At 41.4% G+C, this 72,089-nt stretch overlaps 1 protein-coding gene across 1 annotated transcript; it reads right to left on the bottom strand.

Annotated features, from left to right (window-relative positions):
* Positions 1-25,327: 25,327 nt before the first annotated feature.
* LOC146853898 (olfactory receptor 5G9-like) lies at positions 25,328-48,112 on the bottom strand. Its single transcript, XM_085650962.1, has 2 exons — positions 48,081-48,112; positions 25,328-26,287 (listed from the first exon to the last, which is right to left on the bottom strand). Exon 2 carries the CDS (start codon positions 26,264-26,266, stop codon positions 25,328-25,330), a length of 939 nt encoding a protein of 312 aa, XP_085507088.1. The 5' UTR covers positions 26,267-26,287; positions 48,081-48,112.
* Positions 48,113-72,089: the final 23,977 nt, after the last annotated feature.

Genomic DNA, 72,089 nt, shown 5'->3' on the forward strand with positions numbered 1-72,089 from the left:
ACTAACTCTTAAGTGCACTCTAAATAAAGCTATGGCTCTCATTCTACGCTTAACTAATTATATTAACATTAAGCATGACAAATTAGATTAACCGCATCCTTGGCATTTAATGACAACATGCCTGTTCATAACGCTCGTGTCAATATCTGGATTAAGACTTTCTCTCTTTCTACTAGCATCTTAACTAAATTGCTCACTTTCTCTCTCGTGCACCACGGTGAACACCCTAAATATAAATTCAGAAATATCGACTGCCCAGAATATCGAATTCAAAATATAGAGTGAACAGAATATCGAATTATCAAAATATAGATAGGTCAGAATATCGAAATTGGGATCCGAAATATCGATTTCCATAATATAGAATTTAAAAATATAGAATTTCATAATATAGAATTTTAATATATAGATTACCATAATATCGAATTTAAAAATATAAATATCTATAATTTCGAATGTTTGTTTAGTGTTATGTATGGTAGTATATGTGTTAAAATTATTTATTATTTTTGTAATGTATGTTTAATTTATTTAAACTAATGAATGTTATGTAATTTAATTTTTGCGTAATTCAATTCCGTAGCGGGTTGTGGGTTTATAGGGGAATAGGGTGGGAAGTAATTTAATTATGGTTAATTAAGTATTAATTATATTTATATGTTTTGATAATTAATTGATTGATAATTAATTATTAATTGGTAATTCATTTTTATTAATTGGTAATTAATTTATATTAATTGATTAATTGATAATTATGTTAATTGTATTTTTTATTATTAGGAGCGGGTTGTGGGTTTGTAGGGGAATTGGGTGGGAAGTAATTTAATTGTAATAAAGTAAATAATTCGTTTTTGTATTTGTGTGTATTGATAATTAATTGATAATTAATTATTAATTGGTAATTAATTTGCATTAATGGATAAATAATTTGTATGAATTGCTCATTAATTTCATTAATTGCAAAATTATTGTTATTAATTGATTAATTGATAATAATGTTAATTGTATTTTTTATTATTGGGAGTGGGTTGTGGGTTTATAGGGGAATCGGGTGGGAAGTAAATGAATTGTAATAATGTAAATGTTAATTTTTTTATTTATGTGTATTGATAATTGATAATTAAATATTAATTGGTAATTAATTGTATTAATTGATAATTAATTTGTATTAATTGGTAATTATTTTTTTCAATGGTAATTCATTGTTAATAATTGGTAATTATTTGTAATTAACTTTTTATTGGTATTGATAATTAATGTAATCTTATTTTAAAATTAAATCATTACTTTCCCTACTTTTGCACTCTCAGGAGTGGGAATAGTATATTTTACCCTCCCGCTATTCAACTTTTTCCCTACTGTTGCACTCACTGGAGTGGGAATAGTCATTTTTACCCTCCTGCTATCCAACGCTTTCCCTACTATTACACTCTTAGGAGTGGAAATAGTAATTTTTACCCCTACTCTATCCAGCTTTTTCCCTACTCACTGGAGTGGGAATAGGAATTTGTACCCCTACGCTATCCAACACTTTCCCTATTGTTGCACTCATTGGAGTGGGAATAGTAATTTTTCCCTTCCCGCTATCCAACGCTTTCCCTACTGTTGCACTCTCTGGAGTGGGAATAGTAAATTTTATCCTGCCGCTATCCAACGCTTTCCCTGCTGTTGCACTCTTTGGAGTGGGAATAATAATTTTTACCCCTACGCTATCCATTGTTTTCCCTACTGTTGCACTCACTGGAGTGGGAATAGTAATTTTTACCCCTACTCTATCCAACGCTTTCCCTACTGTTCCACTCATTGGAGTGGGAATAGTAATTTTTCTCTTCCTGCTATCCAATGCTTTCTGTACTGTTGCACTCTCTGGAGTGGGAATAGTAATTTTTACCCCTACGCTATCCAATGCTTTCCCTACTGTTGGAGTCACTGGAGTGGGAATAGTAAATTTTGCCTTCCTGCTATCCAACGATTTCCCTACTGTTGCACTCCCTGGAGTCGGAATAGTAATTTTAACTCTCCCGCTCTCCAATGCTTTCCCTACTGTTGCACTCTTTGGAGTGGGAATAGCAATTTTTACCCCTACGCTATCCAACGTTTTCCCTACTGTTGCACTCACTGGAGTGGGAATAGTAATTTTTACCCCTACGCTATCCAACGCTTTCCCTACTGTTGCACTCACTGGAGTGGGAATAGTAATTTTTCCATTCCCGCTATCCAACGCTTTCCCTACTGCTGCACTCTCTGGAGTGGGAATAGTAATTTTTACCCTCCCGCTATCCAACGCTTTCCCTACTGTTGCACTCTCTGGAGTGGGAATAGTAATTTTTACCCCTACGCTGTCCAACGCTTTCCCTACTGTTGCACTCAATGGAGTGGGAATAGTAATTTTCACCCCTACGCTATCCAACGTTTTCCCTACTGTTGCACTCACTGGAGTGGGAATAGTAATTTTTACGCTCTCACTATCCAACAAAAGCTCTACTTTTTTTACATTACTTTTATTTTGTTTACATTTTAAGCTTTTTTATATTATATTACGTTTGTTTTAGTTAATTGTTTTTAATATTTAATTATTTTTAATACATTTTGTTACAATTTGAAATTTTATCTAACTATATTTTAACATTCTATATTTTGGAATCGGTATTTTAGTACTTACCTGTTTGTAGATAGGGAGTCGATATTCTGTCCTTCGATATTTTGGCGACGATATTTTGGGCATTCTATATTATGTCCCTCGATATTTAGTCACTGAACCGTGCACCACACCTTCACTCACATTGGTTTTGTGCTTTCTTTCATCACAACAACCCTTTTGCTAGACTTAGAAGACTGTGCACTCTTACACATCCCTAATTATAAAACGAGTCACTATCACTCCTCCGACGTCTCACATCGTGCACTCAGTGGTGTTTTATGCTTGGGTTCATCAAATTCTGATTGACATAAACTATTATATTTCATCTCTCTACAGCCTTGAGAAAGCCCAGGTCTGATTGACTGCATAGGGTGAAACATGTGTTGGCTGTTGTGCCAACTATAGTATAACAATACTTTGTAACAACTAGGACGGAATCAATAAAAACCTTTCTCAAGACAACCCAAGCCGTTTGTCTTTCTTCAACAGCAAAACTCTGCAGAACCACAAAGGGAGTCCTCTTAATACAACTTAAATAAACGCATTACTTAAGGAGGAGCACATGCTCAATCCCCTGCCATTCTCTTACAAAACGAGGCTAGAAAGGTCCAGTGCCTTGAGCTATTCTCCTCCGCCAATTAACAGCAAATTCAGGCAAAACAATTCAGGAACAGGAACCCTGTACCTTTAGTGTGATAAGGGATACTGTCCCAACTATCTAACCACTGGCAAGAATGATATAGAGGTGGAACCTTTGAGAATGGAAGCCGGAATGATCTTGCAGCTACGTACTGCTGAAACCGGTCTTAATGACAAATTCTGGGATCAACAACATCTAGACTAAGAGGAAACAACCCTGAATCTGCAATTGAAATTGTTCCTCTTCTTCAAGGGAAATACTTGTATGAGATTAAACCGCTGGAACAATCTATCCCAAATATTCCTTGGAACACTGAACACTGAAACCAAATGTATTCATACACATCTGTTCACACATGAGGATTTTGACTTTTCTGTATGAGATGATATATCATGTTTGAACTACACTATCCCTCAATTTATAATATCTCTGTGTTCACTTTATCCTTGATAGGTAGGCGGGGATTATAACACTGATGACTAAAGGACTTGATAAGGGCTGGGAATGGTCAAAACTCCTGAAAGAGATAGGAATACATGCTGCAATTACACCTTTATCATCTTAAAAGATGTACCAACATTCACTTGATCTGTTTGAATACAGCTACGCTGGATGTCAGGTGGGGATAATTTGTTTACGGCAGAGTGACTAAGGTATGTAAAGCACAATAGACATAAGACAGTTCAGAGGAAAGTGGAGTCCCTTGGGACACTTCACGATATACACATCAAAATCAAGAAGCTATGCGAAGAAGGTACAGACATTGGTGAATGCAACAATAAGCACCCTACTGCACTAAAAAGTGGCCAATCAAGTTGCAAGTCTAAAAAATCTCTTGGTCATTTCTCTGCATCGTCTTTCCCAGTGACAACTGGCTCATAGACTCAGTGAGAGCCGCATTAAGTTATCACCATTGGGTGTTTGGTGAAGGAACCAAGCAGTTTTTCTCAATGATTATTAGGTAACTCAGGCCCCGTTGTGTATGTTCTTTCATTGTTCACAGTGTACCAAGACCTACACTAAGGGGAACTAGGAGGTGCAAGTCATTGCAAAAGAAACATCTAAGAGAGGTTGTTTTTAAAAAAACACCCTCATCAATGTCTGTACATTGCTCTAGTTTAGGCACATCCAAAGTACTTTAAATTAAAAAATGTACCAGACCCGTAGATTAATTGTCACCCCTGAGATCGAAAAGCATTGGCTTCGCTCAAGGAGCGCTCAGGGGTTATATCACTAAGAGATTAAAACACATCATATATGCTGGGGAACAACCTTTACAACGCAACTTTTACAACGCACTACCTTTACAACGCATTTTTTACAACGCATAATCCATTACAACGCATGACATTACAACGCATGACACTACAACGCATTTTTAAAAACTACCTTTACAACGCATTCCATTACAACGCATACTACCATTACAACGCATACCATTACAACGCATAATATTACACTACACTATCCAACACTTACCCTACTGTTGCACCCCCTGGAGTTAGAATAGTAATTTTTACCCCTCTACTATCCAACACTTACCCTACTGTTGCACCCCCTGGAGTTAGAATAGTAATTTTTACCCCTATACTATCCAACACTTACCCTACTGTTGCACCCCCTGGAGTTAGAATAGTAATTTTTACCCCTATACTATCCAACACTTACCCCACTGTTGCACCCCCTGGAGTTAGAATAGTAATTTTTACCCCTATACTATCCAACACTTACCCTACTGTTGCACCCCCTGGAGTTAGAATAGTAATTTTTACCCCTTTACTATCCAACACTTACCCTACTGTTGCACCCCCTGGAGTTAGAAAAGTAACTTTTACCCCTATACTATCTAATACTTACCTTAAATGCAATTTAATATTATGCGTTGTAATGGTATGCGTTGTAAAGGTAGTATGCGTTGTAATGGAAATGCGTTGTAAAGGTAGTTTTTAAAAATGCGTTGTAGTGTCATGCGTTGTAATGTCATGCGTTGTAATGGATTATGCGTTGTAAAAAATGCGTTGTAAGTGCATGCGTTGTAAAAGTATGCGTTGTAACGTCATACATCCTATATGCTTGAGGACACCATGCGGCACCGGAGAAGGGAACCCGCTCCATTAACTGCCTTACAATAATCAAGGACGATGTTTAAATTCCGTTGGGAATTGGTTGTGGAATGTCCACAAATGAAATGGGTTATATATTTTGAAAAAGGCTATCAATATGTCATAAGATTAGTTGCTTCGCATGCACATAACATTCTTAGTGTTGTTTTGTGATCGTCTTGAATGCTACATTTATTAAAAGCATAAACATGCTTTAAAACAATTTGGTATTTGTTGAATAATATTTCACTGTGGAAAGTTGATGTGTTCCCTTGAAATTCTCAAATGATTGTCTAATTAATATAAATATTGATATGGTAAAAAAGATTCACCTTTCATATCTATTCAAGAATGTATATTAATCTATGGTGAAGGAGAAATACACTTTCTTTTCTTTTGCCATTGGGCTGTATGTGTTCTCTCTGTTGTCCATTCCTTCTTGCCTGTTGTTTGAACCAGTGGCCGGTGGATATTTTTGTAGTCAGTGTGCTTTTGCCTTAGGCCTGCATGTGGGCTTTGTTGTCCATGCCATTGCCCTTGAGGGCCACTGGTCAATTGGCAGGGTGTCCAATCTGTGAAGCCAGCGTGCTTTGCTTTTGCATTGGCCTGCATGTCTTCTTTCTTCTCAATGCCTTCACCCTTGGTGGAGATGTGGCAGGGTGGCCTTTTTGTGTAGCCACTGTGATTTGCTTTTGACATAGGCCTGCATGTGTTCTTTGTTGTCCATGTCTTTGCCCTTGGTGACCAGCAGCCAGGATGGCCATTTTGTGTGGCCAGTGTGTTCCTTTTCTTTCACTGTTTAAAGCCATTTTCTATGGACATTGATCGAAGAGGCCTATGCCATTCTGTTTTCTGGTAAGTTTTTCTTCTTTTCCTTATATAAGTTTATTGTGCTAGAGGGTAATTGTTGTATGTATGTACAGTGTTTTGTATGCATTTTTTCCATTTTCCCCTGACCTCCTTGCCTCCCACATGGTTTCCCATAGTCCCTAGGGAGACATTAGCAATATATTTTTTCAGTTATTTGATTTTTCCCTGCACCACCTGCCTGCCATAGACCAGAGGAGCACACCGGCAGCATTTTGTTTTAAGAATATTTCAATTTTTCACCTTGATTATTTAATTTTCCCCCGCACTACCTGCCTGCCATAGGCGCACACCATCAATATTATATTATTCCATTTCCCCCTGTATCCCCTGCTTGTCATAGGCCAAAGGAGCAAACCAGAAATGTATTTTAAGTATTATTCATTCCATTTTCCCATGCACCCCAGTCTGCCATAAGTGTTTTTTAATAGGCGCACAACAGCAATAATTTATTTTAAGCATTTTTCCATTTCCCCCTGCATCTCCTGCCTGCCCTCACTGTAGGCACACACCGGCAATATTTTTCTAAAGACTATTCCTTTTCTACTGCACCCCTTGCCTGCCATAAGTGCCCCATAGGTTCCCCTGCACCCCCTGCTGCCATAGATGCACACCAGCAATATTTTTTCCAAGGATTATTTAATTTTCGCCGGCACCTCGTGCCGGCCACTGATGTGCCATAGGCCTTAGAGGCACATAGCTTAAACTTTGCAATCTGTATGTTATTGCAGTATGTTAAGATTTGGAATGTATACACTACTGTTAATTGTTTGTGATGTGACCTCGCTAAATTATATTGTCTGTAAAGTCAAACTGCAAATGACAAATTTCACTTATTGTATCTTCTTGTTTGTTTGCAATAGGTGCACAGGAGACATCACACAAAATATTACCAGACAGACACACCAGCATTTACATCACCTGAGTCCTCCTCTGCTTCTGTTTGTGCAAGTAACTGACAGCTGCTAGAGCTTAGAAAGAACTAGAAGATGATCCCAAAGGAGAGTGTTCATGGCAAAAATGTGGCCAGTGATGAGGAGAAGGATATTGCCACCATTGGAGTGTCACCCACCACCTTTTCCAGTAAACATTGTTTACCCGCTACACCCTCCTCTGGGCAAGCAAAAGGCTGAGAACAACAATCTTGCATCATCAACAGCACCACCCCAACCTAAGGCTAAGCTGAAGCCCATATCTCTCGGTGATGTAGTCACTGCAGTCATGAAGAAGAGAAGTGAGACTGAACTGGATTTGTCTGATCCGCAAAGTACCTAATCATCACAGGAAAGTAGACAACAGGAGTCACAGCCAGCAACAGCTCTTACTCAAGTAGGAGCAGAACAGGATGTTGAGCTTCGTGCTGCACAAGATGTTGCTCTTCAACCATTGGCGTCATGATCTCCAGCAAGAAAAATAAAGGGTGCTCCTCCATCTTCCCAAGCCCCCCCTTCTAATGACCTGGACATGGATTGGACCCCAGCCGAGTTCGAGACCCACCCCAAGAGACAAGGGAATAGGAAAGGTCCTGAAAAACTTGGAATTATGGAATGTGACAGTGATGATCATGAGCCAGTGATTGTCAGTATGAAGGGCGGCTCAGGGGACAACAAGATGACACCTTATATTCAATCTGCTCAGAGGGATGTGGCTCCATCACTCCCACTTCCCGCTTTCATATTTGAAAGACCCCTGTTGAGACCTGTGTCCACCACTACCAGAATCGAAATACATCTTACAGAATGTCAAATGATACAGCCACCTTTATCTAGTTCTTCAGGCCTTGGCAGTGGCATACTAAAAAAGTTACCCCCCCCCCCCAATTTGGGACTTTATACGATTAGCAAGCAGGAGTATAACATTGCAACATGCCCCATTTGTCATGCAAGAAGTCGTCAAAGTAAGCCAGAGCTCTCTCACGTATGATGGAAGTTAGAGGGTTTTGAAAACCGCCTCCGCAGAAATAACCTCTGTGTTCTAGGAGTCCCTGAAACTTTAGAAGGGGAGGATGCTCGAGCCTTTATCATTAGAATATTTCGTGACTCTTTACCTGAATTGTCGAATTGGAATTGGTATTTGGAAATACAACGTGCTCATCGCGTGCCTCTAAATCTAAAACACCCTGCACGTCCGGGAGCGTATCCCCGTGCAATCTTAGTTTACTTTGGTAACTTCCTCCTCAGACAAGCAATATCTGAGAAAGCTAGACCTGAGTCAAAGCGAGTGAGCGGCACTATTTCTTACTTTGTCCGCCCCGATTTTTGTCACGCCACAGTGGAAAGGAGATGGCGTCTTCGCCAGTTTATTAGACCATTTCAAGAGAAGAAAATATTGGCTTATTTGAACAATCCAGCCCGTCTCAAAATAATTAATGGGGGTATCATAAAATGTTTTACATCCGAGATTAAGGCCAAGGAATACTTAGATACCTTATGAAGCAACTCCTAATGTAGCGCTATTTAATTAGATTTCCTTGATATTAGGGTGGTACTATGGTGTTATCTGGTTGCGCTTATTGAAGCATTCCAAGGTTATTATGGTCTTAAATAATCCTTGTGGTTTTATCATGCTCTTTCGCTCAAAATGTTTTTCTGAGCTACCAATTTATTCAGAGGATATTATGTTACTTCAAACATTTAAATACTAGCTCCAGTGCTGGGTCTCACTATGCACACTCATCAAATAGACTCTTATGGAGTCTAAAAGCCTCACTGAGGGTGTGGGAGGTGTGGGGGGTGTGGTTTGGGGGGTGGCAAGTCAGGGGGGGTGGGAGGGTCGGCGGAAGCCAGAATGGGGGGTAAAAACAAGGGGAAAAAAGGCAACCTCTTACGTTTACTGAATCTTAAAGTAATAAAGAAAATGTTTTTTTAGATTTGTGGTGAGAAAAACATGGAAACTTACTGGACACAGTTATGGGGAAGTTAAAAATATGTTCCTGGAATGTGGCAGGGCTTAATGATAGGGCCAAGAGAGCATCTATCCATGAATTAATTAGGCAAGGGGCCTATGATATTCTTTGCTTTCAGGAGACCCATATTGCTTGGGCAGATAGGGACTTATTAAAAATGCCCGGATTTAAATTACTAGCAAATACGTCACAAACTTTCAAAACTTGTGGCGTAGCTATCTTTGCCAGAAGCTTTTTGGGGCAAGCGAAGCGTAAGCTAGTGGATGCCTCTGGTAGATGGGTTATCATTGAGCTAGGGCCTGGAATAACACTCTGCTCAGTCTATGCTACGAATCACGACGATCCACATATATTCGAAGAGTTAGAGCTTGAGTTGGCTTCTTGGCCCAAGACATTGATATTGTGTGGCGACTTAAATATCTCTTTTAAACACTTAGGAATGCCCTATCATCAGTATGTGTCTACTTATATAGGAAGGAAACCCAAAGTTTATAGAGCATTTCCCCAACTTAGAGAAAGTTTTGACTTAATTGATGTTTGGGCCTTTAAACGATATTCTGATCCTGGCAATACTTATTTTTCATTTCCACACAATAAATATGTTCGAATCGATTATATGTGGCTGGTCAGTGAACAGATCTTGGGTGCAGAAATTGAAAAAAGTCCCAAGACACTTTCTGACCATAACATGCCTATTCTTTCTATTAATTTGTCCAATTTGTATAAGCCCCGCTATAGTTGGACTTTTGACAGAAAACTTCTTGTTAATAAAGAATACATTGACTACATCAAGATGTGGACACAAGGGTATTTCGATTGCAATTGTTATAGTACATCAAGGGTCATAGTGTGGGACTGCTTCAAGGCTGCTCTTAGGGGTGAAACTATCCGTTTCATAGCTAAAAAAAGGAAAGAGGTATTCCTGGCTAATCAGCGGCAGCTGTTAGATCTTGCCGAAATTGAGCATGAACACATGTCTGATATAACTAAAGGGGGGGATGGTAAAGCCACATTAAATAAACTGCTAATTTTGAAAACTATGATTAATAGTGAGCTTAATCAGAAGGCAGCAGAGACTTACCAAGCCAGTCGTAATAAATTATATGAAGATGGAGAAAGGGTCGGAAAGCAACTAGCCCTCCGTACCCGACAGAAACAATCATCTAATAAAATTAGCCATATATATGCAAATGGTAAGACTCATACTCAACCAGATAAGATATTGGAGGTCTTTCGGGGATACTATGAGAATCTCTATACTAACAAAGAGACTTTTGAGTTGGACGAAATTAAAGAACTACTACGGCTTTGGCTAACGGATTGTGGATTGAGGAATACTGTTGACGCAGCCACAAAGGACGATTTAGATAAAGATATTACGTTAGCCGAAGTACAAGCTGCCATATCTGGTCTCGCTTCCGGCAAGGCAGCTGGTCCTGATAAGATCCCCCTAGATCTTTATAAAGTTCTTGGTTCGGTCATTACACCATATATATTAGATCTCTGTATAGGAATATAGGTGAATGGCAATACACCTCCATCTTGGAAAGAGACTAATATAGTAATATTCCTCAAGAAGGGTAAACCCCCAGAGCTCCCCACTTCGTATCGCCCAATTTCACTAATAAATTCAGACTCCAAAACAAAATGTAATATTCCTATCTCTGATCGTTTTAAATATATTCAAATGAATGCCATATTGTCTGCGAAACTCTCAAATATTTCAATGAGGAATATTTCTATTTTTGAGTACATAGGGGAGATGAAAAATTCTAGTATAAGCATACTCTATGAATTGCTATTGGCACAACAATGTGATGATTTGGAGAGAACAGAGTCACTTTGGGCATCTAAATTGACTAATCCAAATTTTGATATTGATAAGGTTCTTTCTCTTGCCGGTAAAGTTTTCTGAACATCAACTCTTAAAACCCAACTATATAAGACTGTATACAATCTATACTTTACACCGGCAAAACTATACGCATGGGGGAAACGAATAGATGATAAATGCCCCAGGTGTGGTATAGGTTCGGCCCACTTAATACACATGTTTGTCGAATGTAATAAATTGTATTCCCTCAAATTAAAAATGCTAGATTTCTGGGAAGAGGTATTCGATCATAAAGTTCATATGTCCCCGACTTTTTTCCTCTTAGGTTATGATAATATTCTTGGGCATAGTAAGGAAGAAGAAATATACTTGTTTTTAGGTATGGCTGTATATAGATTAATATTGGCTACTAGATGGAAAGATATTGATCCCCCTAACTTTCAAGTTTGGGTAACGCGGTTTCTGTCGATTTCTAATCAAGAAATGGCAATCTATTCAGCTAAGGGTTTGAAAGCTACGAGGTACTCAAATTTGGCTACCTATTATTTCCTGGAAAGAAAGGTTTTAGTTCAGTCTGTATTTTCTAAAATCAAAATTAACGTAATTCAAGGTATGTGTTTGATTTACTTTTATTTAAAAATATCTAAAAAATGTACAAATCTATATGTTTTAATATGTTACTGACTTATTATTCTTTTCTCTATGAATTATATAGAACTGAAGTATTGCTTTAATTTTTGTATTATATAGTATTGATCGTATTGATGTTGCCTAATTAAAAAAAAAAAAAAGGTAAGCCAGGTTTGCACTACGGTATTGGAGGTCAAACGTCCCATCTGAAAAAACATCACACAATCATGTGACAAAAGCACCTTAAAAAGGTAGGTGCTGGTAGTGGTTGTGATGAGATAGGGGAAGCAGTGGTTGAAGAAGAAGGTGGCCATAAGGAAGAAAAGAATGATGGCATTGCAGAAAGTAGCCCTGTAATTTGCCAACATCAACAGCACAAACAACGTCCAAATGGCACAAAACTCAGATACAGACATCTCTGCCACTGACAATGGTTCCCTCCAAGATACACAATGAGTCTACTACCCACTGGTTCTCTCTGGAAATTGCCTGTATCAGTGGCACCACAAAATTAAAATAGGAGGGGTCCTATGAAAGCAAACCACCCGACAGCATGTTTATACAATGGAAAGCTGGCTAAAATATTAGTGTTGGACCTCCTCCCTTTTGCTTGTGTGCAAGGAGTGAGATTTTTAGATGGACCTATTTTGCCAGAGTTGCTGTTCCAGTACTCCATCATGATGTGCTGCACTAAGTTGGCCAAGCAGTGTGCAGTTCACACTATGCACCTGACAACAGACATACATCTTAGGGTCCTGTGCATGAAGCACTGCATCAACCAAATTGTGCAGGACTTTCTCAAAAAAGAAGACATAATCAGCAACATACTGGCCACCTGCTAAAGAATCTGCATTCATTTCAGTCATTTATTTAAAACCCGGAAGCAGTTGAGGGTCATTCCGCGTGCTAAAAGAGTACTGGTTAAAGCCCTCCTACAGGAGGTGCCAACTCACTCGAAATCGATCAACTACACATTGCATCATCAGACCAATCTCCTACTATGTCCTTCTAACAGGAGGGTACTCAACTAGGAAAAGCATGGCAGTGGAGATGGACAAATGGGGGCTAGTCAAATGCCTGACAGAAATGCTACTTCCTTTTGAGGGTTTCACACAGGAATTCAGCAAGGAGGACAGTACGATCAGCCACGCAACACCGTTGTTGAATCTGCTCCAGAACCTGTTGAAAAAAGGTGTCACACAGGTTAGCCAGTGTGAGCACAGAAGCATTTGAGTTGGTTCATTCTTTGATCGAGGAAGTTACACAGAAGGGGCTGGAGTTTGGCTTCTTATCTAAATCAAAGTACACTTTTTTGAACATCACTCATCCCAGAATGCCCTGCTGTACTCGGTACCTAAAATACACAATAATTTGTCTATACCTCCACGATGCTCCATTGTTTCTGGAGGTGGTTTGTTACTGGAATAAATATGTTGATACTTTTCTAAAACTATTTGTACTCCAGATGAGATTGTATGTCAGAAACAGTATGGATTTTATCCATCAAATAGAGGATATGACCTTCGACAGTTCCAATCAACGATTAGTCACTATGGACATTCAATCAGTGTACACAAATATACCACAGAATGGGGCACTCTTGGTGTTCATGGGCGACCTTATAATCTAGCAAGACTCTTAATTGGGGCCCTACCTCATTCATAATACAACTCACTGAAATCACACTAAATAAGAGCTTTTTCAGATTTATGGATGCCCAATAGTTCCAAAAGAAGAGAGTAGCAAAGGGTGCCATATTTGCTCCAGATGACAAACCTTTACATGGGCGATTATGAAAGGAAATATCTGTTTAGAGAACACAATCCCTACATTGATACCATTTGCTTTTGGTGCCAATATATAGATGGTGTCTTTTTGCTGTGGGATGGGAAAGAGACCAGGATTCAATCATTTGTGAATTGGATTATCTCTTGATCTTTTGATATTCAATTCACCATGGACTACATTAGGATAACATTTCTTGACCTGACCATCAAGTGGAAAGGGGGTCACTATATACCTCTCTGTTGAAGAAACCTACAGAGAGAAATTCCTTGCTTATGTATTCAAGCCATTACCGAGGGGTCTACGTGATGATCTTCCCTATGGCCAATTTCTGAGAATAGATACATTTCAAAGAATCTGACTTACTGATCAGTGTTTGGCAGATAATGACTAACCTATTAGACTTCTTTAAAGAGCAAGGAAGAGGGCCTGGCATACATAAAGGGAACATTTACGAATACCTAGGACATACACCAGCACAGAGAACCACAATATATTTGTGAGTACCTTTCACACTGAGAGTAATGCCATTAGAACTATTATTTACAAACACTACCATTTGGTCAGGAACACTGTTCAACATGAGAACTTACCACTATGTTCTTTTAAAAAGGACCAAACATAAGGAACAAACTAGTGATGGTTGCATGACCGTCCCTCATTGCCCCACACTATATTCTCAGTGGGGGGTTCCTCCAATCAAGAGATATTACCAATGTTAAATGGCTTAGCTTTCCAATATTGTGTTGATACTAAGGGCCTGATTTAGATCTCGGGAGAGGGGCTACTCCGTCACAATGTGATGGACATCCTGTTTGCCAAAATATAAATCCCATTATATCCTATGTGATTTATATTTCAGAGGACAAGATATCCGTCACCAATGCGACAGAGTAACCTGTCCGCTGAGATCTAAATAAAGCCCTAAGTTATTTGTACATGGAAACACGATGTATGAACTACAGTCTTTTTCCAATTGTAACTCTAACAATGTGAATTATGTAGTGTGGTGTCCTTGTTCAAATATCTACATTGGCCAAACAACGCAGAAAGTTGACACTTAAATCCTCCATCATACCTGATTCAACTGCAAAACACCAGGAGCACCTCCAGTAGAGCATTTCGAACAACATGGCCCCACAGTGGCGGACATCAGATAGCAGGTGGTTGAGTTGCTGAGCCCTGGCCTTTGAGTGGGCAATTCCATCAGACTTTTGCAACTGGAATGCACATGGATACAGCATGTGCAATTTATACGTCAAGGACTGAACACATGGGATACATTTGGACAATTCATCACACATATCATGGACTGAGGGCCCGGGTCATGATATGACGCATTCTGAGATTTGCAAGATTAACGTGTTTCCAGGCATTAGGTTGTGGCCATTCCAAACGTATGTTCTTTGTACTTTTCAGCTAGGTGTGAAGTTGACTCGTATCCCAACAACACGCCACATCTATGCTTTTGTTATTTGTTCCATTGTTGTTCTAGTTTTTTGCCTCATTTGATTATTTGACTATTTTGTGGAGATGGGTTGTACTGGGTACATACATGCACTATATTAGTTTTTGGATCTTTTCATACATTTTTTTCATAAGGCACGCTTAGTATGTATTTTGTTTCCTTCTTATACACATTCATCTTTAATTGTATGCCACGCCTACGTTCTGGCTGCATGGTGTATGGTTACTCAGGAGTGCTCTTGGGCAGAGGTCTTCAAACTGTGGGGCGTGCCCCCCTGAGGGGTCGTAGAGGGATTACCAGAGGGACCACATGCCTCACTAAGTACTTATAAATAATGATGGCCTGAAAGCGCAACGTTCTTTGTTTCCGGGCCGTCTTCGTTTACATGAAGCGGTTGAGGTTAGGAGTGCCACCATTCACAGTGAATAATTCCCGCCAACTGTTTACTTGTTAAGACTCAACAAAGGACCAGACTTCTTTCTTCATTCTTAACATGACTTTTCTGTCTTTGTGTACTTGATTTGTCATTCAGAGGTCATTAGGGAAGAAAATGCCAGCTTTATGTGACTTTTTAAATATTTGTATCAACATTAACAGACTGGTCATGCCAGAGACCGTGTTCACGAGTCCTGTGGTTGTGATGTAAAAAACATAGGAAAACCCCCAAAAATATTCTATAAGTACTTTGTACCTTTTTCACAAACACTGCAACTGTATGAAAAATACTGCACACGCCTTAAATGACACCTTCAATAAAAATAAATGCAATTTATTCTTTCAGTATTGAAACTTTAATTGGTTAATGTAGTCACTGCAGATGTATTTTTGTGAAACAAGATTCACAGAACTGAATTCAACTTGGTTCAGTGCAGAATACTGACATGTATTTACAGCAGTCTAAGGTCCCAACAAGTAACAGAAAGCACTGAAATTATTTAAGACATTATTTCAAAATTTTAACAGTATAAGATGTGTTCCCATTAGGGGTGGGCGGAATTTGCGAAAGTGACTTTCGCAAATTATCGCGAAAATGTCAAAAATCTCCGCAAACACGCGGAAATATCGCGAAGATGCGGAAGTTTTTTTCCCGCCCGTTCGCGGTATTTTCTGCGTGGTCACGGCTCACCAACTTACCCATGCGGTTGCTCGCGGGCGCGGCCGTCTTGTTTTCACTCTTCTCGCGGTGCATGATCGCGAGAAGAAAGACGTGATCGCGTGACCAATGACATTACTGTGGGCGCGAACTGTCGCGAGACAGCGCAAATGGCTACCAACAATGCAACATCTCGTGGAGAACGCGACCGGATCGGGAAAACTTGTCGGCGAACGCGGGGATTCAGGTAAGCCGATCGCGCGCGTGCGAGAATGTATTATTTTACAGCGCGAGCAAGAAACAAATTATCGCTAAACTGCAGAATGCGGAAATTTTTACATTTTCGCGCTCTCCGCGGAACGTGAAAATGGCAAATATTCGCAATTTCCGCGAGCGGAATGGAAATTTAGCCCAGGCCTAGTTCCCATGCAATAATTTCGTATATTTGATGAAAACAAGTGCTTTCCAAGAACACATATTCACTATAGCTAACCTAGTGTAGACTTTTTTATAAGTCCATTAAATGATGCTTTGCAAAACTCAGCATCCTTACATTATCTTTAAAAAAAAAAAGTTATAAATGTTTGTCATCATGAAACTTCGAGTGACTCCTTAAAATAAAGCACTTTAGAGCCCTAGCCCCTGACCTCCCACCTTCGGCATGCTTCAAGAACTCCAGGTCCCCATTAACAATTCAGGGATTGCTGTTTTTAACACAATATATGGTAATTGTTTTGTAAAATTAAGAACACCTTGTCTCCAATACACCTAGCCAGTGCCAACCTCTGTTTCCATGCAGACGTCCTCTCAGTAGAGGGTTTGGGAGGAAGGAGGCCTACAGGGTCATATCCGGAACAGAGCAAACTCCATGGATAGCATCTAAGTGATGACCCTCAAAAGAGGGCTCTATGTGGGGTCTAATTTTTTCATTCACAAATGGACACAAACAGCTGCTCCACTTCCAGAATGAAATGCTCCAAACGTTTTGAGAAATGCGGATTAATGTATTATTTATATTTATAACATCGCTACCCTTAGTGCAGCAAGTGCATTGGAACTGGGGCAATGGTGTGAGGAATCACCACACACCCATTAAGGATTTGCCACTAGCGAAAAAGGGGAGAAAGGGGACCCATTTTCCTGGTTAGTATTGGAACCCAAGTCCCTCTTGTTGTACAGGATTCAGGTCCCAAACAAGAGAGGTGCAAAATGTGGGACTTTTCCTGTTTTTTTTCTTATCACAGAAAGGAGCAGACATCCTGCTTTTGGCATCGGGTCCCAGGAGTGAGGTACCAAGTAAACCCCTATTATGGATGTTTTGCCATCATTTCTTTCTTATATTGGGGCTCAATGCTCCCTTGTTGTGCCAGTGTTGTTTGAGCATTGAACCAATGTCGCCAGAGAGGAGAACACTGAAGCAGATATACACCTTATCTAAGGCCTCAGAGAGATAGCAGAAACGATGATGGGGGGCTAACAAGGGGTAGAGGAAACGTCCCACAACACAATGCATTAGTTCTGATTAGTGAGGCAGGTGCAGTGGTGCCCTGCACAGGAATATGGCAGTCTTACTTTAGAATTAAGTCATGCTGGGTAATATTAGGGCTGGTGGCACTCTTGCTGCAAAGAGGCGGGAAAACATATAGGAGCTAAGTTTTTTCTGAAAGGGACAGAGTCTGTTACAAAACTGGGGTGATGGCGTGGCTTGGTGGGGAGAGGAGTGACAACGGCTGAGGGGATATCCTGCTACTCAGGGCTGCAGCTATCATTAGTGCAGAAGGTGCATTTGCATTGGAGTCCAGGAATGGGAGGAGTTCACAAAACCCAATTAATGTGAGTAATGTTTTTGTCTATTCCAGATTTATTAATGTATTTTCTCATTTTTAAGTCTCACATTTATTGTGGCTTACGAGATACTGGAAAACTGCCCATTATATGATCTCATACACCCCACCCCCTGTGCTCAGCCCATCACTTCTCGCTTTCTTCAGTCCCTCTAAAAGGTTTTGAAGAGGTGGCCAACTTGTAAACATTTGGGGGGGGGAGTTCAGAGTAAAAGGTTTTAAGACCTCTGATATACAGGATCACATATTTTCACCTTCTATCAAAACGAACATGTGACCTAGTTGTATGCCTCCTCTGGGTAATGACGCACTTCATGTTTTGTTCGGTTATCTTACACTGGACATGCAAAGTCTGATACCGGCACGCCTTCAGATAGTTACCAATTCTTTAGGGAGGGTGGGTACACATTATGAAATAACACGGTCCCCCGTTCCTTTTTGGTATGTAGCTCAAAGAAGTTGAGCTGACTGTACTGAACCTTTGTTGTCTGTTGGGAAGGTGGTCATATGGGATCTTAGGCCAGCCTTCTCTAGGATGAGCTTGAAGCATGCAGTGTTTAATGGACAGATTTTTGGATTTGCTTCTGGAGGGTTCAGTAAATATTGAGACAAACTGCTACATGGTGTGAAAGGGAGCGTGGAAAGAAAGTACAGTCCAGAACTATATGGCTTACTGGATGAGAGGTGAGGAAAAAAGGTGGGTGGCATGGGCTGGAGAGAAGAACGGCGTCCAGAAGTAGGTTCTAATCCCCTCCCAGTATGATGTGGGAAGCGCATAGTTCCGTGATGGGGCAAGTGAGGTGGGAAAAGAAAATAGGCTTGCAACCATTGAGGGCATAGGCAGAGCCCACACTAAATACCAACCCTTTTCATCTAACCAAGTTTGAAGGAATGTACAGGTGAGAGATTTTTGAATAAATATTGTCACTCTTTTCTTGGAGCTGGATGTGGCGCCACTGGTCCCTGCAGGTGTGGGGGAAGCTGAAGTCTGGCAGCTATAGATGTCTCTCACCACACAATCTCTCTTGAGTTCTCTCACTCCTTTACTGAGAGGTGCAGCTCCAGGACAAGTGTTATGTCAACATAAATGGTCAGCCTATTAACATTAAGTGAAACAAGAGTGAGGGCGTCGGAAGCCATGGCGGCGAACATTGAAGAGCTGCGCTGACAAAGGCCACATTAGGAAGAGTAGAGGAAGAGGTGGGGTAAGGCAGAAAGCAGACCCAATGTGTGGATGCTACTGTAGGGGATTACAGTGTGGGACCGAGGACATGGGATAGAAATTGGGAAGAGGAGGCAGGAAGGTGGGAGGAGGTTAGACAGTGGGAAGAGTATGGGGATAGAGGCCAGGCATGCAAAGGCCTGTGCAATGACTGTCTCCTAGAAGTATGGACAGTGGTGGGTTGTGGGGTACTGTGAGACCTGGTGGAGGTTGTGGCAGTTGGTGGGGATAGCCATGAGGGCAGGTAGGGAAACAAGGTTTATCACCTGTGAGTCAATGCTGCATGGAAAAAAAGGTACTCGGGGTGGCTTCTGGTGGAAAGAGTGGATGAGTCCCTGTGAAGCTGTGGGGAGGTGGGAGACCCATCGGGGTCCCTGGGTGCAGAGGTACAAAGTTCAGTAACCCAATCAGGCCTTTGATGCACCATTATAGGGGCAGGTGAGTGAAGTTCCACCTGAGAGTGCCTTCATACCAGTGAAGCCAAATTGGTGGAAATGAAAGGTCTGTGCACCTGAGGAAAGCAAGGGTGGAAAATAAATATCAACAGTACAGTCCCTCTAGGGCTCATTAGCCAACAAGGTAGCAGCGTGGGCAGTTTATATGGACAGGGGTAGTCTTAGTAAAGGTTACCCTTTCAGAAGAGACATGCTATATCAAGAAGTCAGGTTGAGGTGAGAAGAGAGCTTCAGGGAGAACACCACCATTAATTGTGATGCTCATCCATCCAGGTAGTCCAAAGGCTACCGGCCATACGCAGACTACAGCAGGCAAGTGTTCAGATGAGGAACAAAGTCAGCGGCCATGTCTGCAGAGGGCGTAGGCTTTCGTAGAGAGTGTAACTTATTCCTCAAGTCAACCTCAGTAATTTCTTCTACAGAGTGACGCACCATATCCCTCTCAGATTGATTCTACTGTGATATTTCTGGTGGGTGGCCCAGTGGAGGCTGCCTCTCACCTCCAAATGTGACTCTGACATCCTGCTGAGAAACAGTGGGTGTTGTGGCCCTGTCTGAGGTGTCCAATGAGTCCAGGAAGAGAGCCAGGACTACGGGCTTGATAAATTCTCTGGCCGGCCGGCCGGCCATCCACAGGGATCCACATAATGACCTGCTAAAGGAGCCCATGATTAATGTCCCATTTTATCAACTGTGGATGTAGCATCAGAACTATCTTCCTCCTGGTGTTGGTCTCTCATTAGAACTTTACATTGATTTAAATCCTGTATCTGTCTACTTCATGAGGGTCATGCTAGCGCACCTCAGTTAGGATTAGCATAGAGTGCACATGGCATAAAAAGCAGGCAATTATGGGACAGATTCTTTTGATGTCTGAGGAGGAATTGAGAAAGGTGTGAGTTTGTATTCTATGTGGTCTCCAGATTTCCAGCTAAGGTGATGGAGAGACCAGTTTTACAGAGATGAGATACAGGACAAAACTCTTTCTGTGAGGCTTTCCATGTCCTCCGGTACACCACAAAAATGAATGTGGTTGTGGTACAACCAGTCTTACAGGTCTATCTGGTTTCATTTGTGGGATTGTATGTCATTCAGAGTCTCTAGGTGGCACAACCGACCATTTAAAGGTCAGTTACTAGTCCATAGCATGCATATGAGCCTGAAAGGAGTCTTTGTTGGATTGGATGAATTTGGCATCCTGCAAAAGGTCCAAAATCCTTAAGTTATTTCGTGGCGAGGTAGGCTCCTACAGAAGCATGTTCCTTAAGGATGGCATCCAAAGGGGCATCTGGTCGTGGTGTCACAGAGGTAGTCTTGTTCCACCTACAACCTCCATGAAGAGCAGTTAGCAGGAGGATTTGCCCAATGCCATCACACCGATGGTCAGGCACAGCAAACGAGGCAAGGGAGGAAGGAACGATTGCCAATCCACACAGATCCTTCAGTCAGGTGGTGGGGGGCAGTGGATGTTGTGTGATGTGAACAGTGGCTATCGGCAGAGTACTTCATGGCCAGGCTACCAGAATGGGCCTGTATATGAGCAAAGCAAACCAGAGGGTAAAGGTTAGAGATATAAAAAGGCATAAAGGGTGTGAGTAAAGTAGTTATAGCAGTTATAGTGCTCTGGTATTGAGGCTTGAAATAGGTAGGTCTGCTATACAAAGTGTGCCAGGGTTGTGGAAGTGGGTTCATTGCAGCAGGTGAAGTGTCCAAAGTCTCAGTGTCCCCTGAAAACCCCTACTGCTGCAGGAGAAGATCCAGGTAGCAGGTGTTCTTCACAGTAGTGCACATGCCACAGACCCCTGGCAGCATTTGGTAGCCCTGGAGTGTGACGCACTCCACTGCAAAGGATTGTGTTCCAAGAGTAACCCCTACTACAACCTGTAGGAGCTATTCTCCGCTCTTTATTGCTCATGATCACTGTTCCACCATGCATATTTTGCCCCGCATGGTGGCACCAGGCATCGGAGGTGGGCCACAGAAGTGTCCGCCAGGACTGGTGTAGTTCCTGACAGACAGAGCCAAGCAGGAGGAGCAGTAAATGGTTCAGGGTCCCCATCGAGCAGCCCCTCCAGGCCTGTCTCTGTGACACTGGGCTGCAGTGCACTCTAATGCCTTAAGGCCTCATTAAAGAGCTCTGGCTGAAGGGGACGTGGGAGCCCAAAAAGCTGCTTAATGTGTTCACTAAAGGTCACAGATCAGGACCTCACCATTGGTTTCTAGCAGGGATGGTGAAGTGAGGAATAAAGGGCCATTCCTTTTCCCAGGATGTCCAGAGTCTCGAAGGGTAATAACCATCTTGGACTGTGGCACAAATCCGCCTCCCTATTCTCTTTGTTAGAGCTTAGCTTACTTTTTTCTCTCAACATCAACAAGTAAGCCTCATTTTAAGACCTCTATGATCATTTCTGTATAGATGTCCTATGTTTCTAAACTCTGGCTGTTGAAAATGACCATATTTTGCTTGGTCATCCCCCACATGTTTGCCTTCACTCCCCTATATTTTTCTCAACCATTTTTGTGACTTTAGGACTGTGTAACTTCACTCCGGTGCACCAGTGGTAAAGTGCTTTTGCTCTCTCTTCCAAACACGGCAAAGTTGGTATACACCAGACTGGAGCATTACATTTACTTATAAGTTCCTAGTATATGGTACTACCAGTGCCCAGTGCATCTATATGAAATGCTGATAGTAGGCTTAGCACTCATTGAGCCACCTACTATTGTAGCACTGTAAAACATGGTACAGGTCTGTTATGGCAGCATGTGTGTGCAGCTTTAACCTCTTCAGTGCCCCGCCCTTTCCACGCCCTGTGCCGGGCGTTTCATTAGCGGGCGGGGTTCATGACGAGATAGTCTCGTCATGGGCACAGCGCAATCGCGCTCCATGACGAGACTATCTCGTCATGGGCACTGAAGGGGTTAATACTGCCATTTCAACATGGCAAACTAAACCATTTGTCATTCCTGAATCAGTCATTCTAATGCTTATAATCACTTACCCCTAAGGTAGACCCTAAATGCTCACAGGGCAAAAACTGCTGCAAAGCTGACTCTCCCAGGATTACATTAGGTTAAATTGTCACTGCTTAAATTGCATCAGTTTGCGACTAGCTAGAAAAATGATTCAAAGACGTATTGTAAACAGAATTTTAAATCCATCCAGTAAAGTTGGATTTTAAATTACTATTTTGAAAATACCAATTTTAGATAGTTGACCTTTTCTCGCCTTAACCAAATGTGCCTTTCTGGCAGTGTCTAGGTTCATCTGACTGTAAATGGCTCTTCTGTGGTGACATTTGTATTCCCCCACACAGTGAATAAAGGGCCTTGGCGCAGAGGGTCGTTAGTCTTCCTGACAAGAAGACTGGGTATGAGCTGTTCCCTGCCCTTTTTGTACTTCAAGGGGTAGCCTGAGTGCAGGGTGGGGGTACACACAGCCCCTTCCTGACTTAAGAAGAAGCAGACACAATCATTGGTAGATGCAGGTCATACCTGCTTGCCTTTTGATTCTCTAGACAGACTGTAGCCAAACCCAGGTGAAAGGGAAGAACTAACCAGAACCAGTTTTAGGGGGGACAATTGAGTGTTCCCCACCCACAGGCTTCGACTGGGCATACAAGTAACATCCCCGCTGTCTTAAGCCTGAAGAAAGACTGGGCCTTCTTGTTGTGATCCCAGGACCCTAGAAGTGACTCCAATGGTCAGTTGGTTGACCTCCTGTTTGGTCTATAGGGACACAACAAACTTCCAGAGGCCATTCTAACTTTCCAGATGGGCAGAGCCAACTGGACCTGACCTGATATCCTCTACTGGCCTCTGTGAGATTGCGAGCTGACCCACAAGTGCTGCCCCCAAACTACTGGTCACTTGCCTGAACTTCTCCCTGCCTAACTTAAGGGTTAATTTATTCAGCACAGCTGTGATGCAGAGCCCCACAGAGGTGTGCCATGCAGCTCTTCACTGAAGACTTCACTGGTACTCGGCACAAAGTAACTGAAAGACTCATCAGATCCAATGAAGAGCAATGCAGAGCCCCAGAGCTGCACCACGCAGCTCCTCACCGAAGGTTTCCCAAGAGCTGAGCGATGCAGAGCCAGTCAGAGATGGGCAGCTCCCAACTATAAAAACCTACTGCATGCAACGTGTCACAAAGCAGAGTGAGGCAAAGCCTGCAGAGCCTTATAGTCCTTCTCTATATGTCACCAAAGGCTTCACAAGAGCTAAGGGATGCAAAGCTCATCAGAGGTGTGCAGCTCCCAGCTATAAGCCTCTCTGGGTGCAAAGTGGGACAATACAGAGTGACGCAAAGTCCTGCAGAGCCACACAGTCCTCAAATCAAAGTCAGAAGGTTAAACTTTCAGTGGGATGATCCTGGTCCTGTAACTAGCCTGGGCTCCATTGCAATTGGCATTATCTTGTGACTTTATCCATGTCAAGCCCAACCAGATACACTCAGAAGGAGCATCTCACCTCTTGTGCTATTTTTACCTAAAACTTTAAAAACTCAGAGATCTTGTCCTACTGATAGGTGTTTTGTCATTTTAATGTCATTTTATTTATAAAAATATTCTCTATTTTTTAGGATTCTTCCTGTGTTATGTTTTTACTTTTTTTTGCAGTTTGTGTACTGCATAAATACGGTACACATTGGGCCCCATTCACAAAAGTCAAACTGTACTACTGTTCGGTATTCACAAAGTAAAAGCCTCTAAGTTAAACCTGACTGAGTTTGTGCCAGGCTACAAGAGGGTTAAGCACAGGTTTTGTTTAGTGACTTTGTAGTTCACAACAAACAAAAAAGAAGAGCAAAGGTCCAGTTTTCCATGATGTCACTTAGAACCCCCAAGTGGAAACCTCACAATCATTGACAGCTACTCGTCTACAGTTTTATGTTATGCTTGTCTCCCAATCAGCCTTTCCTCTGTAGTCGGTACTATGGATCCACTGCACAAATGATGAGCATTGAAGAAGAGGTCATGCACAACATTGCTCCGCCTCCTTAATCCCCTTCCACTAAATATATATATTTTTAATTAATTAACTTGATTTGCTGCTTATCCTCCTGCAGCATCTTTGTTAATCCCTTTACTTTCCCCATTACTCAGTATAAACTGTAAATCACCCTACCCCAGCCCATCTAAAAAAGTAAGTAAACTCAAATACAACTCACCCTGTCATTACAATCTCGCATCTTCTGTAGGTTGCCTTCCATCATTGTTTACCATTGTAAAATAAATAAACCTATGGCCTCCTGAAACTTTAGCCCACCACCATCACTTCATCTTCTCTCTCCGGCCTTCCCCACCACACTTCCTTACAAATGGCACTTTTAGAGTTGCTTGACTGCAGCTTTGAATTTTCAATCACTGTGGGTTGGCAGATGTCCATGACTGACATGAGAGATAGTGGATGGTAATAGCAGATGACCTACTCAATGTTTACTGCCTGTTTCTGGTCTTTGGAGACCCAAGAGAAGCAGGTAACACAGAAAACCTTTTTCCCCCAATGTCCCACTCTGCTCACTTTTCTGAATAGCTACGTGAGTTGGAGGACATACAAGGAAAGCAAAGGGTTCCCTTAATGACATCAAAGAAATGGAAAACAATTTGCATTTCTTTCTACTGTGACTTAGAGCCTGTGAATAACTAGAATTCAACTCTGGATTTTCTCCTAATAATAAGCTATACACAACAATTTAATACTTTTTAGTTGTTAAACTGAAAGTGCTTTCACAATGTATTCTAAATTGTTTCATTTGACAAAACATGATGCAAGTGGAAACCCCTGGCATCATGTAACCAGCAGTTCTTCAAAGAAAGGAATGTATGCAGTGCCAGGTTAACTTGAGAAGCAGGCTCTCCTTACACCTGTTATGAGGGCTTCTTTTATCTCATGGTTGCGTAGACTATAAATAAGTGGGTTCAACATCGGAATGATCACCATATAGAACACTGAGACCACTCTGTCCTTGGCCATCGATTGCTTCGTGTTGGGCATCCCATACATGAAGACTAGCGTTCCGAAGAATACAATGACACAGACACAGTGGGAGGAGCATGTGCTAAAGGCCTTCCATCTCCCCTCCGAGGATTTTATCTTTAAAATTGCTGAAATAATACAAGCATATGAGATAAAGATGAAAATGACAGAGGCCAATATGAGGCCACCTGCCACCAAAATTAACAAAACCTCATTCAAGGTGGTATCAGCACATGCAAGCTGCAAAATTGGATGGATTTCACAGCAGAAATGAGTAATCATATTGGAATTGCAAAAGGGCAGAGTAAATGTACATATTGTTTGTGTCCCTGAATTGAGCACGGCAATTACAAATATTGTAATAAGAAGATAAATGCAGGTTTGGTTGCTCATGATGACAGGATACAACAATGGATTACAAATAGCTGTATAGCGATCATATGCCATGACTGCCAGGAGGAACACCTCTGTACTTCCAATGACAAATAACAAAAACATCTGTGCTACACATCCTGGAAATGAAATTATCTTCCTTGTCGATAAGAAATTGGTCAGCATAATTGGAACAGTGATTGATGGTAAAAATATGTCTACAAAGGACAAACTACAGAGTAAGAAGTACATAGGGATGTGGAGGCAATGGTTTAGCAAGACCAGTATTAGGATCCCTGTATTGCATACAAGGGTCACAATATAGACCAGGAGAAAGAATAGGAAGAGTGGAAGCTGCAATTTTGGGTCCTCTGAAATTCCCAAGATAACAAACTCTGTCACTTGGGTCCAGTTGCTTGCTTTCATTTTCAAGATTATGCCATCTTCCTGGAAACAGAAAAACATAAATGAGAGGTGAGTTGCAGGGAAAATTGACCAAAGTCATATTTGTCAGTTTAGAGAGATGCATCAATATGGCTGAATGAAAACAAGTCACAATATTGAGACATTCGCGTTTTAGGACTGGTCTACAGTGCAGCTACTGACAGACCTTCTATTATCAACACTAAAAGGGATTTAAGAAGCACTACTGAGAGCCTTTAGATCTGCCCAAATGTTGATTCTGTTGACTGCAAATGTGGTTGCGAAGAAGCCGTGTGCCTTCACTGAAAAAGAGTGCTTGTATTACACGTTTCCTTCTAGGAAAGCATGTATTCAACACAGGCAGACTTATGCCTGATATAGATCCTGGCAGGCAGGTTACTCCATCACAAAGTTGACAGATATCCAGTCCCCCGAAATAAAAATCTCATAGGTTTTAATGGCACTTATATGTTGGCGGATTGGATATCTGTCAACACTATGGGGCCAATTCCGATCCGGGTCGGAAAGCTCTCCGACCGAGCCAGATTCGGAGTGTTTTCCGACCCAGCCAGAGTCCTGCAGTCCGCCCGAGTGGTTACAATGCGACCGCATGCTGCCAGACTCGGTTCGGTCGGACTTCCATAGAAGTCAATAGTAGCCGGTCGTACGACGCGTACATGGGCTCTTATTGACTGAATGGGTACGTCTCGCACAAGGGCACCCCCTACAGTGGGTATGCATCGGTGCCATCCGCACCGTACATGCTTGTGTTGGGTGGACCCTTGGGTCTCCCTCTGTGTCTGAGTCATAGGGCTGCGGGTGACAGGGGTCCGACGTGGACCTCCAAAGGCAACTTCTCGGACGTTTTGCGAGCTGGACACTCCGGCTCGCACTGGCTGTACGACACGTGCATCGTACTGGCTCGGTCGTAAATCGCATCCATTGCATGCGGTTAGCTTACGAATGAGATGTATGGAGCGGTTCAGTCCCTGAAACGACTCGGTCGGTGAATTTCACGTAGCTCGCATCGTACTTGCTCGCTCGTACAGCTGTACGAGTCGGACAGAAAGCACACGTACGTCTCGTAGTTTTTCCGTCCGGATCGCGATTGGTGCCCTTCCGACCTGGATCGAAATCGGCCCCTTAGATGGAGTAACCCAACCACCAAGATTTAAATCAGTCCCTGAGTTTGTTATGGTGACAAACCATTGATCAAGACTATATGTCCAATATGAATACATGGGTCTTATTTACAAGCCCCTTGCGCCACTTTTGCATCACTTATCCCATGTTAAAAGTGACGCAAAAGTGTCGCAAGGGTCTTGTAAATCTGCCCCATGGAATATAGTAGACATGTGCTAGTTACGGTGGCAAGGCAGTGATTAGTTAGTAGGTGAAAGGTCTGTTCTATTTATGATGGAAATGTACATCCAACATATTATCCCTGACATTTATTGTAAAAAAAACATATGTGAAAGCCAATGGGCCTTTAAAAGTGTATTGTTAATAAAACTGTGCTAAATCCTCCAGACAGATATTGTGTTGCATGGATTCATGCAAAATACTATAGTAGGAATTGTTTTTGTGCTGGGTTCTCCTTTGGAAACCCCTGTGGGTATAAGATTTGCATATTAATAATCCATAATTTTCCTTTAAGGAGGTGAGGAATATTGGTCTGCCAATTTAAGTTTCTGGCGTTTTTTGGAAGTTTTTGACTGCCTGCTTTGGGTTGCCTTGAGTGAAGTCTTATATGGAGCTCAGTAGTCCGGAGTTGGTTTTGGGAACAAATAAATGATGAAAGATATTAACTTGCTTAGACATCAGGAAAAACAATGTCCGATAGTATAGGTCTGATATGTTTATTATGAAAAGTTATTACAAAAGGTAGTAGGTTTAACTAGTGCATAGTAAGACGCATTTATTAAAGTCATTATGGGGCAGATTTATGAGCCCCTTGCGCCACTTTTGCGTCACTTTTCCCATGTTAAAAGTGACGCAAAAGTGGCGCAAGGGGCTCATAAATCTGCCCCTATGTGTTTAAGGGATAAATCGTATTTCACTGTATTGTAGACCGTGGACTAATAATTAGTTAATTGAAATCTTACAGAATACCATAGTAGGTACTGGTTTTGATATTGAATACCCTGTCTGAAAAACACTTGTGTGAAGGTTTACAGTGTGATAATTCAGACATTTTCAGAGGAGTTGTATGTTTTATTTACTATCTAAAATGTTTTTTATTTTTTTTTATTTTATCGATGTGTGCCTGATGAGTACCAGTTAATTCACAATATAAGAGGCTTTAAGGGTAGCTATAAAGCAATGACAATAACTCTAGGCATAATCGGTTAATGAAGAAAAGGTACACAAGCTGTCACAGATATGATCTCTTTATTGTGAAAGATTACAATATGCACAGTATGCCTGAATGTGTTTGCTGCAGGAGGATTTTAGTGTTAATTACTTGCTTTGACAAGACTTGCGGGTAGATTTACACTGCTTTAATACTTGAGTGTGCCTCTTAGGATCACCTATAACGTGTAGCTGTCTACTGGGCTCTTGTAATACAATGAAATATATAGATGGTCCTCGGCTCAGCCTTCATATGTTTATGTGAATATCTTTCAAATGTAGCTTCTCCCTCTAAAAGCATACATTGCTGTGCAATGGCTTAGTCTATTACCTCAAAGTAAAGGCATTTTGCCTAAACACATGGGCACATCCGCCTGAAAATGTGTGTGATTCGGTGTCTTGGTTACCTTTGTTTCCAATTTTACGTTTCATTGGTACCTTGTCATTGTTTATCTCCTGACCCTTTTCCCACAGCATTCTGAAGGTCCTCAGACATTCCTAACATGCTGCTCACATTCCACTCATTTAGAAATGTACCCTGCTGACTTGGTGGAAACCTTAGACAAAGTCAACTGTCCCCATCCCAAACTGGGAGGCCGCTGCATGACACACTTGCTTCACGTGTATGATCTTGTGCTATTAAGTCAATCCAAAGTTGGCCTTGAATGCCAACTTACCTGCTTGTACAACTACACCATCAGGAACCGTCTTCTAATAAACCACTGGGAAACTATGACCGTTCTCTTTGGAAAGTAAACAAAAGGTTGTGGTAGGTGGCACCTCAATGGGTAACGGCTTCTGCACAACACTGAGTATAAATACTTGGGGAAAAGAAAGGAACCAGCCTCATGCTTTCCCTCACAAGTCTCGCCCAGTATCTTAAGGGACCGAGCCTAGTGTGGTAATGTCCATTTAACCAAGCTTGGTTAAATGAACATTCTTTCCTCCCTTATCGTTGTGTCTCTTTGTTTTCTTTGGTCTGTGTACGCGCATTCCATTCTCTGTTCTATTCAGTTTACCTGTGGCTGCCTTTCTATGTGGATGCTCCTATTAAAGCTCTAAGTGAACTTTTTCTGTGTCGGACCTTTACTACATTTTGATGACAGGAGCATCCACCTTTCAAGCATCGCTGGAACAATTATTCGTGAGTCTACATTGAAGTATAGACTTATATTGAAGGACGGACGGATTGTTCCACTTTCTCTGAATGAATTTTCATGCTGCCGCTTTCCTTTTCATTGTGAGGCGTTGCGGTAAGCTTTTAATTTATTTGGTAACTGGGCATCCACTTGCGCTTTGGCTTTTGTCATTTTTTTTCAATTTGACATTTCGCCGTTACGCTCGTGCCTCTGCCCTCAAGACTGAATCTTCGAGAGTGTTACCTGGCAACCACTACAAGCCACGAAGTATTGTCTTTCGTAATACTTACGTTCGTATGTTTATGCTTTTCTAAGCAACATTCAATTTATAGAAACGATTCAACAGTGCCATCTAGTGGTTATGTAAGGAAAAGGAAAGCTCACTTGATAGAGATACGGTGAATCGAAGATCTGGATTCCCTGGTGGCCTGCAAACAATGACTTTTCAAGGATTCAACTCCATATCAACCCACTATTTTGGCATATCTTTCCTGAGAATTCTTCCTACGCTGACTTTTTGATACTGTGTTGCCTAGTTACAGCATGCCTTGGAGCCACCCTGTCATTTCAGCTTTTCTTCGTGAATCTGTGAAGTGTTTCCTGGATAACGCTGCTATTTGAAGCTATTCTTTTTGAAAGTACAAGTGTTTCCTGGATATTAATCACAGCTCGCCTTGTAGTCACGCTGTTATCTGAAACAATTCTTCGTGGAAGTTCGGAGTGTGTCATAGATTTTTGCTCTGTTTCATTTTTTTATTTTTTTTTACACGTTGTGTTTTTTCTCATTTATTAATCTATCATTTCAACATGGCAAGTTCAAGTTGTGGTAATCCTGCACCACCATTTTTTAAAGGTCCCAACCAACCCAGCATGAAATGGGACAAATGGCTTCGTCATTTTAACAACTACTTATTGGCTATAAATGGCGCTACATTTTCTCCACAAAGGAAAACAGCCTTACTCCTTAATCTTATGGGTAATGATGCTGAGGACATTTTTGAGCATTTAACTGCTTCTGCACCCCCACATGGAGTAGAAGCTGGGGATCATGACTGTTTTTCTGAAGCCCTTGATAGATTAAAGAAAAGATTTAAGGAGGAGCCAAACATAGTCTTAGATAGATTTCACTTCTACACTCGTCATCAATTGATTGAGGAATCTGTGGATGCTTATGTTTCTACATTGAGAGTTTTGGCTGCTGACTGTGCGTTTGGCGCTGAGGTTGATAGCTATATCAGAGATCAGCTTATAATTCGTTGTTCAAACAAAAAGATACAAGAGCAGCTCCCTGGTCAACGCAATCCTTCTCTCCAAGAGACTATTGACATTGCTAAGAGTGTAGAACGTTCTATTAGTTCTTTCAAAACGATTAATGTTGACTCCACTGTTGATGGAGTAGCAGCATTATCTGTTAAAGATAGTAACACAACCATTTTTTCCAGAACTAAATTTTCTAAGCCCATTACTCCATATAATAATTCTTTTTCGAAAATGGGGTGTAATCGTTGTGGGTCTAAAACTTATTCAGCTCAATTTAAATTTTGTCCTGCAAAGAATAGAGAATGTTATTCTTGTGGTAAAATTGGTCATTTTGGCAAAGGAATGCTTAAACCAAGGTAAAAGAATTTCCATTATCCAAGAAAATGTCAATGAAGAACAATGCACACAAAATGTTATGTTATGCATTAGAGACTGTCCTACTTTTTCTGAGCAGAAGAATGTTTGCATGATTGATTCTCAAGATTCAGTTTCTGTTGAACATACTAATGATTCATCTTCTGATTTGAGTCATTTGGAAGCAAAACAATTAATTTCTGGTGTTTCGTTGGAAAATATTGATGGCAAACCTTATGTTCCTCCTATGTGTGAAATTAGTATTGATGATAAAACTTTACAAGTGATGGCTGACTCGGGTTCGCCATACACTTTCATTTCTGATTTATTTTTTAAGAAGAATTGGAATAACAACTTTTTGGAACCTTCTGACATAAAAGTTTATGGGTTTGGTGGAAAAGAAATCGCCATAAGCGGTTATTTTGTGTCTGAGATTAAATTCAGAAATAAAGCCATCTTGGGAAAAGTATATGTAGCGGTTGATGGTTTACAAGTCTTAGGTTCGAGACATCAAAGAAAGTTGAACATTACTCTTCGCCCAAATTCTAAAGTACAAGTGTGTTTTGCTGAGGATCTTGACTTTATTCAAAGTGTTTTGGAGAAAGATAACAGACTAGAATCTATCCTTGAAAAACATAAAAATCTTTTCCGGAAAGAATTAGGTCAGGTTAAAGTACTTTCACACCACATTCAACTTTAAAAAAATTCTGTTCCTGTGAAACATAAATTGAGACACGTTCCTCTGTCTATTCGTTCTGAATTATCCCAAATGCTTAAAAATATGTGTGCTGAAGGTATTATCGAACCTGTCAACTCATCAGAATGGGTTTCTCCCATCGTTCTAGTTAAAAAAAATAAATGGGGAACTTCGTCTCTGCTCAGATCTTAGGTCTGTTAACAAACAAATCCTAATTGATTGTCATCCTCTTCCCAGAATTCTGGATTTGTTATCTAAATTGGATGGTGCAAAGGTCTTTTCCACCATAGACCTTAAATCGGCTTATCATCAAGTCACACTATCTCCCCAGTCAAAACATATAGTCACTTTTATTATACCTGTTGGAGCATTTAGATATGTCAGAATGCCATTTGGATTGGCGTCTGCCACTTCGGTCTTTCAAAAATTGATGTTCTGTCTTTTTGGGAGTATCGAAGGGGTTGTCGCTTTCCAAGACGACATCCTTGTTTTTTCTAAAAACAATGATCAACATGCTTCTTTACTAAGTAGAGTATTGTCAATTTTGGAGGACAATGGTATGACTGTACGCTTAGATAAGTGTACATTTTTTACAAATGAAGTTGAGTACTTAGGACATACCATATCTAGCTCTGGTATTGCTATCCGTGACATGCATGTTCCCAAACGTAAAGACCAACTCAAATCATTTTTAGGCCTGTGTGAGTTTTAATGCAAGATTTGTGCAAAAAGTTTCTGACATTGTTTTACCTTTAAGGTTACTGTTAAAAAAAGTTGTCAAATTTGAGTGGCTGGAAATGCATGATTCTGCTTTTAATGCCCTTAAAAATGCTATTATTGAGTCCAAACCATTATTTGCGTTTTCACAAGATGGAACTAATGTCATCACTGTTGATGCCAGTTCTACTGGGCTCGGTGCAGTCAAATCAAGGATGGTGTTGAACGTACTATTGCTTTCGCTTCCAGACCTTTAACAGAATCAAGATACTCCACCATTGAGCGTGAAGCTTTGGGATGTACATGGTCTGTTGAACATTTTAAAATGTATTTGTGGGGAAAACATTTTCATCTCAGAACTGATCATAAACCTTTGATTTAATTACTTTCCAAACATGGCATGGGCAAGGCTTCCTCTAGACTGGTTTGAATCTTATCAAAGCTTTATGAGTACAATTTCACTGTGCGTTACATTCCTGGGTCTCAAAATGTCCGAGCGGATTGTTTTTCTCGGTTGACAGGGGATGTTATTTCAAGCCCTAATTGTTCTTCTTTGGAAGAATGTGTTGTCGCATCCATCGATGATGTTATTCTCTCAGTTGGTGAAGTTATTTCTAAAGAGGAATGGCTTACAGCTATGTCCCAAGATGATGTTTTGGTTTCTCTCAAAAATGTAATTTATAATTAATAGATGACTTGTTTTTCGAAAATGATCTTATCATTAAAGGTTCTTGCTTTGTTCCTCCTTCTGGTATCAGAAACAAATTGATTTCTATTGCTCATTTAGGTCATTTGGGTCAATCTAGTACTGTTAAAAAAGTCAGGAATTTTTTTGGGTGGCCTTATATGTTACTGACAATGGTTCTTTGTTAACTTCGCATGCCATGGAAGATTTTTTTAAACAAGTTAGTATTTGTCATCTTACTACAGCACTTTATTCACCGAATATGAATGGTTCGGTGGAAAGGTTTAATAGAACTTTAGTGGAAGGAATTCAACTAGCTCGCAAGTCTAGAATTGATGTTAAACAACATATTGCTGATTTATTGTGGTTGCACCACTGCACTCCCCACTGCTCTACACAATGTTCTCCTTTCTTGTTGCTTAAAGGGAGGTCCCCAAGACATAAACTTATTCCAGGATGGTTATTTCCCAAAATAGATACTTGTAATCTTAAACATATGTATGATGTTGCCAAACATAATGTAGAAACCAAGTCTTCGAAAACAATGGTTCAAGATTCCAATGTCTCAAAGAAGAAGTTAGTTATTGGTTACTGTGTTACGATCAAACTTCCTTTTCATGTGCATAAGGGCTTTTCTAAATTTTCTGATGTCAGGAAAATTGTCAAAATTGGTAAAACGTCAGCTTTACTGGACAATGGATCTTGGTGGAGGTTGTCCAGATTAGCTAAAACATGCTCTTCTGCTGGTTCTTCCTTACCTGTATCTTCTCCAAACATTTTTTCTAATATTCCAGATTTTGGAAGTGAATCATGTTTCAATAATGCTTCTAACAAGGAAATTTGTTGTGATACTGTACCTGAATCTGAATCTGTTGAAATAATTAAGAGAAGTGTCAAGTTACCTTCAAAGTACAATGATTTTGTTATGTATTAAGAATTATTTTTCTTGCTTTTTATTTTGTTTTATTTTTAAGGAAGGGAGGTATGTGGTAATGTCCATTTAACCAAGCTTGGTTGAATGAATATTCTTTCCTCCATTATTGTTGTGTCTCTTTGTTTTCATTGGTCTGTGAATGAGCATTCGATTCTCTGTGGGATGTTCTATTCAGTTTACCTGTGGCTGCCTTTCTATGTGGATGCTCCTATTAAAGCTCTAAGTGAACTTCTTCTGTGTCGGACCTTTACTACACCTAGACCCCTTGCTCCAGGTGATGAAAGCAATGATCACACCTGCACTGTCTTATGGAAGTGAAATCTCCCTAGGCACATTGCTGGACAAGCTCATAACTCACACATACAAAGCTGCTCTGCATCTGCCAAAGCAAGCATCAGCGGCATGAATAGGACTTGAGTTCAAAAAAATGGCCCAGAGACAGTGCACTACGATATTTGTGCAACAGGCACAGACTCGCCATGCCAGCCACCTTAAACTGACTATTTTGGCTGGATTTAGACAGCTCACGATACTTGTTCAAGCACCATCTTCAGGACAAACTAAATAGCCTCTCGGTCACAGAAGCTTGGGGAAAAAATCTCCCACAATCCTCATTGAAAAAGCAATCACAGCGAAAGGCCTCTCAAAGCTGAACGATATAGCAGCTCTGAGCAAGCGTTCACACTCCTGGGCAGTCAATTCCTCTCCCTTATGGAATCAGCAGAGATAAATCCTCTGCACTTGCCATCTCTGGCTGAAAGCCAAACTTGTGGATCGCAGACTGGGGACATGGAACATGCGTGGCCATCATTTCAAAATGGCAGAACACAGTATGTGTATTTTGTTGCCTTTGCAGTCTGGGCGCAGAAACTATCACTCGAATTCTATGCATCTGCACCTCGCTGCTTCAGTGAGGAGTCTTTGTCTGCTTGGAAGTTCGAAACTGCTGTCAAGCTGTAATCGCCTGCCAAAACCCAGAGAATACTACGCTAATGGGCCTATTCCGATGTCAGTTGGACTTACATCAATAGTTTCACTTCCAACCGCCTAATTACAATCTAGGTGGTCAAAAGTGATAAAGGGTGGTCATTTTAGCTAGATTCCGACAGGCTCCAGAAGCTCATCGACCAGATGAACCGGCACATAATCCCAATAGGACGGCGTTTAGCCGTCTGGATTTCGAAGTCGGTTTCCAACAGGCTTTCCATGCCGGGCTTTCTGGCATGGAAAGCCTTACGGAAAGCGTCTTTGGGGGAACCTAGTTGGGACCCCTTTTCTATATGGCCTCTGGTCGTGGGTGGATGGGGCATTTATGGTACCCCACTCTTAATCCCTGCACTGCATGGTAGGACCTGAGACCGGCATGGTGTCTGTCGGAGGCAACTCCGACCACAATCTGAATGAGGCCTTTAATGTTAAATTGGGGTATGTTTATACCATCAGCGGCCCAGAGCCAGGCCACTAAAATTGCTCACATCTCTGCAGAGCTGCCATCAAACTTTGTAAGTACTCCTGGGAAAGTCTAGTGGTGTCTCTGCACTTTGAATAGGTGATAATTGCCAGCCTGAACCCAGAGCATACCTGTTAAGTGCCATCTTCGCTAGAGCCAGGCCCTAAAAATCGCTCATGTTTCTGCACCGCTGCCACCAAATATCTGAAGTACCTCTGGGACACATCTTGTATTCTCCATCCGCCACTGCCAAAAAATGAACACTGTGTTGAACGCTGGGTTCATATTGTTGCTGCTTCTGCATGCTTGCTCCTCTATATTTGCTCCGGTGACAAAATCAAATGCCATGTGGAATGCTATGATTTACTCGCCGACAATCCTTGGCTGCCTTGCACTTTCCATAATTGTTCAGGTCTCTAAAGATTTAGTGCTATGCTAAGACTACCTATAACAACTTTGAGCGCAAAGTCTGGCAGCATTTCCTCTAATCTGCCGCCTATAGTTATCAATAATACTCTCGGTTTAGAGGGCTCCTGAGCAGGCTCAGCCTCACTAGAAGCTTGCATGTGCTTCTTTTCCTTGCTCTGCTGCTAAGTATCTGACTATGGGGCTCATTAGAATGCGAAGGGTCTGCCACCACCAGCCGTGCGGTGGCGGTCCCTCCGCCATCGAACAGCCATTTACCCCCCGCCATATTATGATGGCGGGGAGAATCATGCGGCAGTGTGGCAGTCCAAAGGACCGGCTGCCATGGTCTGCAAGGCGGTCACTTTCCTTCCACATTGCGGAGCTAAATTATGGGCTAACATTGCGGCGGTTCCTTGCAGGCAACGCCGTAGGGATCATGATGGTAACCCGCCACGAAAAGAAAGGCAAAAACAGATTCAGGAGCCCGTAGCGGGCCCCCCTTTATCCCTAGACCTCAGACAAGTGCACTGGGGGGCACCATGCACCCCTACATGTCCCTGCACTATGTGGCAGGCACCGTATGGTGACTGCCATGTACTGCAGGGATATGCAAGTGCCTCATATTTGCATTGGGGGGGTTGCTGTACGCATCCCTACCACAATGCAAAGAATGAGAGATGCGACCGTCACGGTGGCAGTCGCATCATAATCGGGGTTGCAGGAGCACCGCCTTACAGGCGGGCAGTCCCTTTCCCTGCTATGATTCTGCCCGCCATCATAATGGGCCCCTAACATCGGTCGCCTCCACTGCTTTGATGCAAAAATGAATTGATCTAAAGTATCTGCTAACCTCGCACCTTGCTATTAAGCACCTGATTACCAATTACCATTCATCCTCCCTTGCTGCTAAGTTCTCCACCAATATCGACCGCCTGCCTGGCAGTTTAATTACTTAAAGCTTTCAACTAACCCTCATAGGAGTCTAGTGGCTCATTTCAATGTGCCTACTATTGCTTCTCATGCCAAATTTAAAACTGTCTGCCTTGACCTGTACCAACGAGATGCTCTTTATTCCTTTTAGGCCCTAATTAAATCATTCGGTGGCTCTGCAGCACATTACAACATCCTTATAATGTATTCTTAAGCCCTTTTTTAAACTGTTTGTTTTATTATTTGTACTAATAAGATACATCTTTGTAAAGGGTTCACCTAATTGCACAATAACATAATACTACTACTGTATTGTGCAGCATTCTATATGGCCATTACACCAATCTGGCTTCAGAACAGTCTGCAGCACCGAGACTGCGATCCTTAACGTCATAGACGATATCCACAAGTAACTTGATATGGACTAATGTTGCCTACTCATTCTCCTGGACCGGCAGCCTTCGACACGGTTGATCATAATCTACTAATTAAGGTTCTGCAAGAAAGGGTAGGTGTTGATGAGGTGGTCCTACACTAGTTCTCCTCCTTCTTACACAACCGCACCTAAAGAATAAAAATCAAAAACTTCACGTCCGACCTACACCCCATCAGCAGGGGTGTCCTACAAGGCTCAGTGCAATCCCCGCAACCTTTCAACATCTACATGGAACCCCTCACCACCATACTCAAAAAAGCCAACATCCCCTTCCACCTATATGCAAACGACACCGAGATCTATCTGGAAACCTCCTCCATTGATGACATTCAGAGACTCAAAAACACTCTAAGAGAAGTCCAGTTCTGGCTTTCAATAAACAACATAAAACTCAACCATGACAAAATTGAAATCCTCCTCATTTCCAACAAAGAAGAGAACCCTCAAATCGTAGAATGGTTAAAATCTATTCATACTCTCAACGGGATGTATGACGTTACAACACACACTTTTACAACGCATGCACTTACAACGCATTTTTTACAACGCATAATCCATTACAACGCATGACATTACAAGGCATGACACTACAACACATTTTTAAAAACTACCTTTACAACGCATTTCCATTACAACGCATAATACCTTTACAACGCATACCATTACAACGCATAATATTAAATTGCATTTAAGGTAAGTATTAGATAGTATAGGGGTAAAAATTACTATTCTAACTCCAGGGGGTGCAACAGTGGGGTAAGTGTTGGATAGTATAGGGGTAAAAATTACTATTCTAACTCCAGGGGGTGCATCAGTAGGGTAAGTGTTGGATAGTATAGGGGTAAAAATTACTATTCTAACTCCAGGGGGTGCAACAGTAGGGTAAGTGTTGGATAGTATAGGGGTAAAAATTACTATTCTAACTCCAGGGGGTGCAACAGTAGGGTAAGTGTTGAATAGTATAGGGGTAAAAATTACTATTCTAACTCCAGGGGGTGCAACAGTAGGGTAAGTGTTGGATAGAATAGGGGTAAAAATTACTATTCTAACTCCAGGGGGTGCAACAGTAGGGTAAGTGTTGGATAGTATAGGGGTAAAAATTACTATTCTAACTCCAGGGGGTGCAACAGTAGGGTAAGTGGTGGATAGTGTAGTGTAATATTATGCGTTGTAATGGTATGCATTGTAATGGTAGTATGCGTTGTAATGGAATGCGTTGTAAAGGTAGTTTTGAAAAATGCGTTGTAGTGTCATGCGTTGTAATGTCATGCGTTGTAATGGATTATGCGTTGTAAAAAATGCGTTGTAAAGGTAGTGCGTTGTAAAAGTTGCGTTGTAAAGGTTGTTCCCCCTCTCAACGGAAATCTCATCCTGGCTGACTCTGTAAAATCGTTAGGAATCGCCCTAGACCCAAAACTTGACATGGTCAAACACATTAAGAACTCCGCAAACAGCGCCTTCCTCAACTTGAAGCTACTCAACAAATTAAAACCCTTCATCCCGCCCAAGGACCTCAAACAAGTCACTCAATCACTGGTGCTGTCTAGACTCGACTACGGGAATGCAGTCCTCACTGGTGCAGCAAAATCATACCTAGCTCCCCTCAAAACAACTCTCAGTGCAGCAGCCAGAATGGTCACCGGAGTTAAGAAATATGAACACATCTCACCCACACTCAGATAACTAAAATGACTCCCAGTCGAAATGCGTGCCAGCTTCAACACTGCCTGCCTCATGCACAAAGCCCTGCACACTGGGAAACCCGACTACCTGGCCTCCAAACTCAAGAAGGCAGGTCAGATAAGGAACCTCAGGAGCTCCAACACTCTACTACTCATCCCTCTGAAAACACGCAAACAAAAAAATGCTGCACAGTCCTTCGCTGGAAACGCTCCCAAAATCTGGAACTCCATTTCAGCCCATATCAGGACTATCCCCTCCTTTGTAAAATTCAAAAAACAACTCAAAGACCTCTTCCTCAATCGTTCCCTCCTGAACCGATAGACGCTGCCGAAGCGCATAAGCCTGTGCATTGCAGCACACTGACACTGTGACATTAAGACCTACCTCCTCCACCTCCCCGACCCTTGCCTCATTCTCCCATCCCTGAAAGAGGTTCAGCTCAAGACAACCTGCACACAACTAGGTTATTTCAGGACTTCCTTGCCTTAACATTGCACAGCGCGCTGGGACTTACGAACCAATATTTATACTACTGTCTTAGTGTGTGATTCTCGCATTACGACTGTTGTAAAGCGTTCCAATACCTTGGGGTCCGGCCAGCGCTATATAAAATTCCTTAATAAATAAATAATATCCACTCTGTGTGGCCATCTGTGAATGATATTGGCCCATACTGTTGTTTATCATACTGATAACATTATGTTGGTTACCTTGAAACAGAACAAGAGAGATACAATGTACACATTAGCTGTCAAGATGGCCACCTAGTGTGATTTTTTGTATTATCTTTGAGGTGCAGGTTGTGTGTTTTGTAGAGGTAAAGGGTGGGAAGTAAATTAATGATAATTAATTGATACATTGTTTTCAATTTAATAATAATAATGTAATTGACTATTAATTATTCAAATTGTGTAATACAGAATGCTAATTTATACTAGTTATTGAAATAGTAATTATGTAAAATATGTAATTATGATATTCTTTATGTTAAATAATAGGTGTGAGTTGTGGCAATTTTTGTGAAGTTAATTAAATAAAAGAATGTTTTTATCGTTCTTTAATAATAATCATTTTTAATTTACAAATAATTATGAAAATGATACGAAAAATATGTTTTTATTTATATATCAGGTGTGGGTTGTTTGTTTTGTATTAATTATTTTAGTAATTGTTACTTATTATGAATATTAATTTACTTTTAGACATGTGTGTAGAATTATAGCGTAGAAAAGTGATTTAGGTAATAATAAATTCAAAAATATGCCATTCATTTTTATAAACATGCTATTTAATATTGTATGTGTCAAATTGTGTTCTGCTTTTAAATGTAAATAAGATTGCATTTATGTGTTAATATTAATTTAAGAATATAGTTTTGTATTTTAATTATATTTGTAGTTATTTATTATATGTCTTAAACATTGTAATACATATTTATTTAATTACAAAAAAATATTTAGTTTGTTTTATACTTACATATTTATATTTTTTGGTTATTTAGTATGTTTTTGAAATTATTTTATTTTGTCCAAATTTGTTAGTCTTTTTTCTAATGTTGCACTGCCTGGAGTAGGAATAGTACACTTTACCCATCCAATATCCAACACATTTCCTACTGTTGCACAGAAGGAATTGGGAATAGTTCATTTTACCCCTCTGCAATCTAAATATTTCCCAACTGTTGCACTGACTGGAGTGGGGATAGTAAATGTTAACACCTCCGCAATCCAACACTTTCCCTACTGTTGCACTGACTGGAGTAGGAATAGTACATTTTAGCCCTAAAGAATCTAACACTTTCCCCACTGTTACACTGATTTGAGTGGGAATAGTACATTTTACCTCTCCGCTATCCAACACTTTCCCTACTGTTGAATTGACTGGAGTGGGAATAGTACATTTTACCCCTTCTGAGTATAACACTTTGCCTACTTTTGTACAAATTGTAGCATGAGTAGTATATTTATTAATTGTAAAATGTTATAGTCGTTTATTTTGTTTAAATTTATAATAATATGTTTTTGTTGATTCAAAATTCTAATATTTATAATTAGTAATGTTTTTAATATGTAATATATTTGTGATTAAAATTTAAGCTAGCTTGGCCGATGAGTGAGATACCTGGAATCAGTCCCAGGATACGTTTTCTGGTCCTGAAGGACCTGGCATTTCGGCCTGGACTGTTCCCATGGAGAACAGGGTCAAGACTGATTTGCATATGGCTGGGCCTAAATTAGGGTGGCATGATAGGGAAAAATGATGGATTTAACCCAGATCCGTGACTGAGGATTACTGTTTGATTTGTTCAGCATTCCGTCCATCATTTTTGTGATTTTTGCTTTGTTGCTCCAAATGGGAAGGGTATTCCCAGACATGGGTCCCATGCTCACTACACAACTGGATTCAAGCTAGCCTGGCTGATATGGGGTGAAATCCCAAAACTGGTCTTTGGATGCTTGTTTTCCTATCTAGGGAGAACTTGGCCTGGCAGTTTCAGCTGAACTGTTCCCATAGGGAGTTGGGTAAAGACAGTTTTGCATTTGGTTGGGTCAAAACCGAGATAACATGGTGAGTCAAAAAGCTATTTGACATAGATCTGTGACTGGGGATGAATGTTTGATTTGTTCTCTGTTCCGTCCATCTTTTGTATGATTTTTAAAAAGTTGGCATTTTTCTGCCCTTAGTAACTTGGTAACTGTAGCCTCAATGAGTTACATGGCTAGGTATAACCGACAGTTAGACATTTTGTGAATTCCTCCTGGACAATCACACAATAGAGGGGTTAGATGTTCCTGACTAGGCCATCTGCTGGCAGGGTGGTGGGGGAGATAGTCACAGCACTACTTGCAACTGAATAGGCTGTCCTCTGCTTTCACACAATGGGCTTAAAATCTCCACATGTTCACTGAAGCCATCCTGGAGCCAGGGCAGGAGAGACAGCAAATTGTAAGCTCTTCAAAGAGAAACTTCTAGAAATGTCTTCCAGCTTCAAAGGAGGCATCAGATATAAAAGCATGGCCCTCAGACCCACTCCTCAGTTCACTTTCCAGATCCATGAAAGGACTCTCAGAGGACTGGCTGCTGCTGTGACCTTCCGTGCACTCTTGAGGAGTGCTTTGCAGTACCTGGAAGGACTGCTTTGGTGCCTGGAGCCTGCCTTGAACCCTCAGAGGCCAGCCCTGCTGTATGAGCCCTGCTCCTTCACCTGAACCCGGGACAACCAGAGTGACTCAAGAGCTTGTTTGCTGGCCTCCTGTTTAGATGTATGCTCATCACAGGAGGGAGGACAGGTGCAGTCCCCCCACCCTCATAGGAATCTTGGACCCGGTCAATGGCAGCACAGCCAGAAGAGGCTGTGGCAACGGGATTCCAGGCAAGAGTCCCACAAAGTTGATTAGGATGTGCCTTCCCGCCAAGGCAACTGTGGCGGTAAGACCTGCAAACTCAAGTTGGCAGAATCAAAGGAAAAGAAGAAAAACGTACCTTTTATCCTGCCTTCATCATCAGCTTCTGTCTTGTACCCCATCATCTAGGTCCCTCCTTTGCTGCTCCACTGCCAGCACAACACCAAATAACACCATTGTTGCTGGGATCTCAGGAAAGCTACTTGTAGTTATGTCTCATGTGTGGCATGCAACATGTAACAAAAATGGACATAAAAATTTCCTACATATCATTGCATTCAAACATGACACGTGTATTTACGTAGAAATAAGTTGTTCGTACCTGTCTCAACGTCCCCATGATCCTCACTTCATCAAGACTCCGCTGACAGGACACCACTAGCCCAACGGGAACATCTAAATACTGCCAGTCAAATGACAACGGAGTACTGTGAGCCAGCAGAGATAATCGTCCCCGTGCCGATCTTCTAACGCAAGCCGCAACATCTTAATACGGTGGACGGCCACCATCAGCTCAATGGAGTACCTGGGACTGCCACCGTGGTGGACCAGTTGTAAGACCGCCAAGATCTAAATGAGGGCTTTAGTCTAACTGATCATTACAATTGTTTGCTGAGTAATATTTGGTTGTGCACTTTGTGTTCATGTGCACTTTGTGTTCATATTTGGTAGTGCACTTTATGCACATATAACAAGAAGGTAACTATTTCTGCAATCAAAAATACAACTTTGTAGCAGGGAACACATGTTTCCTAGATATCAGAAGATATGGTAAATGTGCTAATATGAATCTCCATGATATCTTGATGTTTTTTATGTTAGAGCTGTTAAGACTATGCAATCTAATTATGCTCACATTCATGAAATGGGAGTGTCTGAACCTCCTGATTAACATGAGATATTGAATAGAGTGGACGAAAGAGAACTCTCTATCTACGTTTTCAGATAATCTCTTTCATGCATTTAACTAACATGATGATTTTTCAGGTTTAGTACACAGCTCAAGGTGAAACTTTTTATGAGTTACATCTGCTTAGAACTTGCAATGGTTTCACTCTCAGCTGATCCAAAAGGGTTCATTCAATAGATTAATAATGACAGAAAACCATTATGAGCACAAGACATTAAATGATGGAGCAGTGCCACGGCAATCTTAATTCAGAAATCTCCTGATAATTAAAGTTTTAAGTGCAGTCTTGACCTTTGGGAAGCCACTGAAGAGTGTCGGATTTGGGCAGCTGACCCGCTTTAACACTGTTTTTCAATAGTTCCAATTGTACGAAATGGTGACACCCACATGCATAAAGAAACAATTTATACATTAAAATATAAAATAGCTCTATAGACAAAATTGAACCATGTTGGATGTAATTGTGTGCCACATTTTTTAAACTAATTCTGTGGAGCCAGTTTAATAGGATTTGGGGAATCCAAAATGTATGTTCGCCTTGAAGAACTCTCAGAAAACGACCTCATAAGGAGTTAGTGAATTCTCCGCACAGCCAGCTACAGAGGCAGAACACCTTGCCGTGATGGCTGAATATCTGCATTCACTTTCCAGGGTAGGCCATGTTTTGCTTATCGACCGACAAGGCCATTTCTGTCAATTCTGCTGGATAATTAGCCAGAGACATTTTAAGGCTTAGGCAAAGTGGGCTCTGACCCAGGGCCCCATGCCTTTCAAGGGGTCCTTTGATAGAGCCAGATCTCTTCTGCAGAGTCTTTGCCCTGGTGGCCTTGAATAACTCTTAAACAGATTCTTGCAAATAGCGTTTTTTCTTTATTTTGTTTTTAATGTGGGTAATATGTGAGAGTCAATTACGGACATTTTGCAGCCAAATGTTGGGCCCAATTCACAGAACTAACTTAAGACAAAATCCTAAACTTACTACCATTTTGGTATTCAGAGAAGGCACTTACTCATTTTGGCATTCACAGAAGGCACTTACTCATTTTGGTATTCACAGAAGTTAGGAGTCCTAACTTTAGGACTCCTAAACTGAGAAAAATCCTAATTTTAAGACTTTCGGTATTCACAGAAGGCATTTAGGAGTCCTAAAGTTTGGACTAATAACTTCTGTGAATACCGAAGTGAGTAAGTGTCTTCTGTGAATACCAAAATGAGTAAGTGCCTTCTGTGAATATGAAAATGGTAGTAAGTTTAGGATTTTGTCTTAAATTAGTTCTGTGAATCGGGCCCACAGTGTTTAAGTTTCATGCAACATCAATAAAAAGTTCCTTTTAAATCCAAACGGTAGGTTGTCACAGAGATTATTTGCAGTAATATTAGTGAGCTGCTGCAGTGTTACAAGATTATACAAACACATCACTATTGCTGTAAACATATTTAGAATGTGGACGAGTGTGCCTTTGCACTGTCTGTGACCTGGCCAAAGAGGCATGAAAAAGCTGAAACTTGATCGTGAATTCAAAGCTGATCAGAAAAGGCGCTCTCAAAATGCATCTGGCCCAGGGCACACACAATCCTTAAGATGTCCCTGTAATTAGCCCATTAGTGCAGGTGTAGTAACTTCATACTTTTCTCAACATTTGCTGATAGCAGGCTCCTTGTTCATAATTAATGCCTGGAATACGATTCATCTCAAATGCAGAAGGCACATTCCACCTTATAGTACATGCATTTCTACCTAATTAAACTGGGGGGTGCCGCTGGAGTCATCATTGCGTCCTATACTGTTCCACATACATATGATCCCCTGAGCAACCGTAATCCACAAATTTTCGTTTTGAGGTCCTCTCTTATGCTGATGACGTCCATATAACAGTCTCATTATCCAATGAGCTTGGTGCTGGCGAGGACACATGTAAGAACTGCCTGATAAAGGTTTTCTCCTGGGTGAATGAGAACTGTATAAAACGTAATGCAGATAAAACATAACTCCTGATTGGTAGCAAAGAGATGCAAGTGTGGAACAACCAATGGGGAACCGCTGAGTTGGGAACCCGAAATTGACGAAGTGAGAAATCTTGTGGCAAAATTGGATAATCAAATATCAATTAAGCAGCAAATCTAATAAGACAGTGATGTCTTGCTTTAGTATTATAAAGACTTTGAGTGAGGACCTTGGGTTCCTTTCGTCGGCTGAAAACTGTAGTAGATGTATTGATTACCTCGAGATTAGACCGTTCTAATTCCTTATATCTTTCCCTTCCAGCATACTTGGCGCACGTGCTGTTTGTGGCAGAAATCAATCGCTGCATAATCAAAGAGCTGCATTGGCTGCACATTGCTAACTGATTTCAATGTAAGAGTTTATTATTTGTGCACAAAGCAATATCAATTCAGGTCCCGCCATCTTTAAAGTTTAAAGAAAGTTTATTGGATATAGGCAGAAGATGAAACAGTAATACATTACAGTATATAATAATAAAAAATGAACCATGTTGTATACAGTAAAGAAAAAAGAAAAAAGAGGGAGGAGGAATAAGGGAAGGAGGGCGAAGGGAAGCATAAGAATATATATACCTTACATGAATACAGCTGAAGCATCCCTCAACAATATAACATAACTGTCATACTAGCTCATTACTACAAACTTAATTATGTGTTGCAAAATAACTTAATTATGTGTTGCAAAATATGTCCCGCCATCTTGCAGAATCTGGTTAGGAGCTATTCACCTTTCAGGACGATGAGATTGGCTCATGCTCACCTTCTGCTACTTCACATGTTTGTCTAACACCAAGCGGGGGGTGCTCATCCTCAGCCTCTGTGCCAAGGGCTAGTTGTAGAATCTACTTCCGCTGTCATTGAGGGCTATGCCAATCATGCAGGTTTCTCAAAAGGTCCCAAACCTTGGTTCTTTTTTGTTCATTGCATTTCTCGGGCAGCATTTGTCATGTTCTGGAGTCCTTAAGCACCTACCACGTGCTTTTTAAACCTTAGTTTGCGCTTAATCAATACTTTCTACATTACATTACATTGTTTTGTAAACAGGACTTTGTGCAATGTCACTGTTTTAGATTGTATCTCTTTGCTCTTTGAACAGCTCCTGGATCGATATATTTTTTATGTTTTGATTGCTGTATTTTTAGTCTTGTTTATGAATGTATTTTAATTATTTGCACAGGTTTGTTACCAAATGGAATGTTGTTATTTTCTTTTAAGATGATGATAATTCTTACACGTCCTCATATAAATAAACTGTTGTGGCATGAGGCTTCCATTGCTAACTACCAGGTCGGTGTGAGTGTGTGTTGGGATCATGAAGAAAACATGGATAAGTTAATTGTCCGCCTGCTTCTGTTGGATGATGTTAGGTGGCGGGTTCTATTATTGCCACAAACAGCCAGGTATGTGTCTATTAAGCTTACGCAATCACAAGTAGTTATCAGCTAAAGATGCCCAGGTGCCCATTATTCCAAATTGTAAAAATACAAATATGATTCATATGTGTCAAATCTAAAAGAGGTTTGCGTCACTATAGAGCCCATTCCCAGACCAAATACACCCAGACAGCCATGCAGCATGTGCTCCAGAATATACAGCTGTGGGAAGTAACAAAGATGCAACGATATAGTGTTGGGTTAATATTCCACAGGTGTCTGATTCCCATTTCCTGTTCTGATGCATGAAATAAAACGCCATCTCAACCAGAAGAGTGGACATTAGACTGAATAGTAAAGTTAGGTAAAAACTTCAGAGGTTCTCACAATGACAACATTTCTAGTTTTCTGAAGACAACAGGAGGCGTTAGAATATAGATAGGAGCATATTTATAAAAGAGTTGTGTCAACCTTGACCACGGCAGGGGACGCAATGGCGACGCAACTACTAAGGTAGGTTTATCAAGCCATGCAAGGTCAAATTATTACGCTGTGTTACTCTGTCCCAGGAAGGCGTTCCGACACATCCACCCATGGATTTTTGGCATTCCTATAGTTACAATTAGTGGCAGACTTGGATATTCATTAAAATGCTACACCTCTCCAGGTGAGGCATAACGAGAAGAAATATCTTTCTTTCTCCTAGTTTTTTCCTCTTTCTATGTGTGCTGCATTCTTCAGGACACGTAGAAAGGGTGGTGTCCCTTCCTGCATAAAAATAATCCTACCCACATCGCAGGCACCCTTGCATTTTGACGCACGGGTGCCTGCATTTGCACAATACAGCACATTTTGCACCAATGAAAGGAAAGGATGGAAATGCACTGTATAATATTAAAAATGGCACATTTTTGCCCTTTCCCTTTCATGTAGCAAAGCAAGGATGCTTGCTGCGATGGTTGATTTCTTGATAAGTGTGACCCTTATTGCTTTCATAAAATATGCACATATGCAAACTCAAAATAACACCAGTCGACAGAAACAATATGGGTTCTAAAGTGTGCTCAACACTTTAACTCACCTAATGGTTTAGCTGAACATAGCAAATTCAGGCATCTCTGGAATGAATCACATCTGGTCATCAACCTTGATGCTGGTATTCTTATTGTCTTTGTGATCCCCCAGGGTCTTGTTCCCTGAAGCATTGGGGTCTGTTTCTGGTAATAAGAAAAGCACCATAAGGTCTGTCTCTCTCGAGACAGGAATGCTACTGAGATGTTTCTTCTCTTCTGCCCTGTTATTCAAACAGAGTTCTGATTTGATGTATCTTGGAAATAGTGGGTTTCGTTAAGTGCTGGAGGCAGATTCTCCTGCAAATGCTCAAACATCAATAATGGAATGTCCCAAAATAACTGTTCTTCAATAATGTTGCGTTGACATCACAATTACGAGTGACTCTTGATTTTTGGGCTCAGTGATGATGAATTCAGAAATGCAAACATTTGCCATCACATATTTCTGTCAGTGCTTAATTTAAGCCGGAGGTTTTCCTTTCTCAGCACTGGCACTTAATTGGCAGCACTGGCACTTATGACAGTCTGCCATTTGGTGGGCTGTTTGCCTGATTTATAGAGGGCACAAAAACAATTCAATATATGGTAAAAATGACTAATATCTGCCACCCTTGCTAATGTTCTAGCTTTGGGGGCCTGGAATAGTCTGAACTGTCACAATTGTTGGAGTGGGATGGTTTGTCGCGAGCTGTTACTGTCATTGGTAGGGTCAATGAGTGGTGTAAGCTGCAGCGGCCTCCTGATTCGGGGCCGGCACTTACTTTGTTATAAATTAAGAACACACATCTAAACTGGGTGCCAATCAGCAAATCTGAAGCATCTGGTTATCATAACAGAGTATGGCCTGTTATCTGCTAAGCCCCTATTGCGGGTCTACTATGAAAGAATTTCTGTAGGCCATCTGACTGGCTGTCTGTCATGGGACAAGCAGACTATGGGGCCATCTGTGAGACCACCTTCAACCAGTTGACCATTAGCAGATTGGTATGAGTAGTCAGTCAAGCCTTCAAAACAAAAATGTGTTATTTGCTTGTATACATTGAGACTAGCTGAAGTTGAATACTGCTAAATCAGAAACTCACACCATGTATGAAATGAGCGTGGGAATTAGATTTTACTAAACACAAATCTTGAAAAGATGCTGGAGATTTTGCTACAAACGTTTGTGAATGCTAGTTTGACTCAGACGGTGTAGCCAGGTGGCAGTTTCAAGTGAGGCGTGTTCAAACTGAATGCTTACACTTCAATGGCTCAGTTTGCAGAGTTGAAAATGTTAAGAATGGGGGCAAAGCTGTAATTACATCTGTCTAAGCTGCTCCTTTCATTAAAGAACTCAGCAAAGTCCATAGCACAAGCAGCAAGGTCATGCAAGAAATTCTTAAATTAGTCTCAACCACTAGCAATCGTTGAAGGACACATTCCGCTTCAGTTCTATGTTTCACCCACTATGCCACTCTAGACATAGACTTGCCGTATGAAAATCAGTCTAAGTCGATACATTGGGAATAGTTCAGCCTGAACTGCCAGGTTAGGCTGCCAGGCGATGCCAATACCTTTCTATCATACGCATTATGTGTGAAATATAGGTGTCTGAAGAAATTGTTGCAATTGGAGGAAAAGCCAGAAGCATAAACACCACCAGAACATAGATGGCTGAAGCCTGTGATCATTTAAGTCAGCAAAAAAGATGGCAACATGACAGACCAGACTGAAGAGTGTATAACATCTCCACAGAAACATCAGGGGCACAATTGCATTTCAAGGAACGCCCACAATAAAATACTGCATCTGTTTTGTGATAAAGTGACAAGCGAGGAAGGAAGTCCTTAAATTGTGTATAGATGGTAAGTAGAAAACCAGGACTGCACTTCACTTCCTTAAAAGACTCCCACAGGCTCTTAGACAATTGACAGCCCTTGTCCTCCAAAAGGCAATGAGGTAGTTGGTGAGTACTCGCCTAACCTCCCTCCTCCTCTCAGAGTGGCTGAGTTGCAAAACACCACAGGAAAGAGGCTGTCAGGACAACAGTATGACTGACTCCCCGAAAACTGCAGGCAAGTAGAAATGCCATGGATTCCTCATGTAAGCTGCCCGGCATCTGAGACTCAGTGAATTAATTGTGATGGATATGCCCTGCCATTAGTACCATGCTCCCTATGCCACTAAAACCAAGCTCCACTGTTCTGTCCAAGCCTAAATAGGCTAGAATTGATATGAAGTAGCTTGTGTTCAGGTTCAGACGGGACCTGCCTGGCAGTTCAGATGTGGACTATTCTATTGTTTTAAGGCTGATTTGCATATGGCTCATTCCTGTCTGAGACAGTATAGCGAGCAAACACGATTGACCAGAATGTGCACCCAAATATTTTACTGATGGGTGAGATTAGATTGTAATTCGACACATCGTTTTTGAGTTCCTTAGCACACAGCCCCTTCAGTCTTCTGTGGATCGAGTTAATGATGGTTATGGTGGTCTGCGTGGTGATATGTTCCTGTGCGGTGAGCAGGTGGTTGTGGATGGCATTGGCTGGTCTGAGGTTGTGGAGCTCAGTTGGTTGGGTTTCAACATTACTGAAGATGGTGGATACCTTGTTGTGGACATTTTTACAAGGTGGACTTATTGCCCACACATTTCATCTAGATGCCATTATCAGTGTGTCGTCTTGTGCTCCTTGAGCTTATAAGGGACTGACAAACTGCATTGGATGAGAAAGGATAGATTATTCTGAACAGAATATGTAGTGACCAAAGATTGGTTAGCACACTTCAGAAAATGTCATGCATACAGACATCAAATGTTAATGGAATTTCTTATTTTCACACCCTACACCAAAGTGCAATTAAGGGTTACTCCAGCACAGTTCATCTGGTTCAAATCAATTTGTCTGGTTACTCCTCTTTCACCTCAAGACCTGTCCAGTTAGAGAACTAAGACCTACTGTTAAGGTGAATACCTGCTGACTTACAATAGATTAATCCTTTCCATTTATCGTTTACCTCCTCTTTCTTTTTTATACTTTCACACAGCGGAGACTGTACACATCAAAGCAGTACAGGAGGAATAACACAGTTCCATAGCATTCTGACCTCAATAAATATAAGATATAGGGATACCAACCACTCATTACGTGATGTTCAAGTTCAGAGTTGTGTAATGACCATCTCCTAGTGCCTGTCTGCCAGACATTTGGGTTCATTCATATTTAATGCATGCATACATTATGTAAAGGAATATGTACTTTGAACTCTCATTATTCCCTATACCCATTTACTCTACATAATTGGTCAATTGAGAGGCGAACACCACACTCCAGCACACATGTTGGAAAAGGAATTTTCATATGCCATTGTCTAAACATACTAAAACCAGCTGCATCTCTAGGAGGAGGAATATAAAGCGCCCAAATGGTTTGTACTTTTCAGAAGAAGTAATTCCTCGGACACCATCCTCTGAAAGGCAATAGTAGGAGTGCCCATGCACCACCCATGTTTTGCCCCTTTGAGCCAATGTAAAGCAAGGCAGAGTATAGCGCAGCTTTGCGTCATTTGGTTACAATCTATGTTGGATTGTAAATCCCACCACTATATCTTGCATCAGGTTTGTGTTAAAAAAATAGTGCAAACTGTGCTTAAAGGTGCATATTTGTCAATCTTTCATGCACTGCAACACAGCAAGCCACCTTGCTTCACTGCATGAAAGGAAAGGGCAGGAATGTGCTGCATTTAACATTCCTGTCCTTTTCTAAGGCTGGTGCACTTCTAGCAGCCTAGCCCTAATGCAAAGACACGTCCGTCATGGTGCAAGGGTGTCTGTGACCTGTGTTGTAGGCAGAAATGTTTTGTACTGGAAGGTACACAAAAACAATCCTGAGAAGGATTTTCCTCTTTCAATGTGTGCAGCACAATACAGCACACATATAAAGAGAAAAAAAGGATAAATAAAGATATTTCTCCTTGTTACGCCTCACCTGGGGAGTTGTTGCATTTTGACACATTCCCAGACTGATCACTAATGGTGAGTCTGGACATGCACCAAAATTCAATGTTGGATTTGTGGAAACAACTGGGCAATATAAAACATAAGTGAGATATACCAAGCCATGCAAGGCCACTTTGCATTGCCCCGCATGGCATGCTAAATCTAATTGCGTTACTCTGCCTCAGAGAGGCATTCCATGGGTGGAGCATGGGTGTTCCCACGCATTCAGCCAGGGATTTACCATGAGTTAGCATAGAGTGCAGAGGTGTATAGTGGAGTGATGTAGAGTAGAGTAAAGTGTAATAGCTTAGAGTGGACTGGAGTAGAGTGGACTGGCATAGAATGGAGTGACGTAGAGTGGACTCTGGTAATTGAAATAGATGTATTAGGAAAATGTGTGAACGGATGTAACAGTGATGTGTCAGGAATATATATAACCTCTTGTCCTCCAGTCCCTGTCCCTTTTCTTACTAATGAGGTGTTACTCCTCTAGAGACAGAAAAAAAGAATAGGAAATGATGTAGGGTGACCCTCCCCATAAGCACACAGCCTATAAAGGTACACTCTTCCCAGCATTCCTCCTGTTTTCTGTCTCCATTAGATGGGGAAGGAGGACATAAGGCTTCGACAGGGCAGGAGCCGCAATGGGAAATATTTTGGAGTTGACTTACCTGGTGGTGGCCTCTTCCTGAATTAGGCACCCCAAGTAGGTCTCTGGAAGACAGCGTGTGAAGCATCAATCAGTACTGCCGGCATCACAAAACATTCTTGCGAGCCTCGACAATAGTAAATAATCCAGGCATTATAAGGTGAAAATAGTAATTTGAAGGCATATGTATGAATAGTGTAAGTAGTGGTAAAGTTATACATTTGAAAAAGACATAGTTACATATTGTGCTATGATTTACCACATTCGGTTTGCGGTATTCCGTGGTACATGCGGGTAAGAAGTCAGTATGTGATTGGCTAATGGCTGTGTTTAACACAAAAAAAAGTCAGGCATCTAATTTTCAGCACATTTTGTCTGAGTTCTCTGTTAACGTCTTAGATATATTAAGTAGCAGGTTTTATTGTTGTTTCACTACCAATTACCACTTTATCCCACTACCTATTACCACTATGTAATAGGTAGAAAAATGTATTTATATGCTTCTATATATTTTTCAAATATGTTTTTAAGTAGTTTGGCAATTTGTAGGTTCTAGACCGCACTCTGTAGACTTTTTGTGCATTTTTTAATATATTGAAAATAGAAAATACACTATAGTCTATATATTTTTAATTTTTGTTGCATTGTTTTTTTCAATTTATTTTAAGGACTGCTGTACTACATCAGTGATGTCATCAGTGATGTCATTTGAGATGTCATCAGTGATGTCATCAGTGATGTCACTGACCATGTCATGAGTGATGTAATATGTGACGTCATCAGCAGTGCATTGCGGGGAAAATGACCAGCTAACTATAACGCCCCTGAAACCTATGGTTTTTTCAGTGAATTTCTAAGGTTTTTTAAATGCCAATTCCTAACTATAACGCCCCTGAAACCTTTGGTTTTTTCAGTGAATTTCAAAGGTTTTTTAAATGGCAATTCCTAACTATAACGTATCTCTAAAGATATCATGTTTAATGATTTTGATTGGATATCTATATTTTTCAAATTCAGTGTGTCAATTTAATTAATTATGTTTTTGTTAAAATACTTTTTTATCACCATTTTTTAAACTTATTTTTTCAATTAATTCTTTTAAAAATTCAAAAATATTATTTGAATTTAACGGGTTTTTCAAACATATTTTTTCATATTTTTCCAAATATTTTTTTAACTATATGTTCAAAACTTTATTTTATATATTTTGTTTCCATGTTTTTGGATCCGCGCACCCTATGCGCAACGTTCTCGATCCCTACGCGATAGCATCCGCGCATGGTATGCGTTGGGTACATGTTTTGTGCGCGATCGCAATGCGACCGGTACACGACTCCCAGCCTATACGCGACACGTTCGATGTACGTAACTTGACGTTTACGCGCTTCCGCGATGCGTCATCTGCGTCTATGACACGGTAGGTGCGCGGATACCGCGAAATATTTAACATTTAAAAAAACATATATGTATTTCATGTAAATATTAATTGAAGACAAACTCTGAACTACTCTTAAAAGTAATATATTTGTACATCTAATCCTATATTTCTTTTTAATTCAATTTTGCGGATGCGCGCTGGGTGCGTGCTGCGTATGCGCAGGGTGCGCGGATCCCATGTGACCTGCAAAAAAAGAGATTTGATTGGTTCATTACACTTCCTCTTCTAACTATTGAAAGACCCCACCCAATTCAATCATTCTTCTTTGACCTTCTTTGGAGGAGCATCTCTTTGCAGAGAAGAAGATTTTTTTAGACTAAGTTTACAATTGGCGCTAACCTTTTTCTACCAAAAATGGCTTCAGGGCAGCAGGCATCACCTGCATCTCCTCATACATCTGAGGATGAATTTTTGTAGGAGACACCACGCACACCATGTTTTTCTTCAGTGGTGTGGAAATTTTTTACTTTTCCCGAGGGGCAAACAAAGACCAATGCCACCTTGGTCACGTGCAAGATTTGCAAAAGAGTGCTGTCGCGAATGGATCCTAACAAGAAATACTCGTACGGCACGGCAAGTATGATGAAACACCGAAGGACCCTTCATCCAAACAATCTTGCACGAGAAGCGTGCAAACGGATGAGAAACACTCCTTTTCTGTATCTGTAAAAAAGAATCACAAATAAATGTATATTAATAACTTTCAAATTTATACTATTCCATTACTGTACAAACACATTGTATATAAATACTGACTAAGAGACTATAGCCCTGAACCCCAAGTGTGACGATGGTTAAAACACTACATGCATAGTGCATACTACTTTGAAGCAGTTCATGCCCTAAAGCCTACCTCACTAAAAGACTACATGCTAACTGACTGAATGATTACAGTACTATAAGGAGACACACAGGGTGTTTGCTAGAAGTGTATGAATACTGACTGGGGAATTGAAGGTGTGAAAGACAACTGTGTAGGTAGTTAGAGGCCTGCATGCATAGTGAATAGGCATTTGAAGCAGTCTATGTGCTAAGGCCTGGCTCACTGCATGAGTACTTGGGAACTGACGGAATGATTAGAGTACAGCAAAGAGAGTGCCTGGGTGAATTTATAAGTGGTTGGCTTTTGACACAGTGAATGGATTTGTACTTGGTACTGAATGGGTCACTAGAGGAGTGCAAAGGGAGTGACAGGATGTTTGCTGGACTATATGGATACTGACTAGGGAATTGAAGATGTGAAAGACAAGTGTATAGTATGTTAGAAGACTGCATGCATACTGCATAGACATTTGAAGCAGTCTATGTGGTAATGTGTGGTTCACAACATGAGTAATTGGAAACTGACTAAATCATCAGACTACTGCTAGGACACTGCCTGGGTAAAACTTTTCAATTTTCAGTTCTGGCACAGTGAAGAGAATAGTTCATGGTACTGCACTTTAGTGTCAAACCCTGACTCATTTTATCAATGCATAAGCAAAGAATAGCTTCTAAAGCTACTAAAACTTGACAACATGACCGATTTTAAAACAGTTATCTGTCAGCAAATACACTATGTTACCAAATGCTTCTATCACAATCCTTACCCAAATGTACACAGACTCACAGTGTGATTTCAGACAAGCAACACTATCCTAGGAGTTTACCAAAACACATTCACTAGTCTAGAAGAGATAAGGGTACTGCACACAATCTACATATTTAAGTACAGCACATTAGTGTCAAAGCATGACTCATTTAATTAATACATAAGCAAAGACTGGCTTCTAAAGCTACTAAAACTTGACAACATGACCGGTTTTAAAACAGTTATCTGTCAGCAAATACACGGTGTTACCAAATGCTTCTATCACAATCCTTACCCAAATGCACACAGACTCAGTGTGATTTTAGACAAGCAACACTATCCTAGAAGTTTACCAAAACTCATTCACTAGTCTGGAAGAGGTAAGGGTACTGCACACAATCTACATATTTAAGTACAGCACATTAGTGTCAAAGCATGACTCATTTAATCAACGCATAAGCAAAGACTGGCTTCTAATGCTACTAAAACTTGACAACATGACAGGTTTTAAAAGAGTTATCTGTCAGCAAATACACGATGTTACCAAATGCTTCTCTCACAGTGGTTCCCAAATGCAAACAGACTCACAGTGTGATTCTAGACAAGCAACACTATCCCTAGCAGCTTACCAAAACTCATTCACTACTGTGCAAGGGGTAAGGAGACTACACACAATCTACATATTAAAGTACAGCACATAACTGTCAAAGCATGAATCATTTTATCAATGCATAAACAGAAACTGGCCTCTAATGCTACTATAACTTGACAACATGACAGGTTTTAAAAAAGTTATCTGTCAGACAATACACGATGTTAACAAATGCTTCTCTCACAGTGGTTCCCAAATGCACATTAACTCACAGTGTGATTATAGACAAACAACACTATCCCTTGCACTATACCAAAACACATTTCTTCATCTAAAAGGAGTACCACATTTTAATATAGAAACATAACTCATTTCACAAATTCATAAACAATGACTGGTTTCTAATTCTACCAAAATATAAAAACAGCACAGTTATCTGTCTGCAAACACATGAAAAACACAAATGCTTATCACAGAATGGTTTCTACATGCACACACACTGTCAATAAGATTGTAGAGAAAAAAAGTACTCCCTACACTTTAGCAGGAGAAATACATTAGTCTGAATAAAATCAAAATAGTCTACATACATCCCCTCACAAGTAAATAACTCACCTTTCAAGTTGTTTTGTCGATTAAGAAGTATATCAGCCACACACCAGATTTTCTTTTACAGAATCTCTGTACTGTGCACCTCTCAGCAAAAACAAAGAACGGAAAAGTTTCCCTTTCATTTTCCACACATAAATTCAAAAGCAAACACACATTTCTATTGGTTAAACATTTCAACCCTTTCCAAATTAAATACATTTCAACCCTTCCCCCAATCTGCCTTCTGCATGTTACCACAGAAACAGGTCATGGAACACTGCACTGAGCACACAGGTCACAAGTTCAGGACAAAATGTTGCTAAACAAGACAGCAAGTGTGCTTGACTTTTCAACATATCAGCTTATCATATATAATGATCCTTACAATCTTTTTTTGTTAACCAATAAGAATCATGCCTTTAAAAAACAGAAATATACACCTTACCTTTCAGTGTAGAAAGTTGTCATACAACCAATGATTTCTTGTCTTTTTTCAAATTTTTTTTCCTTGGAGCCGCGCACCCAACGCGAGAGGATCCGTGCACCAAACGTGATAGGATGCGCGCACCATGCGCGCATTTTGCCATTTTTTTTTAAAAAAAGGGGGCTCCAGGGGGTCCTTCTGGTACCCCCTAAGTACCTCTACAGGGTCAGAGTATTTCCACTCTGCCCCCTTTATATGTTTAACACACTTATTCCCCTTGCTTCTTCAGCCTTGCTTCTACCGAGGTAGAAAATGGCCCCCAACAGACAGTCAATTAGCATTCAGCGTGCGATCGGGAGGGTGCGCGCTTGGTTCGAGGAGGGTGCGCTTACAGTGCGGGTAGGGTGCGCGGATCGTCCCCGGCCATAGATATATATATACTTTTAACTCTAATTTTCTCAGGAACTACTGAACTGATTCACACCATTTATGCAAAAAGCACAAGTCTGAACTGAGGACTACCTCTTTGCCAAATTTGGTGTCATTCCATTCAGCGGGTTGGGCTGTAGCTGTGACAACAGATCCTATGGGAAATTGCATGGGAAAACCGCGTTTTGTGACGCCCCTTTTTTCTCGGCCCCCGCTTGACGAATCACCACGAAACTTTCAGGGTAGAAGCGGAGCAGATTCATCAACCGGCGCCAGACTTTTTGGGAATAGAATGTTGCGGATTTCCTACGGAAAAGAGGTCCTAACTATAACTATCCACTGGCGACCGACAGTAGATAATATATATATATATATATATATATATATATATATATATATATATATATATATATATATATATATATATATATATATATACATATTATCTACTCATTTTAGGAATTGTGGTATGTTCTAAGGTGATTTCACCATGTGAAAAAGCCTTCTGCTGGGATATCATGATTGAGAGAAAAATATTTTCTCATGCTTTTACCACAGAGGTTTGGAAGGTGATCTATAAGCTAAACTGAGAGCTTATTTTCTGTAAATTCACATTATCTTTCTCAGTCATGTGAGAATGAAGTCTGACATTCTCAGTAAAACATGTACATCCAACAAGGGCAGAGACTGTCAGTTGATTCCTTTGTGTTCTACTGCAGCTTTCCAGAGTGTTCCAAAGAACTACTAGAGCGCTAACCGTCCTACTTATGATAAATGTATGGCACACCTGAAGCCATCTTGCTTGGATTAAAGTGGTAACTCTTAAAAGATTTAATTTAAAAAGGAACAAAATGAGGGGGTTCATTTTTCCATAAAAAGTATGATTAGTGCTGCAGAAAGAAAAATTAGGGCACATTTTGAGTGACTTCTCAAATCCTGACATGCAGACTGAAACATGCACTTTCAATACCAGCAGCAGTTTTCCCTGGTGAGCAGTAGCTTTACTACAGTGATCTCATGAGCAAAAAGAGTGCTAACATTCTGATTTTATGGCAAATGTGTGACACATTTGAATGCCTTCTTGATGGAATCAAAGTAAAAAACTGAAAGTATTTCCTACTGAGGAGACTGCAGTAAATGAGGAAATTAGGAAACTTCATAACAAATAAGTCTCCCAAGATGGCCACCAGAGACAAAAGAGCCCAAATGTAGCCCAAATATCACCCAGATGTAGCCCAAGTATAGCCCAATGACAGAATGTCCAAGAATGTTCTTAAAAACAACTAGAGCACTTACTGTCTTCATTATGACAAAAGTATGGCACACCTGAAGCCATCTTGATTGGAATAAACTGGTAACACTTAAAACATTTAATTTAAAAAGGAACACAATGAGGGGGTTCATTATGCCATAGAAATTATGATTAATGCTGAAGAAAGAAAATGAGGGCACATTTTGAGTGACTTCTCAAATCCTCTTCTATTTCATTAAAAAATTCTGACATGCAGACTGAAACATGCACTTTTAATACCAGGAGCAGACTTCCATGGTGAACAGTAGTTTTACTACAGTGATCTAATGAGCAACTAGAGTGCTAACATTCAGAATTCATGGCAAATGTGTGACATATCTGAATACCTTCATGATGGAATCAAAGTAAAAAACTGAAAGCATTTCCGACTGAGGAGGCTGCAGTACATGAGGAAATTAGGAAACTTCATAACAAATAAATCTCCCAAGATGGCCACCGGAGACAAAAGAGCCCAAATGTAGCCCAAAATCACCCAGATATAGCCCAAATATAGCCCAATGACAGAAGTGTGCAAAACACTTATTATTTTGTGTTTTTGCAGTGTTATATAGTGCAGACTTGTCAGGTATTGGAGTGCTTTACATGAGCATTGGTTACATCACACAAGAACAAATTCATTTTGGTTGTAGACATGGGGAGACTAAGTGATTTGACCAGAATCACAGAATGTCGAGCTGAAGCAGAAACTTCAACCTGGTTCCCCAGTTGCAAAGTCTGCAGTTCTGGAAGTAACACCACATCCTCTCCCCTAAGTGCAACATTTAATCAAGTTGTCAACTAGATAAAAAAACATAAAGATAACAAATAATTTAAAAGTGCTTTGTCGCTATTTGAAAACTCAGAAAATATGTCCTTATTTTAGTCTTTTAGAGCACTAACCATAATTTTGATGCCAATAAGACCCTCTCATATATGTAATTTCTAAAGGAATGCTCTAGGTATTACAGTTTTGATTACATCAAGATGATGTCAGGCGTTCCACACTTTTGTAATAAATATAGAATGTTAGCAATCTAGTTGTTCATTAGGATACTGTTGAGAGGCAGAGGCCAGGGGCACGGACTCTGAAAATTGAAGGCAGGTAGGAGGGTGCAAAGGCAACAATTTAACCACACTGAGCAGGCAGGAAGGGCCGTGGAAGCACAACAGACTATGGAGGGCAGTGGAAAGGGGGGCAGAGGCAACAAACCAACAATACAGGACTTGCAAGAGAGGCTGTTCGAGGGAAGATCTATTACGGGTCAAGGAAGCTAGGGGCGGTCCCCAGAGCCCCGGGAGCCACCACAGAACTGAGCAGGAGAGTGAGTCAGGGACAAAAAGGGCACCTTAATTTGAGCCGGGGTGCCTAGGAACGCTTGCTCCAAAAATGAAGAAAACAGACATATGAGACATGGAATTGGAGGCAGAATACGATGGCAGTTTAATGAGAAGATGCAACTTCAAAGAAACCGCAGAATAGAGACATAAAGTACAAAATACAGAATCCAGATAATCATACAGCTGTCATGATATTCTCTGTATCTCAATTAATGGACTGACAGAGAGAGAGAGAAAACACATCTATAAATGCATCATGAGAAACAAGTTACACCAAGGAAAATGTTACCTAGGGACACTCACATTTACTCTTAGAGCAAGCATTCCTGCAATTACAATACAACATCTTTTAAATGCAAAAGTAAAGAGAACAATGGTTAAACATAACATGACATTTCATATAGGTAAAATAGAATAAGATACTTCAAGCAAAGCAGAGCAAGACATTTTAAGCAAAGGAAGACAAGAGCTCCCAGTTCTTGGGGAAAACCTGCACAGCCTGTTAACCTACATACAGACGGCGAGGTTGTCCGTCGATATCTGTGGGTGCTCCCTTTTTATATCATTTTGTGGGCTCCTTTGCACGCTACATCTACCTACGTATGCTACCCAAAAGCTTCGTCTGCAGATTTTACCAGACATTTCGTCATTTACCCACTTAATGCTGACAATGGACTGGGTGAAAAGGTCAGTCTCTCAGGCCAATCGCTTATCGTAAGTTCCATAGAGCAAGCAGAAAATAATGGGTATTGTACAGGAATTCAAAATATTCATGTATAAAATCTCCTCAGTTCTCCTAACTTGACGCTCTGCGGTTGCCACTTCCTTAAAAGCGGGAAACCTGCCCAGGAAGCAAGTACCAGTCCAGGATGCAGCCTACTGTATGTCGACAGCTTCAGGGGGATGTTGAACTTTGATACCGAGCACGGAGCACTCGGGTAGGGTGGGGGCTACTAGTTTGGAGCAGAAGGCCTCGCAGACCTGCCTTCAGACTGCTATACACTAAAATTGCAGAGCTATGGTCAATTTAACAAAGAGGCCTACATATTGAACAGAAGGGCCTACACAGGGGTTTTATGCTGGCTGAGTGGTAAGGATGTCTCAGGATAATTATATAGCAACACAGGACCCGCTGGTCAATTTAATACGGCCTACAAATGCGGCTGGCAAGGCAAGGACAAGGGTCTCATACGTCAGGTGTGGACAGAACGGGCCAGGGGCCCCCTGTGATACAAAATCTACCCTCCTTCAAGGCTGTGGCAATGTAATAGACCATTGTGGGCAGAAGGAAGAGGCAATGGTAGTACAACCATACATGCCAACAGACCCGATTCAGCCAGGAAACGTCCAATGTTTTTAAGCTCAAATGGGCTTTATTTGATCTGTCTCCTGTCTACAATATCCTCTTTTTCAATGTAACTCAAAGGGGAAAATCAATACCCCAGTTTTTTTTCAAAATCTCCCTCTTACCAAGTTCAAAATGTTCGCAAGTATGGTACATTGGATCATGGAAGGAAATGGGATAGGGACATGGACTTGGATAACAGAGGACAGGGGAGACATGGAGAGGTGCACCAAACTGACCCTGCAGGGCAGGCATCAGGGTTTGCAGCAGCACAATACACCACACAGGGCATGCAGGACGGGAGTGCAGCACAACAATCCATAGAAAGCAAGAGGGAGGGGACAGGACCATGCACATGGACAACAGAGAACAGAGGGGCAAGAGGCAATGGTAGCTAGCTGACCATAATGGACAGACAGGAGAGAAGGCTGCAGCATAACAGACCATAAAGGGCAGGAGGGACGGATCAGGGGCATTACAATGGAACAGACAAGCCAGGAGGGAGGGAGTAGGGGTCTGCACATGTAAACAGAGGGCTGGGGGAAAGGGGGCAGGGCAGGAGCAGCAAGATAGCCATGGAGGTCAGGCAGGATGGGCACTAGAAGCAAGACACAACATGAAGAGCAACAGTGAGACTGTGATGGCATACACACAGACCATGGAGGGAAGGTGGGAGGGGGTCAGGGGCAGCTAACTGACCACACAGGGAAGGTGGGAGGGGCCATGGCAGCACAGAAGACCATGCATGGCAAGTGGGAGGGTTCAGTGGCAGCACAATGGCTATGATGGGCAAGAAGGAGGGTGCAGGGGCATGCACAAAGGACGATGGAGGATAGAAGGGAGGGTCAGGACCTGTGCACAGACAAGAAAGTTCAGGGGAAGGGGCCTCACAACAGACCACACGGGGCAGGCAGGAGGAGCAGTTGCAGCACAACAGACCAGGGAGGGCAGAAGGGTGTGGCAGTACAATGGACCATGTAGGACAGGAGGAAGAGGATAGAGGCATGGCATGTGGACAGGCAGGGTGGAGGTGGCAGGGACAGGTTACAGTCATCTGACAATGCTAGGCAGGTGGAAGGGGAGTGGCAGCTCAACAGAACACTCAGAGTAGATAGGAGTGGCAGGTCCATGGGACATGGTGGGCAAAAAGGATGGAGCAGGGGCATGCACAAAGACATCGGAGGGCAGGGGGAAGGAGAATAGGGGCAGCAAGCTAAGCACAGAGTTTAAGCAGGAGGTCAATGATGGGGCATAGAATTGGGCAATGGAGGGCAGGAGGAGTGGACTGGTACATCATACTAAATTGAGGGCAGTGGCAGCACATCAGACCATGCATGGCAGGAGGGAGGAGGCTAGTCCATGGATTCACACAACAGAGGATAGGGAGGAGGGGGATGGGGCAGCAAGCTAACTGTTCAGAGAAGGCGGGTATTAGAAACTTTATTGTTTTTAAAACATTTTGTCTGTGCAAACTACTTAAAATATGAACAAGTATGCAGCATAATCTCACTTTTATTCAGGAAGAAGAAGACGTTAGTGACTGTGACTCCGGGCTCACTTGGCAAAAACACCCCCTGACCCTCCACCCCCTATCGCAAAATGTAATGCCCGTGAAAAGGGTAGGTGAACACAGTGTTATATAGAACATAGTCCTGAGAGCACGATTGAAAATGAAAACTAGATATAGTGTATGGTATAAACTATGCACCAAAAAGTGTGATATAAGATGAACCAGGCGTGAAATATAATATGCAATACATTGTGCGCAATGACAGATTCATTGGAGAGCGCGAGATAGCACAGGCACTAGCGCGTGCTATGCGATATGCGCCTTGGAGTGTAACATGCACAGGGCAGTGTTGTGTAACCTAACTAGTCTCTAAAGTTGTAATATAAAATATGTGCTGGGGAGTGTAACGTTGCATATGCACTGTGACAAAGATATGGATCCCAAATTGTAATATGTATGGCATAGCACTGTGCGTTATAACATAGGCATCGAGGAAGGCACGTTAGATGGGGCAATATAACCCGTGCGAAGACAAGTGTGGCATGACATTTTCACGGGGTGGTGTTACAGTGCACATGGGCTAGAGAGTGTCAGAGCATATGCACTAGCTAGTGGAATACAATACAGAGGTGTGTGGCACTCGGCAGACAATGGTGGGTGTAACACAGCATTGGGCTCTGTCAGGAGCGCGCTGTGACTCGCAAGTGATGTTCGTCCCCTTTCCAGAGAGTAAAATAAAAAGTATTACACATCCAGCAGTGGATGTGTGTTTTATTAACTGTGAGGGGGGTTTCTTGCATAGTTTTGGTCGAATTTTTGTCGAATCCCCTTTGAATGGCTTGGTGTGCATGTGTATTAAATGTGCCCGTCAATAGCTACCCATGTTTGTATAAATAAACGACAAGGGTGTCTACCGGCATTAGGCACGGTAGAGCATCAGACATGTCAGAGCTTCACTAGTGGTGTAAATACATTCCACGTGGATTAATTGCATGCATAGTCGCCTTTTAATGAATATCACGCAAATCGTCATGGTGATAGGTACGTACGGTTTGTCCAGCATGTCCTAGGTGTGTCTATAAATATATATTTTTTAAAAATAATAAAAAACAGTGGCCGGCCCTGGGGATTGGGGTCAAAAAAATATAATTAGGAGACAGGCCCTGGGGGATGGGGTCATCAGGGCCAATAAATTAGAATAAGAAGGGGAACCACACAGCCCCCCTTCTTAAAAAAATAAAATAAATAAAAGACTGGCATCGTGCCGGAGGTCATGCCCCCTCCATGCAGCACTCTGCAAACGCGCCCCCAACAGGCATCTCCAGTATGCACCAGGGAGCTGCGCTGCAGACAGGTGTTCTGAGGCCAAGCCCCTTTTTACACCTCTCTGCAACGCAGCTCTGTGGCGCTTACTGGAGGTACCTAGTGGTCTAGTGTGACCCTAGGGACCCTAAGGATTCAAGGGGACTTAATCTCTCAACTTAGAACAGCCACAGGGCGCGTTTACACAGTGGTGAAGGGAGGGGACGGGGCCTGAGGTGACGTGTGCAAACACGCACCATGGCACGTTTTAAATTGGGGATATAATTTCCCTTCAATACTGAGGGCCCCTGGGGGCTAACTAGCCCACCAAGTGCTTCCAGTAAGCGCTACTGAGCTGCATTGCAGAAAGGTGGTCCAGGCCGTGCCACTTTTTACACCTCTCTGCAACGCAGCTCTGTGGCACTTACTGGAGGTACCTAGTGGGCTAGTTGGACCCTAGGGACCCTCAGGACTCAAATGAACTTAATCTCCCAACTAAAAACGGACACAGGGTGTGTTTACACAATGGTGAAAGGAGGGGACGGGGCCTGAGTTAACGTGTGCAAAAACGCCCTGTGGCCTGTTTTAAGAGGTAGTTTTAATCCCCATGCCCTATTATATACTAGGGGCTTATAGAGGAGGTAAGGCTAATCACAGGGGGACCCCAACGCATAATGTTCCCTAGTGTATGTAGGTGTTTTCACTGTATTCTAAGTGTCTTTTAACATAGCACTGGCTCTAGGACTGGTTAGTCAGACTCAGTTACCACCAGTATCCGTCTGAAAAAGTTGAGGGTACAGGATGATTTTGCAACAAGGCTTCTTTCTGCTCTTCTTTTTGTTCTTTCTGCACGTTATCCTTCTTCCTGCACTTATCTTCGTATTTGAGGACTTCTGTTGCTTCTTTCTGCACTTCTTTTGTTTCCTTCTGTGCATTTTTTCTTCTTTCTTCACATGTCCTATCTCTGTAGGCATAGTTAGAAATTAGCATTTAAAAAACCTTTGAAATTAACAGAAAAAACCATAGGTTTCAGGCACGTTATAGTTAGGAATTAGCATTTAAAAAACCTCAGAAATTCACTGAAAAAACCATAGGTTTCAGGGGTGTTATAGTTAGCTGGACTTTTCACTTGTACAAAACCATTGAAATTCCCCCGTTATAGTTAGTTCAGCTAACTATAACTCGCGCGCCCGCAATGCACTGCTGATGACGTCACATATTACATCACTCATGACATGGTCAGTGACATCACTCATGACATCACTGATGACATCTCAAATGACATCACTGATGACATCACTGATGACATCATCCTTGTGATAGAGTGGCAGACCTCCTTTCACCCTAATATAACCTTTGATACACACATTCAAAAATAGAGACTAAAATTTTCAAAACAATGGACATACCAATACCAGTTACAACAACCTCTTCAGTAATTCTAAGATCCACATACACATCCACTCATTCACCAACAGTCCAATACAGTCACTCATACATGTACTCACTCATCATATGTACTCATACACCTATACATCCTGTTACACAATGCCACTCATCCATAGAGTTACTCACACACATAGTCACTCATGCTAATAAAGAATCAAACATACATTTACTTGCATATACAGTTATACACACACCACCACACTTACTTCTACGGAAACTTACACATACTTAGTCTTTTAAACAATCACTTATAGAAACACATACTTATTCATACAGGAACTCTTTCAATCTCTCACTCTCACATATACTCACATATATACACCAATAGTCACATATACTAGTTTAAAACATATGTAGTTACTCATAAAGACACTATTGAGACAGTCATTCACTCACTAACACACCCATACACACACTCATCCACCCATACAGTCCTGCACACATACTGTGTTCAACACATACAAACAGTGAGTCACTCATTCATGCACCTATGCACTACGTAATACCCCCACCGAACCATGCAGACACTCAGACTGATACTCAAAAAACCAACTAATAACCTATATAGACACCCATGTAGCTACTCACCAACCCATGCAGCCACTTATACACAAAATGAGAGACTGATACAGATATTTACATATTTAAACATTACTCACTAAGCCATGTATTCACTATGATACACTTAATCAGTCAGTTACACAATCAATTTTTCAAAAACAAATCATCCATTTAGACACTTACTTACCCATTTATTCTTCCATCGACCTTGAGATATACATATATAAAACATATTTAATTTTCAGAATAACACACATTCACTGGATGATGTCATCAGTGATGTCATCAGTGATGTCATTTGAGATGTCATCAGTGATGTCATGAGTGATGTCACTGACCATGTCATGAGTGATGTAATATGTGACGTCATCAGCAGTGCATTGCGGGCGCGCGAGTTATAGTTAGCTGAACTAACTATAACGGGGGAATTTCAATGGTTTTGTACAAGTGAAAAGTCCAGCTAACTATAACACCCCTGAAACCTATGGTTTTTTCAGTGAATATATATATAAATATATATATATATATATATATATATATTCACAGAAAAAAACATAGGTTTCAGGTGTGTTATAGTTAGCTGGCCATTTCACATGTACAAAACCATAGAAATTCCTCCGTTATAGTTATTTCTGCTAACTATAACTCGCGCGCCCGCAATGAACTGCTGATGATGTCACATATTGCATCATTCATGACATGGTCAGTGACATCACTGATGACATCACTGATGACATCTCAAATGACATCACTGATGACATCACTGATGACATCATCCAGTGAATGTGATTTAGTTTGAAATTCAAATATGTATTATATATATACCAATCTGTATTGAAGATTGAGTGGATATATAACTGTCTGGATGGTGGATTTAGTAGCTGTCTGACTGTCTGTTTAAGTAAGTAATTAAAAGTGTCTCACTTAATACATGGATTAGTAACTAAACTATGTGAATGTGTGCAGCACTGTTTCTGTTGTTGTATAACTTGCTGCATCAATTGGTCACTAACTACATGAGTGTGTATATTAGTTATTGATTAGTTGGATGAGTATTTGTATGGGACACTGAGTTTGTGTGTGGTTGGATGGGGTGTGTGCAACTCTATGCATAGATGTGTGAATGGTTGATTGACTAGGTGTATAGATTTATGAGTGCATGTGGAAACAGTTGTTTGGGTGACTGCGTATATTTATTTGTGTGTTGGTGCGCGAATATATGTTTTAGTTGTACATCTTCAACAAAGTAAAAAAATAAAAGGCATTGTATGTTAGAGTTGGTGTATATATAGTTAAGTATGTGTAAGAGTCAGTGATTGTGAAAGTAACTATATGAATGAGTTTATAATTGTAATGGTGATTTTTTAACATATTAACTATGAGTTACTATGTGTTTGAATAAATGAGGTGTTGTTGGATAATTGTGTAAGTGAGTAAATGTAAGTGTGATACATTTTTTCATGAGTGAGTGGGATGACTGCATAACCGACTAAGATGACTGCTGATGTGTCAATGTCTATATATGTGTATAAGTGCATTTGATAGTGTTCTTTTAATTAGTGACTGCATGTATAAATTATTCTGTTGTTGAATTGGTAGTTGTGTGTGTAGACTTAGGAATCAGTGAGTGGGTATGTAGTAACTGGTATAGGTGTGTCAGTGGTTTCATATATGGTACTCTGTATTTTACAGTGAGTGATGAAAGGTTATACTAGTGTATGATGAGGTGTATCATATTGTCACGTGGATGATGTCATCAGTGATGTCATTTGAGATGTCATCAATGATGTCATCAGTGATTTCACTGACCATGTCATGAATGATGCAATATGTGACATCATCAGCAGTGCATTGCGGGCGCGCGAGTTATAGTTAGCAGAACTAACTATAATGGAGGAATTTCTATAGTTTTGTATGAGTGAAATGGCCAGCTAACTATAACACCCATGAAACCTATGTTTTTTTCTGTGAATTTCTAAGGTTTTTTAAATGCTAATTTCTATCTATAACGTCTCTGAAACCTATGTTTTTTTCAGTGAATTTCAAAGCTTTTTTAAATGCTAATTTCTTACTATAACGTCTCTGAAACCTATGATTTTTTTCAGTGAATTTCAAAGGTTTTTTAAATGCAAATTTTTAAGTGTGATAGTAGTTATACCTATTTTTTGTACTGATTTTCTGCAGTTTTTTTACTGTTTAGTTATAAATATTTTATTCATTAAATAACATTATATATTTTTCTGAAAACTGCAAAAAAAAACAAAATTCAAACTGAAATATTGATTCATTTTTTTGTTTTCATTTTTTATTTTATTTTGAAAAAAAATTCACGCACTCAAAGTGTACACATCACGGTGGGTGCGCCATTCTAGCCGCCATTTTAGAAAAGTCGTGAAGGATCCACGTGTGTTGTGCGACAGCTGCATGTTTTTCATATACATTTAATATTACGTGATGTGCACGATTGGTATGGGACCAGTCCGTGACTCCTGCTCCCGCGCATTCGCGACACATGCGCATTACAGTACGAGATGATTGCGCGGTTGCAGGTCCCGCGTGACGTCATATACGTGCTGGGGCGCGCTGGGTGCGACTCCTGCAAAAAAAATTATGATCCAAAATGATATGTATGTGTCTTTAATATACATATTAGGGCAAGAGATTATCTAAGATACACATAAAAATAATATATTTGTACTTAAAATAAACGTATAATATTTTTAAATATATTTTCGTGAAGTCAAGTGCGTGCATCGTGCGTGCAGAGAAGCAGGTCAGCAGAGCTGCTGTAGAGCCAGAGAAACCAGGTCAGCAGAGCCGTTGTAGAGCCAGAGAACCAGGTCAGCAGAGCTGCTCTAGAGCCTAAGAAGCAGGTCAGCAGAGCTGCTCTAGAACCAGAGACCCAGGTCAGCAAAGCTGCTCTAGAGCCAGAGACCCAGGTCAGCAGAGCTGCTCTAGAGGCCGAGAACCAGGTCAGCAGAGCTGCTGTAGAGCCAGAGAAACCAGGTCAACAGAGCTGCTATAGAGGGAGAGAACCAGGTCAGCAGAACTACTTTGGAGCCAGAAAACCAGGTCAGCAGAGCTGCTCTAGAGCCAGAGAACCAGGTCAATAGAGCTGCTTTAGAGCCATAGAAAAAGGTCAGCAGAGCTGCTCTAGAGGCAGAGAACCAGGTCAGCAGAACTGCTTTGGAGCCAGAGAACCAGGTCAGCAGTGCTCTTTAGAGGGAGAGAACCAGGTCAGCAGAGCTGCTTTAGAGCCAGAGAACCAGGTCAGCAGAGCTGCTCTAGAGCCAGAGAACCTGGTCAGCAGAGCTGCTTTAGAGCCATAGAACCAGGTCAGCAGAGCTGCTCTAGAGGCCGAGAACCAGGTCAGCAGAGCTGCATTAGAGGGAGAGAACCAGGTCAGCAGAGCTGCTTTAGAGCCAGAGAACCAGGTCAGCAGAGCTGCTCTAGAGCCAGAGACACCAGGTCAGCAGAGCTGCTTTAGAGGGAGAGAACCAGGTCAGCAGAGCTGCTTTGGAGCCAGAGAACCAGGTCAGCACAGCTCTTTAGAGGGAGAGAACCAGGTCAGCAGAGCTGCTTTAGAGCCAGAGAACCAGGTCAGCAGAGCTGCTCTTGAGCCAGAGAACCAGGTCAGCAAAGCTGCTTTAGAGCCATAGAACCAGGTCAGCAGAGCTGCTCTAGAGGCAGAGAAGCAGGTCAGCAGAGCTGCATTAGAGGGGGAGAACCAGGTCAGCAGAGCTGCTTTAGAGCCAGAGAACCAGGTCAGCAGAGCTGTTTTAGAGGGAGAGAACCAGGTCAGCAGAGCTGCTTTAGAGCCATAGAACCAGGTCAGCAGAGCTTCTCTAGAGGCAGAGAAACAGGTCGGTAGATCTGATTTAGAGGGAGAGAACCAGATTGGCAGAGCTGCTTTAGAGCCAGAAAACCAGGTCAACTGAGCTGCACTGGAGCCAGAGAACCAGGTCAGCAGAGCTCCTTTAGAGCTATAGAACCAGGTCAGCAGATCTGCTTTAGAGCCTGAGAACCAGGTCAGCAGAGCTGCTCTAGAGCCTAAGAACCGGGCCAGCAGAGCTGCTCTAGAGCCAGAGAACCAGGTCAGCAGAGCTGCTGTAGAGCCAGAGAAACTAGTTCAGGAGAGCTGCTTTAGAGTGAGACAACTAGGTCAGCAGAGCTGCTTTAGAGGAGAGAAAACCAGGTCAGCAGAGCTGCTTTAGAGCCAAGGGACAAGGTCAGCAGAGCTGCTCTAAAGCCAGAGAACCAGGTCACCAGAACTGCTTTAGAGCCATAGAACCCGGTCAGCAGAGCTGCTTTAGAGCCAGAGAACCAGGTCAGCAGAGCTGTTGTAGAGCCAGAGAACCAGGTCAGCAGAGCTGCTTTAGAGCCTAAGAACAAGCTCAGAAGAGCTGCTCTAGAGCCAGAGAACCAGGTCAGCAGAGCTTCTGTAGAGCCAGAGAAACCAGGTCAGCAGAGCTGCTTTAGAGGGAGAGAACCAGGTCAGCAGAGCTGCTTTAGAGACAGAGAACAGGCCAGCAGAGCTGCTTTAGAGCCAAGGAACCAGGTCAGCAGAGCTGCTCTAGAGCCAGTGAACCAAGTCAGCAGAGATGCTTTAGAGGGAGAGAACCAGGTCAGCAGAGCTGCTTTAGAGACAGAGAACAGGCCAGCAGAGCTGCTTTAGAGCCAAGGAACCAGGTCAGCAGAGCTGCTCTAGAGCCAGTGAACCAAGTCAGCAGAGATGCTTTAGAGTTATAGAACCCGGTCAGCAGACCTGATTTAGAGCCAGAGAACCAGGTCAGCAGAGCTGCTCTAGAACCTAAGAACTAGATCATCAGAGCTGCTCTAGAGCCAGAGAATCAGGTCAGTAGAGCTGCATTAGAGGGAGAGAACCAGGTCAGCAGAGCTGCTCTAGAGGGAGAGAACCAGGTCAGCAGAGCTGCTCTAGAGCCAGAGAACCATGTCAGCATAACTGCTTTAGAGCCAGAGAACCAGGTCAGCAGAGCTGTTGTAGAGCCAGAGAACTAGATCAGCAGAGCTGCTCTGTAGCCTAAGAACTAGGTCAGCAGAGCTGCTCTAGAACGAGAGAACCAGTACAGCAGACCTGCTGTAGAGCCACTGAAACCAGGTCAGCAGAGCTGCTTTAGAGGGAGAGAACGAGGTCAGCAGAGCTGCTTTAGAGCCAGAGAACCAGGTCAGCAGAGCTGCTCTAGCTGACACTGCCACTGACTGACACTGACACTGACTGACACTGATTGACTGACAATGACTGACACTGATTGACTGACACTGACTGACTGACACTGAGTGACTGAGTGACTGACACTGACTGGCACTGTTTGACTGACACTGACTGACTGACACTGATTGACTGACACTGACTGACACTGATTGACTGACACTGACTGACTGACTGACTGACTGACTGACACTGACACTGACTGACTGACACTGACTGACACTGACTGACACTGACTGACAACTCTCTACTACTCTACTAATCACTCTCTACTAATCTCTATTACTCTCTCTCTACTACTCACTCTTTTCTACTCTCT

The sequence above is a fragment of the Triturus cristatus genome, chromosome 4_1 (genome assembly GCF_964204655.1).
Source record: "Triturus cristatus chromosome 4_1, aTriCri1.1, whole genome shotgun sequence".
Lineage (NCBI taxonomy): Eukaryota > Metazoa > Chordata > Amphibia > Caudata > Salamandridae > Triturus > Triturus cristatus.

Bases quoted from the DNA above. Each gene is read 5' to 3' on its own strand.
- LOC146853898 (XM_085650962.1), bottom strand. From the start codon at position 26,266: ATGAAAGCAAGCAACTGGACCCAAGTGACAGAGTTTGTTATCTTGGGA.